This window comes from Bufo bufo, chromosome 3 (genome assembly GCF_905171765.1).
Source record: "Bufo bufo chromosome 3, aBufBuf1.1, whole genome shotgun sequence".
In the NCBI taxonomy this organism is placed as follows: Eukaryota; Metazoa; Chordata; class Amphibia; order Anura; family Bufonidae; genus Bufo; species Bufo bufo.
Genome location: NC_053391.1, coordinates 596542440 through 596614528, shown reverse-complemented (window position 1 = coordinate 596614528; position 72089 = coordinate 596542440). Strand labels below are relative to the sequence as shown.

The following is a 72089-nucleotide window of genomic DNA, read 5'->3' as shown; positions in this document are numbered from 1 at the left end:
GGTTAGAACAGTGCATCTGCCAGGACCTGTGATGACATCATCTTCAACATCACAGGTCCTGCAGAATCTAGCAAAGGAACTGCACCAAAAATGGTGTAGTTCCTAGGTTTCAAATGTATATCTGCCAGGACCTGTGATGACATTGCAGCATACGGGTAGGTTACCCGACACTGCTAGATTGTAAGGTGTATTTCCCTTTAAGCCAGTTAGGCCTGTTGCAGACAATCTTTATTCCAGCCAGCAGAGGGAGCCCCCAGTTCAGTATAAATAGGCTAGGGCCTAGCCTAGGAAGTAGTCAGAAGTTTCTGGAGAGAGTGCTGAGAGATTCAGGGCTCAGTCAAGAGTGCAGAGATTGCACTACTGGTGTGGAGGGTCATACCCACCCAGCTTCCCAGGTTAGTTATACCTGAAGAACTCAAGAGATAGAGCCTGCCAGCAGGAGGGAAGAAGACCTCTACCAATTATTTGCTCAAGGGTTATCACCAGGAATTAGGTGTCTGGACCTTGAGGGTATTGCTGCAAGTAGCATAAGAGGGAATCCCTGAACCTAGGAGGCCTGTCTCGAAGTTAACCTTGTTGTAAGTAAATGCCTGAACCACTACTGTTAACTGTATGGTAAAGTGTGGAATAACTTTGGAACTGTATTCTCTGGCTGTTCAGCCTACTACAAATCCATGCAGTAAAGTTGACCTGTTGTATGAATACCTGGACTCCTCCATTATTCCACCTATCACTACACGGTGTGTCACCGTTCAATTGGCACTGGCGTCACGACATTTATGAACTGCCTGTTCCAGTATTTACCCAGATTGAAGACGACAGCGAATCCCAGGTTAGTGGGTTGCCCTGCACTACGACTCCCCGCATACCCAAAGCGGCTACTGACCCCCTGGGATACTGCATCGCTCTTTTTGGCGTCACAAACAGGATCCGCATGCTTCTGGAGTGCAGAGAAGTGTGAACTGTGTGCTTTAACTATTCCACCACCGTATTGCAAGGACTGTACCCTTTATTCCCAAGTCGGTGGATTACAAGTGTGCCTGGGAGGATTCGGAGGCGCTGTGCTGTGTTGCGCTACCCCCAGGAAAAGAAAATCGTGTTGTGGATTACAATTTATTCACTTGTCAACATCCCTGCTTGCTGTCAGGGAATGGTGACCAAGATGGCCACCGGCCGCCTGGAGTAAAGTTTCCCGCGCTGCTGAGGACCTTCGTGGGCGGATCCCTTCAAAGACACAGAGAATCCCGCCCCTCTTCATCATCGCACCACCGCGGCCCTGCTTCTTCTACGTCACCGCGTACTCAGGACGTCCGGCGATACCGGTAAGGACTTGTAACCGGAGGGAAGGGGATTGTTCCGGCCCCTTTAGTCGCCAGCGGCCACATCGTAATAAGCTAACATGTCAGAACCGGGAGTTCCCGAGCAGCCGGCCCCGGGAGAGCGTGCGGCTCCTAATCGTCCTATAGCCCCCAGCATCATGCCCTTTATCATGCCTTACTATTTTGGGGCCCCATACCCTAAGAGACTTTAAAGAAAAGCTGCTGGCATTATTCAAACTGTACCCCATAAATGCCGACCAGCAAATGGAAATCCTGCTAGCACAACTGGAGGGAGCTGCCCGCAGAGAAGTATTATCCTGGCCTGCTGCTGAGCGGAGTACTCTAGAGCAGATATTCACCCGCCTCAGGGCCACTTTTGAAACCAGGACTGCCTCAGAGATAAAGATGCACTTCTTTGGCAAGAAACAGAAGCCCGGTGAGTCCCTCCGTGACTATGCCCTATCACTTCAGGAGGCTTTAGGGGCTGTAATCCAGATAGATCCCAAAGAGGCTGATAATCAGGACCAGACCCTAAGGGAACAATTTATCACCGGGGTGTCTAGTGTGCAAATAAGGACCCAATTAAAGATGCTGTCCGCCCAGCACCCTAACAGTGCCTTTCTGGACTTTAAAGAACTGGCTATAAAAATTCTGGGGTCAGCAGTATCTACGGAGTTGAGCACCCCACCTGAGTCATCAGCCTGCAGGCCAAAACTGCTTATCACTAACCAAGCTCAGGCCGGTCAAGCTGTTCAAGCTTCAGCTACCGATACTATCGCCATGCTGACAGAACAGGTAAACCACCTCACTAAAAGTCTAGAGAGAGTGTGCAGAAAAATAGAGGAATGGGAAAAACCCATAATGTCAGAAGAAGAGTTCTTGTCACCTCCTAGGCCGTTCCCACCTCCATACCAAGAGACTCACCCCAGGGATCCTGGGAGGCGTAATAGAAATCGCAAGCGGCCCGTGTGTACATACTGCAAAAAGGTGGGACACACAGAATCCACGTGCTGGCAGTTAAACGGGCAACCCCTGAGGCTGAGGACCACCCCTCGGGAGGTAGAACAATAGGTCCAAAAGATCCAAATTGGATGCCACGGTATGTAGGATCCCATCCTAAAATCAATATAGAGATCAATGGGGTCCCCTTTGAAGCCCTATTAGATACTGGGTCCCAGGTCACTACCATTCAGCTGCCTGCATTTGAAAAGTTCTGGGACACCAACCAGTTAACCCAGCCGCCTGAATCCTGGGTGGAGATTATCGCCAGCAATGGCAAACCAGTAAAGATTCACGGATACTGGGAACCCACCCTGCAGGTGGGAGAAGTAACCTTAACGCAACAGGGGGTGATAGTAGTACAGGCCGGCGACAGAGGAGGACACCCTGTCATTCTAGGCACCAATGTCTTCAAAAACTGTTATTCGGAAATACTGGCCGTATTACACCAGACTTTGCCCACTGCTTCCTCTGCAACCAAGAGGGTGATTCAGAAGACTATTACTGTGTTAAGTGCCCAGCAGAGGTTTGCTAATGGGAAAGGAGAAATTTGTACTGCCAAGATTCGTGATATTAAGCCTGTGACTTTGCCTCCTAATTCTCAAACTCTCTTATGGTGTCGTGCTGTCCTGGGAGTCAAAGGCCGAGATTATCCAGCCATGGTGGAACCAATCCAGATGGAGAACTACCCTTATGTGAGAGTTGCCAAGTGCCTGGTGAACGTCTCCCAAGGTAAAGTACCTGTCCGTCTGATTAACCTGAGTGATCATCCTGTTGCGCTTACTAAGCATTACCCTGTTGCTCAGCTGTCCCAGGTGTCCTTCCAAGACATCATTCGTCTTCCAGTGACAGAAAAGCTGCCAGCTGCAGTCAGCGGACGTTCGCCGGTGACCCAGCCACAAGTGCCCTGGTGGGAAGAGCTCCATGTAGGGGACGAGACTACCCCCCAACATCAACAAGAAGGGATTCTTCAGCTTGTCAAGGAGCACCACCAGGCCTTCAGTAAGCATGCCACTGATTATGGAGAGGTTAGTGCCATACAACACACCATACCTACTGGCTCTCATCCTCCTATCAAGGAGAGATACAGACCTTTACCGCCTACTTCATATCAGACTGTAAAAGAGATGATCCAAGAGATGAAAGACTCTAATGTAATCCGGGACAGTCGTAGCCCGTGGGCGGCACCCCTGGTCCTTGTAAAGAAGAAGGATGGTGGTATCCGTTTCTGTGTGGATTATAGGAAAATTAATCAAATAACCCACAAAGATGCATACCCACTGCCCCGCATTGAGGAGTCACTAACTGCTCTGGGCTCCTCTGCCTATTTCTCCACATTGGACTTGACCAGTGGCTACTGGCAAGTACCCATGGCCCCTGCAGATTGGGAAAAGACTGCTTTCACTACTCCCATGGGCCTGTTCGAATTCAATTGTATGCCGTTCGGGTTATGTAATGCCCCAGGAACTTTCCAGAGACTAATGGAGCGGTGTTTGGGTCACAAAAACTTCGAAACAGTGCTGCTGTATTTAGATGACGTCATTGTGTACTCAAAAACATATGAGGACCATCTGAAACATTTAGCAGAAGTATTTGAAATCCTTATCAAATATGGCTTGAAGGTAAAGCCATCCAAGTGTCACTTGCTCAAACCTGCGGTAAAATACCTGGGGCATGTGGTAAGCGGAGAGGGCGTGCAACCTGACCCTGATAAGCTAGCGGCTGTCCGTAATTGGCCGGTTCCTACTACCGTCAAGGAAGTGAGGGGTTTCCTTGGTTTTGCAGGCTACTATAGACGGTTTATCCCCCATTTTGCTCAAATAGCTTATCCTATCCAGGAACTCTTGAGGGGGCAGCCCAAGAAAAGTCCTAGAACGCCTGTGCCCATTGAGTGGAATGAGGAAAGAGAGATAGCGTTCCAATTGTTAAAAAAGAAACTGACCGAGCCTCCTGTGTTAGGTTATCCAGACTACAACAAGCCCTTCCATCTGTATACTAATGCTAGCAAACGAGGCCTGGGAGCTGTGTTGGCCCAGATCCAAGAGGGAAAAGAAAGAGTGATAGCTTATGCAAGCCGCTCCCTGAAAGGGGCGGAGAAAAATTATCAGAACTATAGCTCCTTCAAACTAGAGTTTCTGGCATTAGTGTGGGCAGTGACGGAGAAATTCAAAGATTATCTAGCCGCCACCCCATTCATTGCATTCACCGACAATAACCCTCTGGCACATCTAAATACAGCTAAATTGGGGGCCTTGGAGCAGAGATGGGCCTCTCGCCTCGCCAACTATGATTTCTCTGTAAAATATCGTGCTGGACGTACTAATGATAATGCTGATGCTTTATCCAGGCTTCCCACAGAGACCGCTCCTGATGATGGGCGAGATGCTTAGGAAGATGTAGAGATGCCGGCCTTCTATAACAAATTTGCTCAACAGGATCAGGCTCGAGCTACCAATGACAGAGCCGCAGCCCCTTCACCCTCCAGTAGGCCTGAGCCCAAAGGGGAAAGGTGGGTGAAACTACAGTCTGAAAGTAGAGTGCTGGGTGAGTTGTTGGAATTTATTACTAGTGGCAGAGCCCCTGAGAGGATTAGGCGTAAAAGTGCAGATCCAGAGCTCATCAAACTGTGGAGACAGCGCCATCAGCTCTTCATACAAAAGGGCCTGTTGCTACGGAGAAGCCTAGACCCAGTGTCCAACGAAAGAGTGCACCAGATTCTCATACCCCGACGAGATGCAGGTATGGTGTTGGAGATGTACCACAATCAATCCGGTCACTTTGGGGTCCAAAAGACTGAGGCTAATATCCGCCAGCGGTTTTACTGGGTGGGCATGAGAGAAGACATTGAGAAGTGGTGTCGGGAGTGTGTAGCCTGTGCCTTAAAACGAAGTGAGCACCATGATCAGAGGGCACCACTGAGACGCATTGTAAGTACCCGTCCTCTTGAACTTGTCGCCATCGACCATGTGAAGCTGGAACCTAGCCGCTCAGGGTATGCTTATGCCATGACTATTATTGACCATTTCACTAAGTTTGTTGTAGCGGTGCCTGTGAGAGACCAGACGGCCAAGACTACAGCCGAACTGTTCTGGAAACACTTCCTCCTGCCCTACGGATGTCCAGAAAAGATCCTCACTGATCAAGGACCTGCTTTTGAGTCCCATCTGTTCCATGAACTGTGCCACTTACACAACTGTAAGAAGATCCGGACAACGGCCTACCATCCTCAAGGTAATGGATTATGTGAAAAAATGAATCAGACCTTGATAGAGATGCTGAGGGCCGTGCCTCCTGAAACCAGAGGAGATTGGCCTAATCTGTTGCCACAGCTCATGTTCACGTACAATCATACCATACATTGTTCCACTGGGTATACCCCTTTTTACTTGATGTTTGGGCGCCAAGGGACATTGCCTGCTGATCACTCCTTGGACATACATGTACCTGATTGCATCAACCCATTACCTAATACCGACTGGGTTGCTGAGCACCAAAGGCGATTGAATACAGCCAAAGCTATTGTTCAGGAACGTATGGATTATGCTAGAGACCGACAGCACAGAGACTATGATCAAGCAGCCCATGCAGAACCCTTGACAATAGGGGCTGTGGTATGGTTAAAAAATAACCGCCGTACTAGTAAACTGGACAGTAAATGGGAGCAAAGTCCCTATGTTGTCACTGCAATCCCAAATGTTGGAACTCACACTTATGAGATCACCCGGGAAGGCAGGGGATCCCAAATTGTACACAGAAACCGGTTAAAACTCTGCCTGACACCAGAACCCAGTGCCGAGAGTTCTAGATCTGAATCCCCTGTGTCAGAGTCAGCAATACAGCCCGAGGATCCTATGCAGGCTGTCAGTAATCTAAGGTATGACGCTGATCCCATGCATTGGCTTCTAACACCATGGTTGAACTTGCTGGTGCCTGCTCTGGCACTTACTGTATCTTCACCTCCAGAAGAGCCGGTTCAAGATGCCCCGGATCCAGTTCCCCCTCTAGTGGATCTAGTTGATCTAGTTGTTCCTGTTGTTCCTGTTGTTCCTGACCAAGGTCTCACTGATGGAGACCCTCTTGTTGCTCCTCTCTCTTCTACCTCGTTGCTAAGGGAAGAGGAGACCCCTGTATTGAGAAGGTCCACCCGGATGACCAGGGGACGTCCGCCAGTCCGTTTAGGGGACTTTGACTATGCTGGTGGTGTCTCCTCCCGAGCAGTTGCTACTGGTAATACCTTGCTTGACATTTGTGCGCAAGAATGGACTCCTCCACGTGAGCCCTTGCCTATTATACACCACAGGAAACCCCTGGGTAGGTCTGTTACTACACTGCAACCAAAGAAAAATGGACTAACCTGGTTCACCTTAAGTCCGCTGTGCCAGGTCAGCGGCCGTGCCTAAGAAGCAAGAAGACGCCCCTTTCCCTTGTGTCATTTGTTCATTGAGTTACAAATGTTAGATAATTATTTATTATATTTATAATGTAATGCTTAAGTTATGTACCATGTTCTGCCGGTTCAGGAAGGTGTGTGTGAGTACGAGGCCTTACTCACGTTAAAGTCTGGGGGTGTGCAGCATACGGGTAGGTTACCCGACACTGCTAGATTGTAAGGTGTATTTCCCTTTAAGCCAGTTAGGCCTGTTGCAGACAATCTTTATTCCAGCCAGCAGAGGGAGCCCCCAGTTCAGTATAAATAGGCTAGGGCCTAGCCTAGGAAGTAGTCAGAAGTTTCTGGAGAGAGTGCTGAGAGATTCAGGGCTCAGTCAAGAGTGCAGAGATTGCACTACTGGTGTGGAGGGTCATACCCACCCAGCTTCCCAGGTTAGTTATACCTGAAGAACTCAAGAGATAGAGCCTGCCAGCAGGAGGGAAGAAGACCTCTACCAATTATTTGCTCAAGGGTTATCACCAGGAATTAGGTGTCTGGACCTTGAGGGTATTGCTGCAAGTAGCATAAGAGGGAATCCCTGAACCTAGGAGGCCTGTCTCGAAGTTAACCTTGTTGTAAGTAAAAGCCTGAACCACTACTGTTAACTGTATGGTAACGTGTGGAATAACTTTGGAACTGTATTCTCTGGCTGTTCAGCCTACTACAAATCCATGCAGTAAAGTTGACCTGTTGTATGAATACCTGGACTCCTCCATTATTATTCCACCTATCACTACACGGTGTGTCACCGTTCAATTGGCACTGGCGTCACGACATTTATGAACTGCCTGTTCCAGTATTTACCCAGATTGAAGACGACAGCGAATCCCAGGTTAGTGGGTTGCCCTGCACTACGACTCCCCGCATACCCAAAGCGGCTACTGACCCCCTGGGATACTGCAACATCATCACAGGTCCTTCAACCCCTAACAGCAAGTATTAGAAGTTCACAAGCAGCTCTGCATGGATCCATACAGACTGGAATGGAGTGGTAAGAGGAGGTCCTCCACTTTTCATCATTTACCCCCCCCCCCCCTCCATGCCCTGTTTTTACTCATTGCTCACTCATAGTGTATAACTGACCACATATTTCTGTAAACACTGCATCTACAGTATTATACCTTCTATGTCTCACATCAATACACTGCTCTGTGTGTGTGTGTGTGTATATATATATATATATATATATATATATATGTACACACACACACTGCATATATTACACAGTATTATACATGCAATATGTACAGATATATAGTATATACAGCGGTGTACTGATATGTGAGGTACGAGGTGTCAATACACTGCTGTATTTACTATATACCTGTACACACTGCATCATTTATACCTCGTACTCGTACCTCACATATTACACTACTGTATATACTGTGTATACCTGTATACACTGCATATATTATACCCCGTACCTCACATATCAGTGCACTGCTGTATATACTATATACCTGTATACACTGCATATATTATACCCCGTACCTCACATATCAGTACACTACTGTATACACTATATACCTGTACACACTGCATCTATTATACCTCTTTTGTGTGCCAGGGCTGTTTTGTAATCCCAATCCGGCCCTGGTGGCATAAATTATAAAACGCAGCAGCAAGAATAGTTCATGGAACAAAAGGAGGGGCTATAAAAGGGGAATGGGGGCCCAATTTAGATTCCTGCTATGGGGCCCAGTGATTTTTATGTACGCCCCTGCTGTTCAGTCTCCTTCTCCTCAAACGCATAATAAGCACTGCTGATACTATTGCTGCTGTTTGCCGTCGTTTGCGGAGATCCATGGTTATTACAGACTGTTCCACACTCTAATCTATACAAAAACACACAGGAAATAGCTCCGCAGGAAGTCTCTTTCATTGGACACTTCAAGTGTAGACATGGCAGTTTTTCATTGGATGCCTTTGTGGTCAATTACACAAACGCGCGTACTACGCACGTTTCCAAAATACAAAAACGCCCCAAAATACGCCTCAAAAACGCCTAATAAAAACGCCTGTAAAAAGCGCATACAGAATACACTCAGGTGTAAACCCAGCATTATGGTTGTGTGAATGCCCTCTTTCCTGATTTTGCCTTCTAAAACTGCATGCAGAAACCTGACCGCGTGGCTGTACCCTGAGGGCCTCACAGACATGGGGATAACATAAAGGTGCACATTTAGGCCGAATGCACACGGCCGTGTTCCGCTGCCGAGAGCGGTCCGTGGTATGCCGGGCTGGATTCCTGTTCAAAGCAGGAGCGCACGGCGACATTGGTTGCTATGACGCCGTGCGCTTCATGTCGCCGCTGCACTACAGTAATACACTCGTATAGTGTATTACTGTAGTGCAGCGGCGGCATAAAGCGCACGGCATTGTTAAAGATGTGTGAATTTTATTCTATATTTAGTATCTCTAGGACTGTAATGAGTTAAACTTTTTCTTCTCCAAGTGCCTCCCTCCCACCCCTCTCTTTGTTTAACCACTTCAGCCCCACTAGCTTAAACACCCTTAATGACCAGGCCACTTTTTACACTTCTGCACTACACTACTTTCACCGTTTATTGCTCGGTCATGCAACTTACCACCCAAATTAATTTTACCTCCTTTTCTTCTCACTAATAGAGCTTTCATTTGGTGGTATTTCATTGCTGCTGACATTTTAACTTTTTTTGTTATTAATCAAAATTTAACGAAATTTTTGCCCAAAAATGACATTTTTCACTTTCAGTTGTAATTTTTTTTTTTTTAAAACGACATCCATATATAAATTTTTCTCTAACTTTATTGTTCTACATGTCTTTGATAAAAAAAAATGTTTGGGTAAAAAAAAAATGGTTTGGGTAAAAGTTATAGCGTTTACAAACTATGGTACAAAAATGTGAATTTCGGCTTTTTGAAGCAGTTCTGACTTTCTGAGCACCTGTCATGTTTCCTGAGGTTCTACAATGCCCAGACAGTAGAAAAAAACCACAAATGACCCCATTTAGGAAAGTAGACACCCTAAGGTATTCGCTGATGGGAATAGTGAGTTCATAGAACTTTTTATTTTTTGTCACAAGTTAGCGGAAAATTATGTTTGTTTTTTTTTTCCTTACAAAGTCTCATATTCCACTAACTTTTGACAAAAAATAAAAACTTCCATGAACTCACTATGCCCATCAGGAAATACCTTGGGGTGTCTTCTTTCCAAAATAAGGTCACTTGTGGGGTAGTTATACTGCCCTGGCATTCTAGGGGCACTAATGTGTGAGAAGTAGTTTGAAATCAAAATGTGTAAAAAATGCCCTGTGAAATCCGAAATGTTCTCTTTGGAATGTGGGCCCCTTTGCCCACCTAGGCTGCAAAAAAGTGTCACACATCTGGTATTGCCGTACTCAGGAGAAGTTGGGGAATGTGTTTTGGGGTGTCATTTTACATATACCCCTGCTGGGTGAGAGAAATATCTCGGTCAAATGCCAACTTTGTATATAAAAATGGGAAAAGTTGTCTTTTGCCGAGATATTTCTCTCACCCAGCATGGGTATATGTAAAATGACACCCCAAAACACATTGCCCAACTTCTCCTGAGTACGGCGATACCAGATGTGTGACACTTTTTTGCAGCTTAGGTGGGCAAAGGGGTCCACATTCCAAAAAGCACCTTTCGGATTTCACAGGGCATTTTTTACACATTTTGATTTCAAACTACTTCTCAAGCATTCGTGCCCCTAAAATGGCAGGGCAGTATAACTACCCCACAAGTGACCCCATTTTGGAAAGAAGACACCCCAAGGTATTTCGTGATGGGCATAGTGAGTTCATGGAAGTTTTTATTTTTTGTCACAAGTTAGTGGAATATGAGACTTTGTAAGAAAAAAAATCATAATTTTCCGCTAACTTGTGACAAAAAATAAAAAATTCCAGGAACTCGCCATGCCCCTCACGGAATACCTTGGGGTGTCTTCTTTCCAAAATGGGGTCACTTGTGGGGTAGTTATACTGCCCTGGCCTTTTAGGGGCCCTAATGTGTGAGAAGTAGTTTGAAATCAAAATCTGTAAAAAACGCACTGTGAAATCCGAAAGGCGCTCTTTGGAATGTGGGCCCCTTTGCTCACCTAGGCTACAAAAAAGTGTCACACATCTGGTATCGCCGTACTCAGGAAAAGTTGGGCAATGTGTTTTGGGGTGTCATTTTACATATACCCATGCTGGGTGAGATAAATATCTCGGTCAAATGCTAACTTTGTATAAAAAAATGGGAAAAGTTGTCTTTTGCCGAGATATTTCTCTCACCCAGCATGGGTATATGTAAAAAGACACCACAAAACACATTGCCCAACTTCTTCTGAGTACGGCGATACCAGATGTGTGACACTTTTTTGCAGCCTAAGTGGGCAAAGGGGCCCACATTCCAAAGAGCACCTTTCAGATTTCACAGGGCATTTTTTACACATTTTGATTTCCAACTACTTCTCAAGCATTCGTGCCTCTAAAATGCCAGGGCAGTATAACTACCCCACAAGTGACCACATTTTGGAAAGAAGACACCCCAAGGTATTTTGTCATGGGCATAGTGAGTTCATGGAAGTTTTTATTTTTTGTCACAAGTTAGTGGAATATGAGACTTTGTAAGAAAAAGAAAAAATCAGCATTTTCCGCTAACTTGTGACAAAAAATAAAAAATTCTAGGAACGCGCCATGCCCCTCACGGAATACCTTGGGGTGTCTTCTTTCCAAAATGGGGTCACTTGTGGGGTAGTTATACTGCCCTGGCATTTTAGGGGCCCGAATGCTTGAGAAGTAGTTTGAAATCAAAATCTGTAAAAAATGCCCTGTGAAATCCGAAAGGTGCTCTTTGGAATGTGGGCCCATTTGCCCACCTAGGCTGCAAAAAAGTGTCACACATCTGGTATCGCCGTACACAGAAGAAGTAGGGCAATGTGTTTTGGGGTGTCTTTTTACATATACCCATGCTGGGTGAGAGAAATATCTCGGCAAATGACAACTTTTCCCATTTTTTTATACAAAGTTGGCATTTGACCAAGATATTTATCTCACCCAGTATGGGTATATGTGAAATGACACCCCAAAACACATTGCCCAACTTCTCCTAAGTACGGAGATACCACATGTGTGACAATTTTTTGCAGCCTAGATGCGCAAAGGGGCCCAAATTCCTTTTATGAGGGCATTTTTAGACATTTGGATCCCAGACTTCTTCTCACGCTTTAGGGCCCCTAAAATGCCAGGGCAGTATCAATACCCCACATGTGACCCCATTTTGGAAAGAAGACACCCCAAGGTATTCATTTTTGTTTTTTTTCTCACAAAGTTTCCCTTTCCGCTAACTTGGGACAAAAATTTCAATCTTTCATGGACTCAATATGCCCCTTACGGAATACCTTGGGGTGTCTTCTTTCCGAAATGGGGTCACATGTGGGGTATTTATACAGCCCTGGCATTTTAGGGGCCCTAAAGCGTGAGAAGAAGTCTGGAATATAAATGTCTAAAAAATTTTACGCATTTGGATTCCGTGAGGGGTATGGGGAGTTCATGTGAGATTTTATTTTTTGACACAAGTTAGTGGAATATGAGACTTTGTAAGAAAATAAAACGAAAAAATAAAAAAAACAATTTCCGCTAACTTGTGCCAAAAAAAGTCTGAATGGAGCCTTACAGGGGGGTGATCAATGACAGGGGGGTGATCAATGACAGGGGGGTGATCAGGGAGTCTATATGGGGTGATCACCCCCCTGTCATTGATCCCCCCCCTGTAAGGCTCCATTCAGATGTCCGTATGTTTTTTACAGATCCACGGATACATGGATCGGATTCGCAAAACACATACAGACGTCTGAATGGAGCCTTACAGGAGGGTGATCACCTCATATGGACTCCCTGATCACCCCCCTGTCATTGATCACCCCCCCTGTAAGGCTCCATTCAGACGTCCGTATGTTTTTTACGGATACATGGATCGGATCCGCAAAACACATACAGACATCTGAATGGAGCCTTACAGAGGGGTGATCAATGACAGGGGGGTGATCAGGGAGTCTATATGGGGTAATCACCCCCCTGTAAGGCTCCATAAAGACGTCAGTATGTGTTTTGCGGATCCGATCCATGTATCCGTGGATCCGTAAAAAACATACGGACGTCTGAATGGAGCCTTACAGGGGGGTGATCAATGACAGGGGGGTGATCACCCCATATAGACTCCCTGATCACAGTCCTGTCATTGATCACCCCCCTGTAAGGCTCCATTCAGATGTCCGTATGTTTTTTACGGATCCACGGATACATGGATCGGATCCGCAAAACACATACAGACGTCTGAATGGAGCCTTACAGGGGGGTGATCAATGACAGGGGGGTGATCAATGACAGGGGGGTGATCAGGGAGTCTATATGGGGTGATCACCCCCCTGTCATTGATCACCCCCCTGTCAGACTCCATTCAGACGTCCGTATGTGTTTTGCGGATCCGATCCATGTATCCGTGGATCCTTAAAATACATACGGACGTCTGAAAGGAGCCTGACAGGGGGGTGATCAATGACAGGGGGGTGATCAATGACAGGGGGGTGATCAGGGAGTCTATATGGGGTGATCACCCCCCTGTAAGGCTCCATTCAGACGTCTGTATGTGTTTTGCGGATCCGATCCATGTATTTCGTGGATCCGTAAAAAACATACAGACGTCTGAATGGAGCCTTACAGGGGGGTAATCAATGACAGGGGGTGATCAATGACAGGGGGGTGATCAGGGAGTCTATATGGGGTGATCACCCCCCTGTCATTGATCACCCCCCTGTAAGGCTCCATTCAGACGTCCGTATGTGTTTTGCGGATCCGATCCATGTATCCGTAAAAAACACATGGACGTCTGAATGGAGCCTTACAGGGGGGTGATCAATGACAGGGGGGTGATCAGGGAGTCTATATGGGGTTATCAGGGGTTAATAAGGGGTTAATAAGTGACAGGGGGGGGTGTAGTGTAGTTTGGTGCTTGGTGCTACTTATTACAGAGCTGCCTGTGTCCTCTGGTGGTCGATCCAAGCAAAAGGGACCACCAGAGGACCAGGTAGCAGGTATATTAGACGCTGCTATTAAAACAGCGTCTAATATACCTGTTAGGGGTTAAAAAAATCGCATCGCTGCAGATCCACTCGCTTACCTTCCGATCCTGTGAATGCGCGTGCCTGTGTGCGCGCGTTCACAGGAAATCTTGCGTCTCGTGAGATGACGCACGGATGCGTCCAGGAGGAATGAATCGACCGCCTCCAGGACGCATCCGTGCGTTAGGCGGTCCGGAGGCGGTTAAAGGGGTTTCCCAGGAATTTATATTGATGACCTATTCTCTGGGCAGGTCATCAACGTCACATAGGTGGGGGTCCAACACCCAGGACCCCGTCGATCAGCTGTTAGAGGCCAGTGCTCTGTGAGTGCACAGGCCTCTTCCTAGGCCATGTGATATCATGTTCATCGGTCACGTGGCCTAGTCGCAGCTCAGCCCCATTAAAGTAAATGGGGCTGGGGGGCGTGGCCTGACTATGGCGGTGTGAGGACGCACAAGTGTGGAGCTCCCGCCGCAGGTCTGAGAAGCCGAGAGATACTTGCCTCCTAATGCACCTGAAACAGCTCTTATGGTGCGCACACGCAAAGGGTCACTAGCGGGTGATCCCTCAGCAAGATCCCCCGGAGAAAAGAGCGGGTTGCTGAAGTATTTTGCAGCGGAGCCGGCTGGTGACAAAACAGGCCGCAACCCGAACGCGACTCCCTTCACGCCGGTGCACCGGAGCAACTCCTCGGAAGCAGAGGTACCACCGAGCTCTCAGGGGTCCCGATATCAGACTCAGAGTCGCATCGCGGCAAATCGCTCACCTGACTCGCTCCGGTCCAAGCAGGATCTTCTGAGTGGAGGAGCCACGAGGCAGTCGCCATCTTGGGACTCGGCCTCATCTCCTCAGCACTGCCAGGCTACAGCACAGACCCCTGGTACAGTAGAAATGGCAGAAGGTGGGAACTCAGGTGAAAGCTGGGACATAAGGGCATATATTAAACTCCTTCCCACTAAGCTTGAAATGGAAAAATATGTGGAGTGACTGGAAAACTCATACAAGCAAGAGTTCTCCACGATTAAATCTAATGTGAAAGCTATTGAAGAGAAGTTGGAGGAAGTGGTGTCCCTGCATAATCACACAGCTGCGCAGGTAGATGAGCTTATGAATCAAGGGGAAGTTAGAGACCGTCACATTGGTCACCTTTACCGTCTACATGATGATATCGAAAACCGTAATAGACGGAATAACATCAGGATCAGAGGACTTCCTGAGGCCACCAAGACGGAGGACTTGATATCTACATTACAAGGACTCTTTAGCACCATCCTAGGGGAACCTGTCTCAGACCGATTGGAAATGGACAGAGAGCTTTAGCCCCCATCAGCTCAGACCCCTCTAGGCCCAGAGATGTGATCTGCCGTCTCCACTATTATTCGGTAAAGGAGGCTATAATGAAAAAAGCGCACAACTTTTCTACAATTGACTTCGACGGGGCCACTCTGACGATACTCCAGGACTTATCCAGGAACACCTTAGCCCAAAGGAGGGCACTTAAACCCTTGCTAGACCTCTTGAGATCAAAGGATATTCCATACTCCTGGGGGTTCCCATTTCAACTGGTGGTCCGTAGGAATGGTCACCGTGTGGAACTGCGAGATCCTGACGACCTTGACATGTTCCTGTCTGCATTGAACCTGCCACCAATCCATCTACCTGACTGGCAGGTCATTCCAGTTCTACCATCTCGGTCCACGAGCGGGTATAGTAGAAGAGCAACCTCAGGGAGGATGAATCCTCAGCAGCCAGCGTGACCGTGAATCCGAGGCTGAGTTTATAAGTGATCGTATCTCAAGCTGTTCCAGGGACAACTTTGGAGACAAGTGTTTATTTGGGGGGATTGAACCTGCATTTATGCTTTCTTCTCTCCAACTGTGTTATTTACATGTATATGGCTAACTATCCTATATTTCTCCTTAGGTTTACAGGATTTATTCTATCTGCAGTTAAGTGTTAAGGCAATGCTTAGCTATGTAATGAAAGTTGTATGTGAATGTTTTCATGTTCACCTATTAGTCATGGCTCTTAGGGCTTCTCAGCCTTGTGGCGGCTTCCTTGCTCCGTCACTGGAAGTCCGTCTCCTATTGTAACCCTCGTTCTATCAGGTATAGGACAAGTCGGTCCCTCTACTTGGGACAGTTACTTGATATATTGCAACTTACCCCTTTCTTTCTCTTTTCTTTCCTTCCCTCCCCTTTACCTCTACCCCCCTGTCTTGATAGTCAGTGATTGCCAGACCTCCTCAAGACGCAGGGTACTCTTGGGGTGGTTTGTGCGAACCCTTGACTATTCCCCCACTACAGCGTTCTTAAGCATAGTTCAGAGCATAATTTGAGTTTCTCAAAATGGCGGGTCCGCCTAAAGTGAAATTGGCCTCCCTAAACTTTAGAGGTTTCAACACCCCAGAGAAGCGCTCAGGGGTTTTATACGGCATGCACAGGGAGAGGGTGCAAATTCTGCTGTTACAGGAAACACATTTCAAAAGAGAGGATGTACCAAAAATTCTGTCAAAATATTATACTTTCTGGGCTCATAGTACTAATCCGGATTCTAAATCTAAGGGCGTTTCAATTGCTCTTCATAAATCACTGCCTTATACCTTTTTAGAGTCGCAATTGGATCCTCTGGGTCGGTTCCTGTTCCTGAAGCTGCGGATCCATGAGAGAGTGTACACCATTGTGAATATATACCTGCAAAATACCAGACAAAGCAGAGCTCTATCAGGTATTCTTACTAAGTTAGACACCTTTGCTGGGGGATTGTGCTCCTGGGTGGTGATTTCAACATGATCATGGAGCCAATATTGGACTCCTCCTCGGGTAGAACTTCGGTTCCCTGGTCCACAATCAATAGATCCAAGCATCTGCTACATGCCAACATGCCAGACAATTGGTAGATGTCTGGAGGATACTTCATCCTAAAGACAAAGATTTCACTTACTTTTTCCCGGCGCACCAGACTTACAGCAGGTTAGATAGATTCCTGATCTCCCACCATGCTTTGTCCTTTTCCCCTTGCTCACACATAGGCACCCCACTTTGGTCAGATCATGCACCAATATTTTTGTCTCTAGAACTGCCAGGCCTGGTAGCCAAAGAATGGACATGGAGGTTGAATGAGACCCTTTTGAGGGATAGTGTCTGTAGAGCTGATCTGGAGTTTTCGACCAGACAATTTTTTGAGAATCACTCACTAGATGACACAGCCCTCCCCCTACAGTGGGAAGCGTTGAAATGTGTGTTGCGAGGTGTTTTGGTAAGCCATGGTGCCAGACTCAAAAGAGAGAAGGGAGCAAAAATTCGGCAACTTTTACTGCAGATAGCTGATCTTGAGCAGTCACATAAGCAATCACTGGACCCACACGTTCTTTCTGAACTCACGTCAGCTAGAGATCAACTTAAAAAGTTACTCTCAGACTCTGTTTTTAGGAACACTGAACGGTTTCGCAGCTACCTTTTTGCGCATTCCAATAAACCCGGGAAGGCGCTAGCGCGTTATATACACCCTCGACAACAAGCTAGCTTTATTCCGAATATATTGGATGCTAATGGTGCTCTAGTACATCATCCGAGAAAAATTGCGGAAACCTTTAAAGTATACTACGAGGGTTTATATAACATCCGGGGACAATTTGCGGATATGCATGGAGAGGCGTTTGTTGACCGGATAAATGTATATATGGAAGATACGGCTCTTCCCACGATACCCATAGAAAAGGTAACAGAAATTGAAGAAGATTTTACAGAACACGAGATAGGAGAAGTTTTGAAATCACTAAAAGGGGGGAAAAGCCCGGGTCCTGATGGGTTTACTGCACCCTTTTTCAAGGATTTTAAGGAGCTGTTATTACCTTTTCTCTTAAGAGTATTCAATAGCATTTCTCCTTCTTGTCCCTTTCCTAAACAGTCCCTGGAGGCCCATATAGTCGTAATTCCGAAACCTAATAAAGACCCAAAAGTTTGCACTAATTATCGTCCCATATCCCTGATTAATTGTGCATTAAAATATATTCCAAACTCATAGCGAATCTTCTTAATAGAATACTCCCTAGTGTTATACACGGCGATCAAGTAGGGTTTGTACCTGGTAGAGAAGCCAGGGATAATACTATATGCACGATTAACCTCATCTCTAGAGCTAAAAGTAGGGGGGATCCCCTCTGTCTCTTCTCGGTCGACGCAGAAAAAGCGTTTGACAGAGTTAATTGGGGATTTATGATTGCGGCGCTGAAACAAATTGGTTTAGGCCCCACGGTAATAGGGAAAATTGGTGCTTTATATTCGAATACTTACTAACAAGGACCCTATCTGGGAAGGGTTTATTTATTGCTTAAACACTATTGCCTACTCGGCTATCTAACCACTCTTGTCCCAGACTAATAAAACGTAACTTTTACTTAATCATGTTTAAAAAAAAAAATATATATATAAATTGTGAGCTACCTATAGGGTTAAAAAACACTGTACCCCATGTGGCTTACTGTATATAAAGACTCCCTGGGTGTATGAGTTGGCGGGAGTGCACTAACACCGCTCAGTCATACAACATTTTCCCAGTTGTATAAACAAGTTCAAAAAATGCCTGATAACTGCTTGGCCCCCATGTCTGGGGAGTAACACACCAAGGTTGGATGAACTGAAAAGTATCATATATTGTGGTATCAGGCACACAGCAAGTTAAAAAACCTAACATCCGCCCCCCAACATGTTTCACAAGCTAATCTGGCTTCATCAGGGGTATCAGGCTTTTACGGCTGAGGCGGCAAATGTCTTTTCAAGGGAGGATCTACCTATAAATCTGTGTGACATAAATACAGGTTTTAAGGAATTGAATAGAACATACAAACAATTCATTAGGTCCCTATGGGAAGTCACTAGTTTGGAAACCTATGTACAGCAGGGGCTGGTGTACAGGGGTATGAGGATAAATATAGTCCCTAACACACATCAGGAAGACGCTGATTTCATCAAAGGGTGGCAACAACTGTTAACTGAAAATTCACTGCGAATGCAGCAATACCTCCTAAATTATGAAAAAAGTGTACTTAGTAAGGTAGGCACACGGCTAGAACAAGAAATAGCACAAATACAGGGCTTTAAAGCAGTAGCTGACTTCTCTACACATGAGAAAAGACTACAAACATTGAAAGGTTGCAGACCGAAATAAAGGAAAGGAAACACCGAAAATATATCAGAGATAGGCGTGACTTTGATACAGGGCAAGTGTATTCAATAAGAAGCAGGAATTTCCAGCCTTACAATAATAAAAATAGAACGAATCAGGGTAATACACAGACATCTAACAGTGACTCTCTGAATCAGATATTTCAGGGCCAGAGGACGTCATATCTAGACCCAACTATAACAAACAACCAGGCACTAAACGCAAAAATAAATACCGGCCTCCTTTCCCACAAAGAAAAGCCTCTGCACCCCAAATAGTGTCACAAGCAGGTAGTGATAATCTAGGATGGGTGAATCTATCAAGAATTGGAGAGGCAGACTCTGTATGTCCAACAAAAGTGCTGCAGTCAGTGAGCAACATGATGATAGGAACAACAGGGGGACAATTACTACCCTCTGCCTCTGTATCTATATCCTCTGCGTCAGGAGCCAATATAGCCACCACAACAAACCCTATGATGGAACTGACACCTTCCTCTTCTTCTTTTTTAGCCCAGGGTGTGCTGTTGAGGGACAGGGACAAATGGGCATACAGCCCCAGAACTTAAACAGCACAAATAGTTTCCAGATCGTAAACCTTTCGGATTTCAAATTTGAAGAGAGACATCTTAAATTACTTAGAAAGGGTTTTTCTTTCACTCCGACACCCAACTTTGAATGTTTCAATTGGGTGAAAGATGTGAACCTGTTTGCCAGGAAACTGACTTTGCACAAGACACATAAACAGCAGGAGCGAGATTGCAGAGTTTTACAAGAAATGGAAAAGACAGCCATAGAGATTTTGGAATCCCTGGATTGTAATAACCAAACAAATATGGAAAAGATTGACCCCCCCTTCTCAACGTTGAAACCACGTTCTAAGTTCACCCCTCCTTTTTCCCAATATGGAAATATTGAAACTTTTGTTAAGTTGGTGACCAATGATCTGAAAGGGATCCAAACCTCACGGTCCCTGGGCAATGATAATCTAGAACCAGAAGAAAAAATAGCCCTGAAAGAATTGATGGGAAATTCAGAGCTAGTACTTAAACCGTCAGATAAGGGTGGAAACATCGTGGCTATGGGAAGAAAAATGTATGAAAGTATGGTGATGGATTTGCTGAAGGACATACGGACATATAAAAAATTAGACTCAAACCCTACGGTACAATATGTAGAGGAACTGAAGGTGATATTAGGGGTGGCAAAAAATGACAACCTCATCTCTAAGGATGAGTACAAATTTCTCTTAAATTCGCGACCAACCATAGCAACCATATATGCGATTCCCAAGATCCATAAGCAGAGATATCCGATACCAGGGAGACCGATTATTTCGGGTAATAACAGCCTTATGGAAAATATTAGTGAATACGTAGATAAATTTATCTCGCCGTTTGTTCCCTCTTTACCGTCTTATGTCAGGGATACAAAGGATGCGGTCGCCAGATTACAGGAAATTCAGGTCACAGAACATACCCAACTTGCTAGCTTGGACATTGAAGCGCTATACACTAACATTAAACATGATTTGGGAATCAATGCAGTAGCATCGTTTCTCTCTACCAAAGGTACACAATTTCACGCACACAATAAGTTAATACTCACACTTTTACGCTTTCTCCTCACACATAATTATTTTTTGTTTAATGGGCACTTTTATTTACAGTTAGTTGGGACTGCTATGGGGAGTAAATGCGCACCAAATTTTGCAAATTTATTTTTAGGGTGGTGGGAGGACACTTTAGTTTTCACAGATGAGTTTACACCAAGCACATTATTTTTTGGGGTCGTTATATCGACGATGTTCTGATTCTGTGGGATGGCACAACAACACTTTTTCACAATTTTGTTGCCAGCCTTAATCAAAATGATGTGGGTATGAAATTTACCTCAGAAATTCATCAGAATACGCTGACTTTTCTTGACCTTAGAATCTCTTTGGAATCTGGCGGCCGCATCAGGACAGAGGTTTACCGAAAACCAACCTCAACTAACACTCTCTTACATTGGCAGAGCTACCATCCCCTACCTCTAAAAAGAGGAATTCCCACAGGCCAATACTTACGGGCTCGCCGAAACTGTTCGGATGATGTGGGTTTTGCTCGTGAATGTAATACCCTTTTGGACCGCTTTCACCAACGAGGGTACCCGAAGAAGACCCTACATAAAGCGTTTAGTAGGGCTAAGAGTACCAACAGAGTAGATCTCCTAGCAAACAAACAAATGACGTTTGAGACGTCACCAATAAGATGCATTGGTACTTTTGATGCACAACACCGGAAGGTTTTCCAAATTTTGGGTAAACACTGGCATGTGCCAAGTAGTGATAATGATTTAAAGGAGGTTGTGTCATCCAAACCTAAGATTACGTATCGGAGGGGTAAAAATCGAAAGGACTTTTTAGTGCATAGTTTCCATAGCATGGATCCACCAATAACCACCTGGTTAAAGTCCAGTATAGTGGGAACCTACCCATGTGGTAGATGTAGTTTCTGCCCATATATACACAAACTTAAGATGTTCACGAACCCCCTGGATGACAGAAAATACGAGATTAGGGAATTTATCAACTGTCAAACAATGGGCATTATCTACATTGCACAATGTCCGTGTCCGAAATTGTATGTGGGAAAAACATCCCAAGAATTCCGACGACGAATTTGCCAACACATAAGTAGCATCAATACTAAGTCTGACACAGCAATATCACGACACGTCAGGACTTTTCACAATGGTGACCCAAAATCCCTAAAGTTTTGGGGTATCTGCAAAAAGACTTTGGGACCAAGGAGAGGGAACTTAGATCAAATCCTGCTAAAAGAAGAAACAAGGTGGATTTACCGCCTGAATAGCCTTAGCCCAAATGGCTTAAACGAAGGCTTCACCTATACATCTTTCTTGTAAAATGAAGACAGCACACAAGCTAATATTATATCTTTTTTGAAATGAATAGACGTTTATGTGAGCAGATACAGACGCTGGTTTATTAAATCCGATAACAATAGTTCCAAAATTGGATACTAAACTTACGTGTAACATACAATTCCTCTCCTGTGGTAAGTGAGAAACAGAGCCGGATATAGCCATTCCCAGATGGGCCAATGCCTTCTCACACCAATGGTCTGATAACAGTGATAATAGGAGCTACTAGTTATATAGCTAATAAACTTTACAATATATGGAGGTCACTCTTGAAAGTGATAAGTTGACTGTCAGGATGTTAGAAAAACAATATAACTAAAAGTAGCAGTGGAATAACTATCACCGTAGGATAAGGAGTGTGGGATCTCTTATACTGGGTAATTAGCAGTATTCGCAATATATATATATGTGCACTAGTAATATAAATATTTATGGTAGGGTAGTATCGTGTCCCGGCCTTTTGAATGCAAATAGATATGAAGTTGTGGCAATAGGAATGTAGTATCTGAGCAGCCCAAGTTCCCTCTCAGATTTGCTAGTATGCGCATCAACAACCAGCAATGACACTCAGAGGTAGAGTATAGGTTTGTTATTTATATCTCTTTCCCTGGTTTTTTATTTATCTTTTGCACAAATATAGCTATGAGGATAGAGGCATCTATGGAATACTGTGCCTCTTCATTCTCAAGTCCTGGCGCATGCGCAGGAAATCAGCTCGATCGGAAGAGAGGCTAATGCGGGGAACGGCACAGCGCACAGAGAATTTTCTGTTTTTCCGCCTAAGTTCTAACGCATGCGCAGAACGACATATGGGACCTGCAAGAAGGGTAAGTGTGTGCGGCGGTCTTTTCTGCACATCGGGTCATCCTGGTCCCTCCTCCTAAGTGACGCCACAAAACCTGTCTTTGCAACAATGTGTGCAATGATAGGTTACAAGTAACTAACATGATTCAAACAGTTTGCGGATTGGTGCATTACCCACACAGGAAATGAGAGCTGAGAGGTTAAATTCCTCCACCAGCGTCAGATATTCAAGTCTGCCCGATACCCCTGATGAAGCCAGATTAGCTGGCGAAACATGTTGGGGGGCGGATGTTAGGTTTTTTAACTTGCTGACCCTATTGTGATCTTACAGTGATTTGTGTGCCTGATACCACAATATATGATACTTTTCAGTTCATCCAACCTTGGTGTGTTACTCCCCAGACATGGGGGCCAAGCAGTTATCAGGCATTTTTTGAACTTGTTTATACAACTGGGAAAATGTTGTATGACTGAGCGGTGTTAGTGCACTCCCGCCAACTCATACACCCAGGGAGTCTTTATATACAGTAAGCCACATGGGGTACAGTGTTTTTTAACCCTATAGGTAGCTCACAATTTATATTTTTTGTTTTTTTTAAACATGATTAAGTAAAAGTTACGTTTTATTAGTCTGGGACAAGAGTGGTTAGATAGCCGAGTAGGAAATAGTGTTTAATTTATATACGAATCCCACTGCCAGAGTGAGAACAAATGGCATATTGGCCTCCTCTTTTAACATAAAAAATAGGACTCGGCAAGGGTGTCCGCTCTCTCCCTTGTTGTATGTGATAGTCATGGAACATTTAGCTAATGCCTTACGAGTAGGGATGAGCGAACCCGAACTGTATAGTTCGGGTTCGTACCGAATTTTGGGGTGTCCGTGACACGGACCCGAACCCGAACATTTTCGTAAAAGTCTGTGTTCGGGTTCGGTGTTCGGCGCTTTCTTGGCGCTTTTTGAAAGGCTGCAAAGCAGCCAATCAACAAGCGTCATACTACTTGCCCCAAGAGGCCATCACAGCCTTGCCTACTATTGGCATGGCTGTGATTGGCCAGTGCAGCATGTGACCCAGCCTCTATATAAGCTTGGATCACGTAGCGCTGCACGTCACTCTGCTGATTCAAGCATAGGGAGAGGTTGCAGCTGCGACGTTAGGGCGAGGTTAGGCAGATTAACTCCTCCAAAAGACTTCATTCTGTGATCGATCTGCAGCTGTGGATCATTGAAGTGCTAGTATTGACTTGCTCACTTTTTTGAGGCTGCCCAGAGCGTTTTTAGATCACTTTTTTTCTGGGGTGATCGGCGGCCATTTTGTGACTTGTGGTGCGCCAGCACAAGCTATCACCAAGTGTATTTAACCATCAATAGTGTGGTTATTTTGTGCTATATCCTACATCAGCTGCAGGCTGAGCCTGTGTCACCGAAGTGCATTTAACCATCAACAGTCTGATTATTTTTTGGCCATATACTACATCTGGTGCAGGCTGAGCCTGTGTCACCCAAGTGCATTTAACCATCAACAGTGTGGTTATTTTTTGGCCATATACTAAATCAGGGGCAAGTTGAGCCTGTCACCCAGCGCCTAAAAAATAGACCTGACATTTCTATTCAACCAAATCTGTACTGTTTTAGCTGGTCAAGTTATTTGTAGTGACCGTAAAAGCACACTTTTTTTTCTGGGTTGAAAAACTATTCCCAAATTTGCCATTCTCAAAATAACTAGTTTCTGGTATTTGAGGCCTACTTGAAATCTATCCCAAAAAGGATATCTTACATTGAAGGTACTGATAGTGTCATTCAGAAAAACCTAAGACACACGCTAGCGTGCAGATAGAAGTCTGATTCTGTGATTAAACCTATACCTGTCACACAGCGCAAAAAAAAACAGGCCTCACATCTCTATTCAACCAAATCTGTACTGTTTTAGCTGGTCAAGTTATTTGTAGTGACCGTAAAAGCACTTTTTATTTTCTGGATTGAAAAACTATTCCCAAATTTGCCATTCTCAAAATAACTAGTTTCTGGTATTTGAGGCCTACTTGAAATCTATCCCAAAAAGGATATCTTACATTGAAGGTACTGATAGTGTCATTCAGAAAAACCTAAGACACACGCTACCGTGCAGATAGAAGTCTGATTCTGTGATTAAACCTATACCTGTCACACTGCGCAAAAAAAAACAGGCCTCACATTTCTATTCAACCAAATCTTTACTGTTTTAGCTGGTCAAGCTATTTGTAGTGACCGTAAAAGCACACTTTTTGTTCTGGGTTGAAAAACTATTCCCAAATTTGCCATTCTCAAAATTGTGGTGAACGGGAACAATGAGGAAAACATCTAATAAGGGACGCGGACGCGGACGTGGACATGGTCGTTGTGGTGTTAGTGGACCCTCTGGTGCTGGGAGAGGACGTGGCCGTTCTGCCACAGCCACACGTCCTAGTGTACCAACTACCTCAGGTCCCAGTAGCCGCCAGAATTTACAGGGATATTTGGTGGGGCCCAATGTCGTTCTAAGGATGGTAAGGCCTGAGCAGGTACAGGCATTAGTCAATTGGGTGGCCGACAGTGCATCCAGCACGTTCACATTATCTCCCACCCAGTCTTCTGCAGAAAGCGCACAGATGGCGCATGAAAACCAAGCCCATCAGTCTGTCACATCACCCTCATGCATATCAGGGAAACTGTCTGAGCCTCAAGTTATGCAGCAGTCTCTTATGCTGTTTGAAGACTCTGCTGCCAGGGTTTTCCAAGGGCATCCCCCTAGCCCTTCACCAGGGGTGGAAGAGATAGAATGCACTAACGCACAACCACTTATGTTTCCTGATGATGAGGACATGGGAATACCACCTCAGCACGTCTCTGATGATGACGAAACAACTGCTGCATCTTTCTGCAGTGTGCAGACTGAACAGGAGGTCAGGGGTCAAGACTGGGTGGAAGACGATGCAGGGGACGATGAGGTCCTAGACCCCACATGGAATGAAGGTCGTGCCACTGACTTTCAGAGTTCGGAGGAAGAGGCAATGGTGAGACCGAGCCAACAGCGTAGCAAAAGAGGGAGCAGTGGGCAAAATCAGAACACCCGCCGCCAAGAGACTCCGCCTGCTACTGACCGCCGCCATCTGGGACCGAGCACCCCAAAGGCAGCTTCAAGGAGTTCCCTGGCATGGCACTTCTTCAAACAATGTGCTGACGACAAGACCCGAGTGGTTTGCACGCTGTGCCATCAGAGCCTGAAGCGAGGCATTAACGTTCTGAACCTTAGCACAACCTGCATGACCAGGCACCTGCATGCAAAGCATGAACTGCAGTGGAGTAAACACCTTAAAAACAAGGAAGTCACTCAGGCTCCCCCTGCTGCCTCTTCTGCTGCTGCCGCCGCCTCGGCCTCTTCCTCTGCCTCTGGAGGAACGTTGGCACCTGCCGCCCAGCAAACATGGGATGTACCACCAACACCACCACCTGCGTCACCAAGCATCTCAACCATGTCACACGGCAGCGTTCAGCTCTCCATCTCACAAACATTTGAGAGAAAGCATAAATTCCCACCTAGCCACCCTCGATCCCTGGCCCTGAATGCCAGCATTTCTAAACTACTGGCCTATAAAATGCTGTCATTTAGGCTGGTGGACACACACAGCTTCAAACAGCTCATGTCACTTGCTGTCCCACAGTATGTTGTTCCCAGCCGCCACTACTTCTCCAAGAGAGCCGTGCCTTCCCTGCACAAACAAGTGTCCGATAAAATCAAGTGTGCACTGCGCAACGCCATCTGTGGCAAGGTCCACCTAACCACAGATATGTGGACCAGTAAGCACGGCCAGGGACGCTATATCTCCCTAACTGCACACTGGGTAAATGTAGTGGCGGCTGGGCCCCAGGCGGAGAGCTGTTTGGCGCACGTCCTTCCGCCGCCAAGGATCGCAGGGCAACATTCTTTGCCTCCTGTCTCCTCCTCCTCCTACTCAGCTTCCTCCTCCTCTTCTTCCACCTGCTCATCCAGTCAGCCACACACCTTCACCACCAACTTCAGCACAGCACGGGGTAAACGTCAGCAGGCCATTCTGAAACTCATATGTTTGGGGGACAGGCCCCACACCGCACAGGAGTTGTGGCGGGGTATAGAACAACAGACCGACGAGTGGTTGCTGCCGGTGAGCCTCAAGCCCGGCCTGGTGGTGTGCGATAATGGGCGAAATCTCGTTGCAGCTCTGGGACTAGCCGGTTTGACACACATCCCTTGCCTGGCGCATGTGCTGAATTTGGTGGTGCAGAAGTTCATTCGCAACTACCCCCACATGTCAGAGCTGCTGCATAAAGTGCGGGCCGTCTGTTCGCGCTTCCGGCGTATACACCCTGCCGCTGCTCGCCTGTCTGCGCTACAGCGTAACTTCGGCCTTCCCGCTCACCGCCTCATATGCGACGTACCCACCAGGTGGAACTATACCTTGCATATGCTGGACAGACTGTGCGAGCAGCAGCAGGCCATAGTGGAGTTTCAGCTGCAGCACGCACGGGTCAGTCGCACTGTGGATCAGACACACTTCACCACCAATGACTGGGCCTCCATGCGAGACCTGTGTGCCCTGTTGCGCTGTTTCGAGTACTCCACCAACATGGCCAGTGGCGATGACGCAGTTATCAGCGTTACAATACCACTTCTATGTCTCCTTGAGAAAACACTTAGGGCGATGATGGAAGAGGAGGTGGCCCAGGAGGAAGAGGAGGAAGAGGGGTCATTTTTAGCACTTTCAGGCCAGTCTCTTCGAAGTGACTCAGAGGGAGGTTTTTTGCAACACCAGAGGCCAGGTACAAATGTGGCCAGACAGGGCCCACTAATGGAGGACGAGGATGAGGAGGAGGTGGAGGAGGATGAGGATGAAGCATGTTCACAGCAGGGTGGCACCCAAAGCAGCTCGGGCCCATCACTGGTGCGTGGCTGGGGGGAAACACAGGACGATGACGATACGCCTCCCACAGAGGACAGCTTGTCCTTACCTCTGGGCAGCCTGGCACACATGAGCGACTACATGCTGCAGTGCCTGCGCAACGACAGCAGAGTTGCCCACATTTTAACGTGTGCGGACTACTGGGTTGCCACCCTGCTGGATCCCCGGTACAAAGACAATGTGCCCACCTTACTTCCTACACTGGAGCGTGATAGGAAGATGTGCGAGTACAAGCGCACGTTGGTAGACGCGCTACTGAGAGCATTCCCAAATGTCACAGGGGAACCAGTGGAAGCCCAAGGCGAAGGCAGAGGAGGAGCAAGAGGTCGCCAACGCAGCTGTGTCACGCCCAGCTACTCTGAGGGCAGGGTTAGCATTGCAGAGATGTGGAAAAGCTTTGTCAACACGCCACAGCTAAGTGCACCACCACCTGATACGGAACGTGTTAGCAGGAGGCAACATTTCACTAACATGGTGGAACAGTACCTGTGCACACCCCTCCACGTACTGACTGATGGTTCGGCCCCATTCAACTTCTGGGTCTCCAAATTGTCCACGTGGCCAGAGCTAGCCTTTTATGCCTTGGAGGTGCTGGCCTGCCCGGCGGCCAGCGTTTTGTCTGATTGTGTATTCAGCACGGCAGGGGGCGTCATTACAGACAAACGCAGCCGCCTGTCTACAGCCAATGTGGACAAGCTGACGTTCATAAAAATGAACCAGGCATGGATCCCACAGGACCTGTCCATCCCTTGTGCAGATTAGATATTAACTACCTCCCCTTAACAATATATTATTCTACTCCAGGGCACTTCCTCATTCAATACTATTTTTAATTTCATTTTACCATTATATTGCGGGGCAACCCAAAGTTGAATGAACCTCTCCTCTGTCTGGGTGCCGGGGCCTAAATGTGTGACAGTGGCCTGTTCCAGTGGTGGGTGACGTGAAGCCTGATTCTCTGCTATGACATGAAGACTGATTCTGCGCTGACATAAGGCCAGATTCTCTGTTACAGGACCTCTCTCCTCTATCTGGGTGCCGGGGCCTAAATGTGTGACAGTGGCCTGTTCCAGTGGTGGGTGACGTGAAGCCTGATTCTCTGCTATGACATGAAGACAGATTCTGCGCTGACATAAGGCCAGATTCTCTGTTACGGGACCGCTCTCCTCTGTCTGGGTGCCGGGGCCTAAATGTGTGACAGTGGCCTGTTCCAGTGGTGGGTGACGTGAAGCCTGATTCTCTGCTATGACATGAAGACTGATTCTGCGCTGACATAAGGCCAGATTCTCTGTTACGGGACCTCTCTCCTCTGCCTGGGTGCCTGGGCCTAAATGTGTGACAGTGGCCTGTTCCAGTGGTGGGTGACGTGATGCCTGATTCTCTGCTATGACATGAAGACAGATTCTGTGCTGACATAAGGCCAGATTCTCTGTTACAGGACCTCTCTCCTCTGTCTGGGTGCCGGGGCCTAAATGTGTGACAGTGGCCTGTTTTAGTGGTGGGTGACGTGAAGCCTGATTCTCTGCTATGACATGAAGACAGATTCTGCGCTGACATAAGGCCAGATTCTCTGTTACGGGACCGCTCTCCTCTGTCTGGGTGCCGGGGTCTAAATGTGTGACAGTGGCCTGTTCCAGTGGTGGGTGACGTGATGCCTGATTCTCTGCTATGACATGAAGACTGATTCTTTGCTGACATGAAGCCAGATTCTCTGCTATGGCATGAAGAGACTGATTCTGTGCTGACATGAAGCCAGATTCTTTGCTATGGCATGAAGAGACTGATTCTCTGCTGACGTGAAGCCAGATTCTCTGCTATGGGACCTCTGTCCAATTGATATTGGGTCATTTTTTATTTTTTTATTTTTTTTTAAATTCATTTCCCTATCCACATTTGTTTGCAGGGGATTTACCTACATGTTGCTGCCTTTTGCAGTCCTCTAGCTCTTTCCTGGGCTGTTTTACAGCCTTTTTAGTGCCCAAAAGTTCGGGTCCCCATTGACTTCAATGGGGTTCGGGTTCGGGACGAAGTTCGGTTCGGTTCGGATCCCGAACCCGAACATTTCCGTGAAGTTCGCCCGAACTTCTCGAACCCGAACATCCAGGTATTCGCTCAACTCTACTTACGAGCTAACCCGAATATTAAAGGCATACAATTGGGGAACGCGCATCATAAATTAGCCCTGTATGCTGACGACCTCCTCATGTATATTTCAAATCCTCACGTTGCTGTCCCATCTATTCTACAGGAATTCCAGAGGTTTGGCTTTCTGAGTAACTTTAAAATGAATCCCACTAAAAGTGAGATGCTCAATATTTCACTCCCGTCAGATGTAGCTTCCCAAACTCAAAGCAATTTTCCCTTTCAATGGCAGAACGTTAGTTTAACATATTTAGGATTACAAATACCTAGGCAGCTCCATTTACTTTATCCTCTTAATTACCTACCCTTACAGAAGAAGGTACTGGAAGATTTACAGAAATTTTCTTTGAAGCACATCTCGTGGTTTGGAAGGCTTGGAGTCGTTAAGATGGACATTCTTCTGAGATTTCTGTATCTTTTTCAAACTGTCCCAATAAATGTACTAAGGGGGTATTTTGTGGTTCTTCAGAGGGCCATTACTCGATTCATCTGGAATTCAGGTAGAGTTAGGATTGGCTCTGTGGTTCTGGCTAAACATAGAGATAAGGGAGGGTTGGGTCTGCCAGATCTTAGGGTATATCATTCGTCAGCATTGCTGATGAGGATCATAAACTGGTCGGATAGAAACTCCCCAAAACTTTGGATTAAGATGGAAAGGGAGCTTTCCCCAGTAGATTTATCGGTGGCACCATGGGTTTCCAACCGCCCAGCCCAGGAGGGTTGGCCTTTTCTGGTGAGACACGCCTTGGCCTGTTGGGATTATTGGACCTCGAAATTTCAGATTTCGCATAAAAAAGGTCCTATGACCCCAATCATGAGCAACCCTGATTTTCTGATAGGGGAAAGGGCACTTAATCTTTTGATTTGGCACAAATCCCAATGTCCTATGGTCAGGGACACTATGGCACAAAAACATCTACAAAATTATGACTCCCTTGTACCTGAGGATAGACGGAATGGCTCCATGTGGCTTGCATATGTTCAGATAAGATCTTTCATACATAGCTTATTCGACCGAAGGTCATGTCCTGATCTGACAGCTTTTGATAACATCTATGTGAAGCCTGATGTTCATTACAAGCTCATATCACAGTTGTATGGGCTTCTAATGGACTGTAGTAGTCCTGATTTAGCCCCGTTCTTTAAAAAATGGGAGTCTGATCTACAGCTGTCCTTTTCATCGGAGTATGTTCTTAAGGTGTGTGCACTCTCTCATGGATTGTCTATAGCTGCTCACGCGAAGGAGAAGAACTTTAAGATCCTAGCCAGATGGTATTATTGCCCCCCCCCCCCCCCCCCCCCCGACTCTAAACAAGATGTTCCCGAATGTCTCTAACCTGTGCTGGAGATGTAATTCGGAGGTGGGTTCGATGTTGCACATATGGTGGGGGTGTCCAATAATAAAAAAAATTTGGGACCAGGTGTTCGTCATATGTAACAAATTCACGGGTAGAACGGTTCCCAACTCTCCTAAGATTGCTCTTCTATCGCTTATCCCAGGCTCGATAGCTAGTCTAAAGAAAAATCTGTTGCGGTTCTTTCTAGTAGCAGCACATATGGTTATTCCGCGTCGGTGGAAAAAGGTGGATGCTCCCTCTCTCTGTGCATGGGCGTCCGAACTCAGATATTTGTTAAGAATGGAAGAACTTACAGCACTTTCGCAGGGTATGGAGAATCTATTCTATAGTAGGTGGAATACTCTGCTGGATTTTGTCCATTCTTCTGAGTTTTCAAGGCTACTGGGAGAACTCAGTAATACAGAGGAACTCAGGGAATAATACACTGTTTAAAAAATAAAGGGAACACTTAAACAACACAATGTAACTCCAAGTCAATCACACTTCTGTGAAATCAAACTGTCCACTTAGGAAGCAACACTGAGTGACAATCAATTTCACATGCTGTTGTGCAAATGGCGTAGACAACAGGTGGAAATTATAGGCAATTAGCAAGACACCCCCAATAAAGGAGTGGTTCTGCAGGTGGTGTCCACAGACACTTCTCAGTTCCTATGCTTCCTGGCTGATGTTTTGGTCACTTTTTAATGCTGGCGGTGCTTTCACTCTAGTGGTAGCATGAGACTGAGTCTACAACCCACACAAGTGGCTCAGGTAGTGCAGCTTATCCAGGATGGCACATCAATGCGAGCTGTGGCAAGAAGGTTTGCTGTGTCTGTCAGCGTAGTGTCCAGAGCATGGAGGCGCTACCAGGAGACAGGCCAGTACATCAGGAGACGTGAAGGAGGCCGTAGGAGGGCAACAACCCAGCAGCAGGACCGATATCTCCGCCTTTGTGCAAGGAGACACAGGAGGAGCACTGCCAGAGCCCTGCAAAATGACCTCCAGCAGGCCACAAATGTGCATGTGTCTGCTCAAACGGTCAGAAACAGACTCCATGAGGGTGATATGAGGGCCCGACGTCCACAGGTGGGGGTTGTGCTTACAGCCCAACACCGTGCAGGACATTTGGCATTTGCCAAAGAACACCAAGATTGGCAAATTCACCACTGGTGCCCTGTGCTCTTCACAGATGAAAGCAGGTTCACACTGAGCACATGTGACAGACGTGACAGAGTCTGGAGACGCCGTGGAGAACGTTCTGCTGCCTGCAACATCCTCCAGCATGACCGGTTTGGCATTGGGTCAGTAATGGTGTGGGGTGGCATTTCTTTGGAGGGCCGCACAGCCCTCCATGTGCTCGCCAGAGGTAGCCTGACTGCCATTAGGTACCGAGATGAGATCCTCAGACCCCTTGTGAGACCATATGCTGGTGCGGTTGGCCCTGGGTTCCTCCTAATGCAAGACAATGCTAGACCTTATGTGGCTGGAGTGTGTCAGCAGTTCCTGCAAGACGAAGGCATTGATGCTATGGACTGGCCGGCCCATTCCCCAGACCTGAATCCAATTGAGCACATCTGGGACATCATGTCTCGCTCTATCCACCAACGTCACGTTGCACCACAGACTGTCCAGGAGTTGGCAGATGCTTTAGTCCAGGTCTGGGAGGAGATCCCTCAGGAGACCGTCCGCCACCTCATCAGGAGCATGCACAGGCGTTGTAGGGAGGTCATACAGGCACGTGGAGGCCACACACACTACTGAGACTCATTTTGACTTGTTTTAAGGACATTACATCAAAGTTGGATCAGCCTGTAGTGTGTTTTTCCACTTTAATTTTGAGTGTGACTCCAAATCCAGACCTCCATGGGTTGAAAAATTTGATTTCCATTTTTTTTATTTTTGTGTGATTTTGTTGTCAGCACATTCAACTATGTAAAGAACAAAGTATTTCAGAAGAATATTTAATTAATTCAGATCTAGGATGTTATTTTTGTGTTCCCTTTATTTTTTTGAGCAGTGTAGTTTTGCAGCACGCTTCTATATTCCTCTCTTTTACAATTGCCTTTTCCTAACCTATATATCATATATAGATTACTTCCTATTTAAGGGTCTTTTTTGCTCTCTTTTTCTGGGCCCTAACGGTTTGGTTTATTTTTCATAAATGTTATATGTGAGATGACTTCTCTTGATTCTTTAGCGTCCTTTGGGGTGGGGTACTATAATGCTAAATTGATGTATAATATGTACAATGTCGCTTGTTTGAGAATATTCTCTACACTTTTCTAGTGCTATCTGTTTACTTTTCTCATTTGTATACATTGATTGTCAATGAAAATGTGGATCCTGCGTGATCCTTTACTGATATTTGAATATTTTTGCTGTTTGATGCTCATATGCTTATTATACGAGATTGATACTTTGGAAAATAATAAAGTGAAGTAAACATAAAGTAAATGGGGCTGAGCTGCAATACCAAGCACTGCTGCTATGGGATGTAGGGCACTGTGTGCAATGCGTGATGTGAACGCATTGCGCCCGCACGGAATCCGGAACCATTCATTTCAATGGGTCTGTGTACATGAGCGTTGGTTTTCACAAATCACTTCTGCGTTGCGTGAAAATCGCAGCATGTTCTATATTCTGCAATTTACACGCAACGCTGACCCCATAGAAGTGAATGGGGCTGCATGAGAATCACATCGCATCCACAAGCAAGCGATGCGTTTTTCACTGATGGTTGCTAAGAGATGTTGTTTGTAAACATTCAGTTTTATTACGTGCGTGCAAAACGCATTAACTCGCATTGCACAAGCGCGATAAAAACTAAACAAGTGAACGCGATCGCAGACAAAACTGAATGAACTTACTTGCAAAATAACGCAGTTTTCACTGAACGCATTCCGCAACGTATCCGGACCTAATCCGCTCACGCTCGTCTGCAAGGGGCCTAAAGCTGCCGGCTGTGCTCACCAGAGCTCCAGTGAGTGCTGTAGCTCCCTGAAACATTTGATTGGCAGGGTGCCGGGACTTGGCCCCCACTGATGTAATCATGATGACTTATAGGTCATCATAATCAATTTCTGGATTACCCCTTTAAGGCACAAGTTTGGCCCGCACACAGCTGACACCCTATTGCATTGGTCAGGACTGGAGTTAACCATGATCTCAGATGCAGTGATCAATACTGATCTAAAGAGTTACTACAGCAGAGAGCGCCAAGAAAGGTCCCCTGGTCTGGAATGAACTGAAGCCATGCCCAAGGCAGAGCTTAATGAGTTTCCTGTCAATGTAAGGCTCTGTTCACATCCTGTTTTCATTACCAGTATCATATATGTACCAGGAAAACTCCGGGCACACACATTGAATGTATTTATTATATCCCTCCCCCCGGCCAAAAGTGTGACGTTTTATGCATGCTAGACTTGTCTATTGTGCAATAATAATAATAAAATAAATAAAGTTATCCTGTATGGTATATGCTTTTTTTTTTCTTCTACAAAATGATAATAAAACTATCTGACCTGTTAAGAAAAATGATGTTTTAATATATGCAAATGAGCCTCTAGGAGCAACGGGGGCGTTACCATTACACCTAGAGGCTCTGCTTTCTCTGCAGCTGCTGCGCCTTCTGATTGACAGGGCTTGCGCAGTGCAGATCTTAGAGGGAAAAGCCTCCTGAGATCAACCGCATATATATTTATTTGTGATCGGATCGGCTAGCAGATGATGAGCCCTAACCTTAGCAGTGGGGTTGTGGCGGAACTGCTTGTGTAAGGATAGCCTAAAGGGGGCCACTTTGAAGGAGGATGTGTGAGTTGAGGGCTGTGGGTGGGAGGGTGAGCTGAGCTGAAGACCGCGTCACCCAGGAGCTCGCTGTTTCCACCTTTGTAGTGCTGCAGGCGCCTCCCCTCACACAAATGCGGCGTCTGCCACGCCTATACTTGTGATCGGATCGGCTAGCAGATGATGAGCCCTAACCTTAGCAGTGGGGGTGTGGCGGAACTGCTTGTGTAAGGATAGCCTAAAGGGGCCAAAAATGACGCATGAGACACGGATGGTACAAAGGACTCATGTTACGGACTTACAGTAATAACTTCTGAAAAGCACAAGACATTTCGGAGCGTGGATTAGGAATTAACCTGGTATAGCATGAAGACTGCCAACGACCTAGTTTCTTTATGATGTGCGCCGGGGTGCCATTTTTTGAAGCTGCGGAAGCTGCGCCTATCCTAAAGGAATGCCCCGTGATTGACCGCGGGTTTACCTTTAGCTTGGAGAGGAGGATCCGTACATGCTTTAGGAAAACTTGAATGCTGAGGGTAACCGAGCCAAGAGATAGTAGGGGAGATCGAGCCGGGGCCTGTACGATGGTGTCGGACCATTCCCGTAGGACCGCTACCGGGCACCAGGCATTACCGGTGGGGAAATATCTCACTTCTACGGTTTCCCCCGGCCGTGCCGTCTTCGAATGCTGTAGGGAGAGTGAGAATGCGGAACCCACCTGAACGAGATGTCCCTTCTGGTGGTAACCAGGGGAGGAGCCTGGGCATGTGAACTCGCCTGGGCGTAGGAAACCGTAGAAGCTGAGATACATCGCTGTCTTGATGAGTAGACTGATATGGTGTCCGAAAGGCTCATTGTCTAGCATGTGAGACAGGGATTTGAACATTTCCCCTGTGATGGGTTCCTGTGACGCCTTGGGTCTGACCGTTGTACATAGAATTCCCTTAAGGATGGCTTTGATGGGGTGTGCCAAAAATAACGATGGTCTGTCGGGGTACATTCTGTACCAGAAATGCTGGATGCCGGTTAGGTATAATTTGATGGTGCTGTGGGACAGTTTAAGAGTCTTATGGCAGTATGCTATGAATGCTAGGATGTAAGACACATGGTCTAGGTGAGCCTGTGGAAATAGGTGTTTGAACGTGGTGAAATGTCCCCAGGCCGTGTTGTAATTCCTCTGCGTGTTTTTGGACAGGGACTGATTAATGAGTGACCTAGCCACTTCCAAGTGGTGCCTCAATCCATGTGGAGGAGGTTGTAAGCTGGTGTTGGTGTTGGAGTCGGGCATGGGTCTGCGTCTGGAGAAACCTGGAAGAAAGACTGTATGTTAAGTCTTGACAAGGCATCAGCGGCCAGATTTGCCTTCCCGGCAATGTGCGCGACTTCAAAATTGAAATGATGTTGTAATGCCAACCACACGAAGCGCCTTAGGAAGGCCATGACCTGCCCGGATGCTGATCTCCCTTTGTTTACCAGATCGACCACTACCATGTTATCGGAAATGAATAATACCGTCTTGTTGGACCAATGACTGCCCCAGGCCTGTGCTGCTGCGACTATGGGGTAAATCTCAAATAGAGGCGATGACCCTGAAAACCCCGGGATGCAGGATACCTCTGCCGGCCAAGCGCGATCTATCCAGTGCCCACCATAAATAGCCACAAACCCAACTGATGATGAGGCGTTTGTGTGCACGACAGGAGAGTTGTTGGAGACACTGGGTATAAATAATGAGACTCCGTTCCAGTGTGTCAAGAACTGATCCCACATTACCAGATCTGCCTTGGCCTGGTGGTCAAGATAAATGATCGAATTTTGATCCGCTGCCTCGGGCAACAAGCGAAGGAGTCTGGATATGAACGATCTACCCTGGGGGATGATCCTCATGGCGAAATTGAGCATCCCTAAAACGCTTTGCAGACTGACCCTGGACGTGACCCACCCTTGGAGCAAGGTGCGCACTGCAGTTCTTATTCTAGACAGCTTGTCTGCTGGTAGACTGGCCTGACCGGATGCGGTGTCTAGCTGGATTCCTAAAAAGGTGATCCTGGTGCTGGCCCCGTCTGTTTTGTTATCAGCCACAGGTACGCGAAGTTCCCTGAAAACCCGTGTCAGAGTATTGAGATCAACAGGTGATCGTGAAGGGGGTTCGATCAGCAGGAAATCGTCTAAGTAATGTATGACGTGGTATGCATGGAATTTGTGCTGCAAGATCCAGTGCAGGCACCTGGCGAATTGATCAAAAAGCCATGGACTGGATCTAGACCCGAATGTTAACTTGTTGGCGAAATAATAACTCCCCTCCCATTTGACTCTGTGCCATTGCCATAACTGAGATGATATAGGAAGGAGTTTAAAGGCATCCGTGATGTCAGCTTTGGATAGCCATGCTTGTTGACCTAAGGACAGAATGACCTGGATGGCTTCGTCTATGGAGGAATATTTCATTGAAAATTCTTCTGCTAGGATAAGCGAGTTGAGACTAGGTGTGGATAAAGAATGGGGCGCTGACAAGTCATAAATCAATCTTTTTTTATTATTAAACTTCCCGGTGACTACCCCTATGGGGTTGATCCTGAAGGTTTCAAACGGGGGTTTGATGAATGGACCGATGAGGTATCCCTTGGCTAGTTCGGCCTGACCTGAATCAGCTGCGACACCACCTCGGGGTTGTTAAAGGCAGATTGGAGGTTCCTACATTCGAACGAAGCCTGGGGAATGGCGACCTGTCCTGTGTGAAACCCTGATGAACAACCACCGATTAAAAATTTGACCCATGCTATGTCTGGATGACCCGCCAGGTGACACTCAAGCATATCAATGTTTACCACGCTTAGTCATGCGGGGTTGTGCCCTTTCTGTGGGCAAGCGATGCGGGGGTGTGCCCTGTAGCAATTCGCGCAAAGATGCAAAAGGCGGCACTGATTGTAGAAGCAGCTGCCAGCATTGAAATTGTTATAGATCTGTGACTTCCCCAAGTATCTGATGGGCCGACCTAACTTGTCCACCCCCGTGGCAGTTTTGGACTGCAATGCATCCGGGGAGTTTTTAGGGATAGGAAAGTCAAGTCGCGCGCTGGCATTAGTGCACCATTCTTCTGAATGGGAATAAGACCCGCAATTGACACATGCCGGCGATTTCAGCCCGGCGAAGTGTCGACAGAACAGCTCAGTGTCCACGACTGCCCAATCTACAGTATGCTGGAACTGGGTAAGTAAAGCGGCCGCTTTGGCGGAGAACGAGCGATGATATTCATAGAAGGCGGTGCCCCCGTACTTGTGACCAAGGTCCACCCCCTTTAGAGGTACAGATCTAACTCCTCTCTGCGTTTTGGGGACACTGAGCATATGACGTCTCTATACACTGCGTGCAGAATTATTAGGCAAATGAGTATTTTGACCAGATCATCCTCTTTATGCATGTTGTCTTACTCCAAGCTGTATAGGCTCGAAAGCCTACTACCAATTAAGCATATTAGGTGATGTGCATCTCTGTAATGAGAAGGGGTGTGGTCTACTGACATCAACACCCTATATCAGGTGTGCATAATTATTAGGCAACTTCCTTTCCTTTGGCAAAATGGGTCAAAAGAAGGACTTGACAGGCTCAGAAAAGTCAAAAATAGTGAGATATTTTGCAGAGGGATGCAGCACTCTTAAAATTGCAAAGCTTCTGAAGCGTGATCATCGAACAATCAAGCGTTTCATTCAAAATAGTCAACAGGGTCGCAAGAAGCGTGTGGAAAAACCAAGGCGCAAAATAACTGCCCATGAACTGAGAAAAGTCAAGCGTGCAGCTGCCAAGATGCCACTTGCCACCAGTTTGGCCATATTTCAGAGCTGCAACATCACTGGAGTGCCCAAAAGCACAAGGTGTGCAATACTCAGAGACATGGCCAAGGTAAGAAAGGCTGAAAGACGACCACCACTGAACAAGACACACAAGCTGAAACGTCAAGACTGGGCCAAGAAATATCTCAAGACTGATTTTTCTAAGGTTTTATGGACTGATGAAATGAGAGTGAGTCTTGATAGGCCAGATGGATGGGCCCGTGGCTGGATTGGTAAAGGGCAGAGAGCTCCAGTCCGACTCAGACGCCAGCAAGGTGGAGGTGGAGTACTGGTTTGGGCTGGTATCATCAAAGATGAGCTTGTGGGGCCTTTTCAGGTTGAGGATGGAGTCAAGCTCAACTCCCAGTCCTACTGCCAGTTTCTGGAAGACACATTCTTCAAGCAGTGGTCCAGGAAGAAGTCTGCATCCTTCAAGAAAAACATGATTTTCATGCAGGACAATGCTCCATCACACGCGTCCAAGTACTCCACAGCGTGGCTGGCAAGAAAGGGTATAAAAGAAGAAAATCTAATGACATGGCCTCCTTGTTCACCTGAACTGAACCCCATTGAGAACCTGTGGTCCATCATCAAATGTGAGATTTACAAGGAGGGAAAACAGTACACCTCTCTGAACAGTGTCTGGGAGGCTGTGGTTGCTGCTGCACGCAATGTTGATGGTGAACAGATCAAAACACTGACAGAATCCATGGATGGCAGGCTTTTGAGTGTCCTTGCAAAGAAAGGTGGCTATATTGGTCACTGATTTGTTTTTGTTTTGTTTTTGAATGTCAGAAATGTATATTTGTGAATGTTGAGATGTTATATTGGTTTCACTGGTAAAAATAAATAATTGAAATGGGTATATATTTGTTTTTTGTTAAGTTGCCTAATAATTATGCACAGTAATAGTCACCTGCACACACAGATATCCCCCTAAAATAGCTAAAACTAAAAACAAACTAAAAACTACTTCCAAAAATATTCAGCTTTGATATTAATGAGTTTTTTGGGTTCATTGAGAACATGGTTGTTGTTCAATAATAAAATTAATCCTCAAAAATACAACTTGCCTAATAATTCTGCACTCCCTGTATAAGCTGAAAGCTAGGACGAATTCGGTGACACTGAGCTTCCTGTTCAATCGGTTGTCTCTAGATTTCAATATGACCGACACTTTGCCGCATGCAATCGTTTTGTTGTCTGGTACTTCGTGGGTGGCTTTTAATAATGAGGCTAAGTTAATGTCCTTACCCTCGAGAATGTCCTTCCTCAGATTAGCAGGAATGAAGTGAGATGGGGATATGCTGGGGAAATAGATGGAACCACCGGACCCTGACTGTCATCAGTGGGATTGGAAGCCCTGCTTTCTACGACCTCAAGTCTGGCCTGAAAGCTTGACATGGACGAGGCCATGTTATTGATGGCAGCGTGCAGCTGACTGATAGAGGTTTGTATGGTATTCATGGTGACCACGTCTTGGCTGGGGCCAGAATCCGCCTGGAGAAGACGAAACAGTTCGGCCTTCCTGGCTGATGCGGGAAAAGGGATGCCTCTTCGCAGGAGTTCGGCTGATAGTTTAGGAATGGTCCAGGATCTGAGGGAATGGGAGTGATCCCTGTCAGACATCAGGTCGAGACTTCTCTGGGAATCGACCGTGCCTTGGCTCCTTTGATCCTGTGATGGTTCCATCTAGAACATTGTGAGACATGAAGGCCCTGTTGCCCGAATGTAGCCCTCATGCATGCACTAGTGCGCCCGGGAACTAATCACCTGTGAAATTCTACCAACGTGCGCCCGTACTAGGTGGTGACATGGAATGCAATGTGTGCCCTTAAGCCCTGAACATTGTGAGTGGGGTGACCCCGGTATGAACTGAAATGGATGCGACGTGACATGAAATGATGCATGAACTGAAGCTATGGCGGTTTTTTTTTTGGTTTTTTTTTTTATTGCGCCTGTAGTCGTGACAGGATTTTGCTGAGTCCTTAGACGTGAAGGACCGTGTCTGCCTGTAGACGTGACAGGACTTAAATCGTGTCCAAGACCGTGTGGAACTGATGTTTGCCTGCAGACGTGACAGGACTTAAATCGTGTCCTGACGTGACAGGGCTTGACCTTCGGATCCGAAGGCGTGACGGATCTGCGCGCGTGCGCGAAGCGTACTTGGGTACCAAGTGAAGACAGACAGAGATATGAGCCTGTCAATAGATGGTGATGCGACACTTGCGCCCCTGTGATGAGGGGGCGCCGATGATTGGTGTAGAATACCCGGGCGGTGCTGCCCCCTATGGAAATGTCCCCTACGCGAACTATCATGCAGCAGGGTAATGTCATCGTCGCCAACATTTATCTCTTTTTCCCTTTCCCCCCCCCCCCCTCCCACAGGCCGATAATCCCTTTTTTTTTTTCTTTACCTTCAATTATTCACTGAGACTGGCGCCCTGTAAAGAAAGTGTACTTAGATAATAGAGTCCCAGAATTAGCGGTACCACAGCCCTACCATCCCCAGACAATACCTTATACACACCCACAATGAGAGCTCCTTAAGTACAAGATGCCGATCTGCCACTTGAGACAACCTGTGAAAGAAAACATGTGAAGAGGCGGGTTGATGCGCCGCAAGGACCGGGCGTGCGTGCCAGTGATCCAGCTACCGCCGGTGAGTATGCTCGTGTGTGCGTTGTGCCTGCGCCGCCTCGCCCCCCCCCCCCCCCCACTTACCCTCCGTGTGTACCGATGTACGGCCCCCCGCTTCGGCTGCCCGCCTCATACTTACCCACCGGAGGAAGTATCGGGGAACTGCGTTCCACGCCGACGCCTGAGCAGGAGAATCCCGGAAGTGACGTCCTGTCTGAGCTGAAGACCGCGTCACCCAGGAGCTCGCTGTTTCCACCTTTGTAGTGCTGCAGGCGCCTCCCCTCACACAAATGCCGCGTCTGCCACGCCTATACATATGTACAAGATTTAGAGCAGAACTTTTCAATAACTCCTGAGAGGACTCTTAGGAGAAACAGTAAGAGTCCTGATAACCCCACGCGCGCGCACAGTGATGGACAGCTCTCCCCGTTTCAGTATGTATACACAGTAAGCTGCCAATCATACTGTGTGGGCAGGGTCCTCAGGCGTCTCACCGTCTATCCTAGGAGTCCTGGTCGGACTTACTCTCTGCACTCAGAGGACACCAGTCAGATTTGCTTAGTGTCATGTTGAGCATGCTATCTAATGTGGGGGCAGACTGTTATAAAGTCCTGTGGGTAGTGCTAAACAGTGACTGACAGCTAAGTATGCATAATCATAAAGGAGAGCCTGTCAATCACCATGTGCACCCATCCACTGGACTGTGCAGAACCGGGCTACATCGGACCCACGCCGAACACACAATGCTGGCGTATTATAAGGATATGCCATCATTGTTACGGTATGGTCACACCGAGCAAGGAGCAGGGAAGTGGATAACATTTTCACAGATCTTATCCACACACTGCAGAAAATGTCTGCACAGAGATCCGCACGTAACGCAAGATGCAAATTGTAAATGCCAATTTATGCTGCGGATTTCTCCCTTTGCAATGGAAACTTGCATAATTATGCATATAAATCTATAGTAAAACCTGCAAGATTTGGTGAAGATTTTGCCCCTGCAGATTTCATCCAGATATGCTATGTTTTTTCTGTAGTGGACCTGCTACATGTGGCTATACTCTGAGGGTCCCAGAGAACCCCTTTAATCGTACTGCGCTCTGAGCAGCTTCTCTTACGTACCATGAGGTATGTACCATCCTTTCACACATATCCTGTGGATGGAAAATTGTGCTCAACTTTACTCAAAACTTCAAGTGTGAAAGGAAGCGTTAAACGTCATCTTAAAAAAATAAAAATAAATCTTAAGAAAATGACACCTTTACAAACACAAGGTTTATTTTTCCTTAGAGGGAGGATTTAGGTCTTCTAAATTAAAAGTGAAGGGTTTATCATAGCCCATAAGGTGCTGATAATCATTGGAATTGGGAAATAACATTGGATTTATCAGCATGGATTTCTTCTTTGCATAAAATGTGGTGAACATCTTGCTCACTCCAGGTACTTCAACATCTTCTGGGGAAAACTCCGTCCTTTTCTCTTTAAGAAATGCATTGTAAGTGATTGCAGTATAAAGGTCTCTCTCCTTGTTGTGATATAGGCGAACCACATAGCCCTTGGTCAACAAATGCAAAGTAACAGGAGTAATGAAGGTGAAGAATCCAACTATGCTGAAGAAAGCAATCTTTCAATGGAAGACTGTCTACTCCGATGCCAGAATTTGCAAAAATCATTGGCAGAATAATTAAGCTGACCACGCTGGTAGAGTAGGAGAAGAACTTCACTCCTGTATGAATAATAAAGAACAGATTAGTAACACACATATTCTAACTGTATATGTATATATCTGGCAAGTTTAACACTGAAGACACAGTCCCTTTAAAAGCAACCTAGAACTTCGATCCAGAGAAAGCCAAAGACTAGGTGTAGAAAACATGTCTGCTCGCTCTGCTTTTCTAGGGTCTCCTGAATTGTATCCTATCATGCAACACAAAGATTCTGGCAGTATAATTATCCTCAGGATACGTCATCAGTATCTGATCAGCTGGGGTCCGACACTCGGGACCCCCACCGATCAGCTCACCAAGCACATTGCCGTACATAGTATAGTGGCTGTGCTTGGTATCGTCCTCAGCCTTATTCACTTGAATGGGGCTGAGCTGCTCCTAGGCCACGTGACACATGAACGTGTCTTTACTGGCCAGGGGAAAGCTATGAGAAGGTCGTGGTGCTACTGTGAGCGCTGGTACGTTCTCAAAACATCTGATTGGCAGAGGTCGGGGTGTCGGACCCCCACTAATCAGATACTGATGAACTATCCTGAGGATAGGTCATCAGTATACGTCTCATTGGGCAGTCATGCCTTTCCTGTATATCTAATACGAGACACTGCTGAAACACCATTACAGTGTGCAGGCAAAATGCCGATATACCAGATATTTACAGCAGTACAGACACCATATCTGCCCCCCAACACCTATGGGCGCCTGCACCTAGGGCAGAGTAGAGCCTATTCTCCACACTCCCTGTGAAAATACAGACATCAATGTCATCCCATATTCTATCTGCAATAAGAGGGGCATAAGATACTGCCAGGCACATTTAGGAGGGCTTATCTTTTAGGACAAAAGGGGATTAGGATTTTGAAATTCAACATGAAATTTCAATACCCTGTCTGGTCATTTACCGCATATAAAGGTCACATAGAAGCAGCTCTTCAATATTTTCCCAGTTGACTGGTGCTTGCACCCGCTGCCTCCGTGTAAGGTTGGGGCTACAAGGTGACACCACATCATCCAGGATCCAACACCTGGACCCTTGGTGGCAGGTTGATGTCACAGTGTAGCCCCAGTCTTACACTGATGCTGCTCCACCTGCATGGAGGACCTCAAGTAGGATGTGGCAGACATATCAGCCAAGAACGTACCAAGCACTGCCGTTCCCAGGTTTCCAATGTAAACCAGTCTGTCCTCCTCATGGTTTACTGGAGTGGAGGACGTGCTGACGAAACGAACAAACTTCACAACAGGTACAGAAACCTATTGTAGAGAAAGAAATAAAACGTTTGTGTCAGAGAATGTCAAAGCCACAACATGCGTGACAGACAGGGAAGTGATGCTGGAAGTGGAAATTTAAAGGGGTTATCCCTAGTATAGGCCATCAATCATATATTAGCAGTAGTCAGACTCCCAGCACCCCTAGTGATCAGCGTTTGAACTGGTTCATCCTCAGATCGTGGTACTTTTCATTGTGGCCGTTCAGAGTACTGCAGTTCTCTCCCATTCAGGTGAACGGAACAATACGCAGTAAACAGTCCTAAACCAAAATAATACAAATAAATGTGTATAATAGACATTCTGCCGGCCCAGGTTTTACTGTAAGGGCTCTTTCACACGAGCGGATCCTGTGCGGGTAATCTGCTGCGTGAATGAGGGCCAAGCCCTCTCTCCGGACAGCAGAGACACGGAGCAGTAACATGATTGATAATGCTCCGTGCCTCTCTGTGATCTATTTACTATAAAATCACGATCAGATAAAGTTGTCACCGTGATTTCGTAGTAAAAAGATCACAGAGAGGCAAAGAGCATTATCAATCATGTTACTGCTCCGTGTCTCTGCTGTCCGGAGTGGGGCTTGGCTGTCTTTCACGCAGCGGATTACCTGCGCGGGATCTGCTCGTATAAAAGAGCCCTAAAGTCAACCACACACATAGGACAGCAATAAGCCAAATGCTTCTCTGGCTGATGATCAACTTTCCTGACTGCCCCATACATGTTGTTGTCCTTCATGTACCCCCATCTTCTGCCCTCCCCTGATACTACATTAAAGAGGACCTGTCACCTCGCCTGACATGCCTGTTTTAATAGCTATATACATTCCCCATGTAATAATAATTCTGGAGCATCTTTTCTTATGTCTCTATGTTGTACCATTCCTTTGTTATTCCTACTAGAAGTTATGAATAAATTGCTAGCAGTCTGCAGTAAGGGTACAGAGCGGTGGTCACAAGTTGGGGGGGGGGGGGGGTACCTGCACAGACTCACTCTATCCAATCAGTTGCCGTTTTCAGACTGAGCAGGTAACCCCCCTAACTGGTTACACCCCTCTCTACCCTTACTGAAGGCCAATAGCAGTTTATTCATAACTTCTTGTGTAAATAATAGAGGAATGGCCGGCCGGCTCGGCGATAGATCTGTTCCACAAGCGAGTACTGAGAGAAATGCGTGCGCTGGCGTATCCGGCGGCACCTTCTAACCTTACGGTTGAAGAATCCCGCGCTCTCATGTGGTTAAACAAACAAGATAACATCGTTATTAAGCCGGCCGATAAGGGAGGGAATGTGGTCCTGATGCCCAGGGAGTACTATTTAGAAGAAGCGCAGAGACAATTAGGAGATAGTACCGTGTATATCAAGCTCAGGGGAGACCCCATACCGGAGATCTCGTCTAAGCTTTTTACACTTGTGAATCAGTACATATCGATCGGATTTCTATCCAGGGGCATGAAAGATCGACTTATCCCTGCCTTCCCTAAAGTCCCTGTATGGTACTTTGTGCCAAAAATTCACAAATCACTGACCCGACCTCCTGGACGTCCCATCATCGCCGGGATCGGGTCAGTGACTGAGCCCTTATCCGGTTATATCGATTGGCTCCTCAGACTGCTGCTAGCTAGCACCCCGACGTACCTAAAGGACACAGGTGACTTTCTCCGGGCACTCGGGTCCCTTGAGTGGCAGAGCGGGTTTAACCTGGTGTCCTTGGACGTCAAAAGCTTATACACTAGAATCCCCCATGATTTAGGACTTTGGGCAATTAGCCAAGTCCTTAGCAGAAGCGATAAGGATGTGGCGTTCAAAAACTTCATCCAATAATGTTTTTATTACTTACTAATAATGTTTTTCAGTTTCATGGTCAGTGGTACCGCCAGGTACTAGGTACCGCAATGGGCACACCTGTCTCGTGCACATTTGCCAACCTGTACCTGGCGGTATTTGAAGAGACGTATATCTTCTCGGTGGATAACCCCTTCCTACGGCATATTCACTTGTTTTTAAGATACGTGGACGACGTTTTTCTGGTCTGGTCGGGGTGTGAGGCGTCCTGTAACGCGTTCGTGGATCACCTCAATGCACGTAACCGGATGAATATGAAGTTCACTTCAATTTGTCCGTTTACGTAGGATAAATGATACTGATGCGGGCTTTCATAGACAAGCCAGGGAACTTGGTGGTAGGCTTCTGGACAGGGGTTATCCATCGAGAAGCGTCTCAGCGGCCCTACACAGGGCTTCAAAACTGGACCGTAACGCTTTACTCATGGAGAGGAAAAAGGATGCTACACCTTTGCGCTTCGCTTTTTCCTTTCAATACAGTCCTGCCGCAGATATAATCAGGCAGACGATCAACCAAAATTGGGACTTATTGAAGGGGGACCCCTCTCTCAGCAGCCTTGCCAATGAACGACCTCTGGTCACATTTAGAAGGTGCCCTACAATTAAGGAAAAGCTGGTCAGTAGCGTATTGAATACGCCCCCAGATGTGACCTGGCTTAAGGAACCCAGAGGGAATTACAAATGTGGCCATTGCTCGTTCTGCGCACTCAATGTCTGTAGTAAGGATTTACGGATTGGGGGAATAAAACACGTTGTACGTGATTTTATTAACTGCCGCACTTCTCATGTGGTGTATGTGTTTTTCTGCCCTTGAAAACGCTTTTACATAGGTAAAACGATTCGCCCCCTATTTGAACGCATCTGTGAACATGTCGGTTCTATACGGTCGGGGAGAGGCAGCCTGCGTCTTATTGACCATATCCGCACCGCCCACGATGCTCATCCACGTTGTCTATCCTTTGCGGGGGTGGAACATGTCCGACCTATCCCCAGGTGGGGTGATCGGCACCGCTTACTCCTGCAGAGGGAGGCAAGGTGGATTATGCGAACTGGAGCGATGGGAGCGGCAGGGTTAAATGATAAAAACGACATGTCCGTGTTTTTGTAAGCGTGATGCATTCATCTTAGGGGGCGAATAGTTACACCCAGTTTCCCACACTCACACCATGTATGAACTTGCCTCCTATGCAATTCCTTGATAGGTTCGTGGTATTAATAACCGCACATGATTGTGCACTGTTACAATTGGTCCCTTTTTTGCTATATGTATATGAGTTTGCCACTGTGCGCCTATACTTAATAGGCATCGCTATATGAAATGGATCTCATGAATACCTTCCCCCCGTTTGTGTGTTTGTACCTGTCCATGCTGGTCCCATGTTTTTAAATCATGTCATAGATCCACGGGCGCACAGCTGTGGCTGATGGTGCCGGCCGCTCTGAGTCCGCCTCTATAAAGCGCAGGTCTGCGCAATGACGTGGACAGCAGCCAGAAGAAGAGCGATCCTCCGCGCGAAACGGCCGTCGCCGCTTGCTACAGTGTGTCCGCCCCTGGATTCTACATGCACTACTTCTCTTGAAGCATTTGAATAAAGCAGCAACATTGAATCTCCTCCGGTGAGTACCGCGATCTTCTTTATTACTTCTCTCCAGATTATGATTCATTAATCTAACCTCTACTTCGCTGAGCACCACGCTACGGAGCATCAACCACAGCAGCGGTTTCCTATTACTCATAAGGCTATTTCAGTTAAGGCAGTGCCGCCTAGCCTCACCTGCTCCATACATATTATATTCAGGAAGAGGGATCATTTCATAGGGTTTCCAGCCAGTCATTCCCAAGTGGCTCCGATGGTGGGTTCACGCACCCACAAACACCAGGTACACAATTGTCCAGCCAGGGCACAGTTCTGGAGGATGACGAGGTGGAGGATGAGGAGGAGGAGATGGAGGAGGAGGAACCATGTTCACAGCAGGGTGGCACCCAGAATAGCTCATGGCCATCACTGGTGCGTGGATGGGGGATACAGAGGACACAGACGATACACCTCCCACAGAGGACAGTTTTTCGTTGCCTCTGGGCAGCCTGGAGCACATGAGCGATTACAAGCTGCAGTGTCTCCGCAATGACCGCCGAGTTGCCCATATTCTAACTTGTGCTGATTACTGGGTGGCCACGCTGCTGAATCCCCATTACAAGGACAAAGTACTGTCCTTAATTCCGTCACTGGAGCGTGATCGTAAGATGCGCGAGTACAAGCGCACGCTGGTAGATGCGCTGCTGGTGGCATTCCCACCTGACAGCGGGGGCACAGTGGAAGCACATGGCGAAGGCAGAGGAGGAAGAGGTCGCCAACGCAGCTTTGGCACCACCAGCACCTCAGAAGGCAGGGTTAGCATGGCCGAAATGTGGAAAAGCTTTGTCAGCACGCCACAACAACCAGCACCACCAGCTGATATGGAACGTCTTAGCAGGAGGCAGCATTTCACCAGCATGGTGGAGCAGTATGGGTGCACACGCCTACACGTACTGACTGATGGTTTTTCCCCCTTCAACTTCTGGGTCTCCAAATTGGGCACATGGCCTGAGCTTGCCCTTTACGCCTTGGAGGTGCTGGCCTGCCCTGCAGCCAGTGTATTGTCTGAACGTGTGTTTAGCACGGCATGGGGTGTCATCACAGACAAGCGCAGCCGCCTGTCCACAGCCAATGTGGACAAGCTCACGTTCATCAAAATGAACCAGGCATGGATCCCTCAGGACTTGTCCGTACCTTGTGCAGAATAGACATGTATACTGCCACTAAGCAGCCATTGTTATACTGCAGCGCAATTGCTCATTGTTGTATTTTGGATATTTCACACTCTTTTGGAGTGTACCCTAATTAAAAAAAAATAATAAAAAAAATTGAAACCAAAAACCAGTGTTGGCTACCTCGTCCTCCTCCACCGCCGCTTCCACCTACACCGCTACGTCCACCGCCTCCTCAAACTCCTACTCCATATGGACCTCCACCTCATAAATCAAGTTTATTTTTTTAAATTTGTACGTATTTTATTTTATGTCATTTCACTAATTTGTCTGTTACATATTCGGGTGAAATTCACCAATTTCTGGGTGTGATATACCCCTGCTCTACCTAGTAGACAGGTAACATTTCACTATTTTGTCTGTTACATATTCGGGTGTAATTCACCAATTTTTGGCTGTAATATACCCCTGCTATACCTAGTAGACAGGTAAAAAAAAATCATTAATTTGTCTGTTACATATTCGGGTGAAATTCACCAATTCTTTGCTGTGATAGACCCCTGCTCAACCTAATAGACAGGTTAATAAATTTCACAAATTTTTCTGTTACATTCTTGGGTGACATTTTACAATTTTTGCCGTGAATAAACCCCTGTTCTGCAAAGGTGACAGGGACTGAAATTTTAAAAAATCATCTGTTCCATTGGTGGGTGACATTAACCCATTTCTGGCGATGAAAAACCCCTACTCTGCATAGGTGACAGGGAATTAAATTTGTAAAGTTCGTCTTTAATTGGCCCTTTCATTCAATCCTTCTGCTTTAATAACTTGTCCCACATTTCCGCTCCATCCCATTGCAGCCATTGACCTCCCTTGGATGAGGTCTCCCTTTCTCACGCTCCCTCTCCGGCGTGGAACCCTGATTCGCCGATAACCGTGATCAACATGGTAGGCTCAGAAAAGAACATCGAAAGTTGGTAGAGAAGATATCCAAATGGATCGTGGACGTCACAGGACCGTGCGATCAGGCAGAAGTTATCTAGAGTCAACAAAGCGGCAGCAGGGCCTCTCCTGTCTAACGTTTCCAAATCCAAAATACCCCAGTGACATTCCCTATAATTTTTTATTAATCATTCCAATAACAGGGCATCTTAAGAGTCCTGTATTGTTATTTATTGTCACTACCTCCCCGAGTCGGAGAGTGGGTAATTGCTGCGCGCCCCCTCCTTTCCTTCAATTCTTCTGCTTTAATAATTTGTCCCACATTTTTACTCGATCACAATTAAATTTCATCCATTAACCTCCCTTGGATGTGGTCTCTCTTTCTCACGCTCCCTCTCCGGCGTGGAACCCTGATTCGCCGCTAACCGTGATCAACATGGTAGGCGCAGAAAAGAACATCGAAAGTTGATATAGCAGACATCCAATTGGATCGTGAACATCACGGGGACATGACACATGGTGGGGCAGTATGTTTGCACACGCCTACACATACTGACTGATGGGTTGCCCCCTGCAATTTCTCGGTTTCCAAATTGGGCACATGGCCTGAGCTTGCCCTTTACGCCTTGGAGGTGCTGGCCTGCCCTGCAGCCAGTGTCTTGTCTGAACGTGTGTTTAGCACGACTGGAGGGGGTTACCTTAGGTTATATTTCCCAATGTTTTGGGGTGTACCCTAATTTAAAAAAGTAAAAATAAATTTAAAACCAAAAAGCAGTGTAGGCTACCTCCTCCACCGCCGCTTCCACCTACACCGCCACATCCACCGCCTCCTCAACCCCCTACTCCATATGGACTTCGTTCTCCTAGATCAAGATTATTATTTTTTATTTTTACATATTTTATGTTATTTAAAGTCATTTCCCTATCCACATTTGTTTGCAGAGCACTCACCATGCTCCTAACCACATTTTGATGCCATTTGCAGCCCTCTAGCCCTTTCCATGACATTTTCAGAGCCATTTTAGTGCTCAAAAGTTTGGGTCCCTATTGACTTCAATGGGGTTCGGGTTCGGATCAAGTTCGGGTCCCGAACTTTAACTTTTCTGCGAAGTTTGGCCGAACTCGTCGAACCCGAACATCCAGGTGTCCCGCTGAGACTCTTATGCCAGGAAAGGAGCGAGGACCTCAGCCCACTGGTCTCGAGGCAGCTTTTTCCTGGTGGCCACTTTCTCGTACATCGCCAGGTAGGTTTCGATGTCGTCTGCAGGTGTCATCTTAGGGATCTCTGCACGGACTGCTTTCCAGGCATCGTGGATGCTTGGGGTTGCTCCTGCTGTCTGCAAAGCCATCACATGTTGTAGCAGCAACTGGTTGGTCTCTTGCTGCTGCTTATTAGCCTCCCATTGGTGTAGGTTGGTCTCTTACTGCTGCAAATTAGCCTCCATGAGGGCCTTCACAACAGCCTCCATTTTGTCATGGGGCACGGGTTAAAATACACCTGGTTTGATGTACGACATACAACTGTGCCCAAAAAATGCTAACCCAAAAATATATCGCGTTTACGCCAGCCTCAATGCGCTTGGCCGCATCAACCACCAATTGTGGGGATTCGCTCTGGTAGTCAGGACTAGCAGATGCAGTATACTGTAGAGGCAAAGTACACAGTTCTTGAATGAAACAGTGGTGTTTATTCACACATTGGTGTAAAACAAAATGCAGATAAGGTGTATCACAAAACGCAGGAGGCTTGGTGTTTGTTCACACACAAGGAAAGTCCATAAACAATAAAAGTCACCTTTTCTCCTGGGTATTAATTCACACCCTGTTAGAAGTTTAGCCTCATCAAGTCCATAGGCAGGCTGTTCACCTTTAGAGGGGTCTGAGTCCTCGAGCCCGGCTCAAACCTCAAATCCCAGCACAGCTCTCAGTTGACCCCAGTAATGTCCCCAAATCACGGTTGAACCCCCCCTCCCCAGCTGCTGAGAATCCCCCTGCTAGCGCATGCCAGAGCGCCTACAGGAGGGAGATGCCAGATAACTGGACAAATGTGTCCAGTTACAGGCACATCAAAAATTGTGCTAAACACCTCTGGCACTGTATTGGGCAGCGCCGGAGATGTGCGGTACAACAAGACAGGGGATCAAAGAGATCCGCTGCCTTGGTCGCTTGTGGAATGTCTGGCACCTCCGGCGCTGTAATTACATTATCGGAGGTGCGTGGCTACTTCAAGGGTAGGAGGATCACAGCGATCCTCCGGCTGGAAGTGCCAGGTGCACGGGCTGCTGCGGTGACGTCAAATCACCGCACCAGCCCTCGTAAATAATCCGGCGGTGGAGCGCTCATCAGTTGAGCTGAGCAGCCCCTCCATGAAGCAAGAATCAACAACGGGACAGCGAGCACAAGCGAGAATGAGCATTGGCTGGCTAAGTACCCCTGAAACCCCCTGATAATTAACCCCTGCATATAAACCTCTGCATTGCCCTGATTTAAACCCTGCATTGCCATACCCCTGTATCCTGCATTGTATTATTTAACCTCTGCATTGACATATCTGTATTGATTATTAACCCCTTCATTGCCCTGTTTTAACCTCTGCATCCTGCATTCCCGTGCCATTATTATTTACCCTGCATGCCATACCTGCATTGCCCTGCCATTATAATTTAACCCCTGCATTGCCCTACATTGATTATTTGCATTACCATTGGACCCCTGTACTGCCTTATCCCCGTATTAAGCCCTACCTTGCCACTCTACCCTATAATACACTTTTACCCCTTTTTACCTCCTCATGGACAGTTTACTGTTAGGTGGGGAGGGTCAGGGGTGTAACTACCATAACGGCAGACCATGTGACTGCTATGGGGCCCAGGGCAAGAGGGGGCCCAGACTTAGTTCGGATTATCTTATCATCTACTGGAGGTAAAAACTTGGTCAGGATTCTACCCTCTAAAGGAAAAACTTTTTGCAAATGAGGCAGTGAAAAAATGGCCGAAGGGTCATTGAAAGGGGTTTAGGCAGAAACCCTTCTGTCCTTGTGGGGGGCCTGGTTAGATCCTTGCTATGGGGCACTCACTTCTCTATGTACGCCACTGGGGAGGGTGTTGCTATTATTGTGTGTATGTGTGTGCTTAGATGGTGGGTGGAATAATTAGAGGGTATTGTGACTTTTATTTAGTGTAGGTAGTGTTATTGTAGTGTGTGATGTTTTACTATATATATATATATATATATATATATACAGTACAGACCAAAAGTTTGGACACACCTTCTCATTCAAAGAGTTTTCTTTATTTTCATGACTATGAAAATTGTAGATTCACACTGAAGGCATCAAAACTATGAATTAACACATGTGGAATTATATACATAACAAACAAATGTGAAACAACTGAAAATATGTCATATTCTAGGTTCTTCAAAGTAGCCAACTTTTGCTTTGATTACTGCTTTGCACACTCTTGGCATTCACTTGATGAGCTTCAAGAGGTAGTCCCCTGAAATGGTTTTCACTTCACAGGTGTGCCCTGTCAGGCTTAATAAAGGTAATCTTGCCTTATAAATGGGGTTGGGACCATCAGTTGCGTTGAGGAGAAGTCAGGTTGATACACAGCTGATAGTCCTACTGAATAGACTGTTAGAATTTGTATTATGGCAAGAAAAAAGCAGCTAAGTAAAGAAAAACGAGTGGATATCATTACTTTAAGAAATAAAGGTCAGTCAGTCAGCCGAAAAATTGGGAAAACTTTGAAAGTAAGGGCTATTTGACCATGAAGGAGAGTGATGGGGTGCTGCGCCAGATGACCTGGCCTCCACAGTCACCGGACCTGAACCCAATCGAGATGGTTTGGGGTGAGCTGGACCGCAGAGTGAAGGCAAAAGGGCCAACAAGTGCTAAGCATCTCTGGGAACTCCTTCAAGACTGTTGGAAGACCATTTCAGGGGACTACCTCTTGAAGCTCATCAAGAGAATGCCAAAAGTGTGCAAAGCAGTAATCAAAGCAAAAGGTGGCTACCTTGCAGAACCTAGAATATGACATATTTTCAGTTGTTTCACACCTCTTTGAATGAGAAGGTATGTCCAAACTTTTGGTCTGTACTGTACGTAGTAGAAAATAATAGACTGTAAACTTTGTATTGTTTTAATAAATGTATTTAATCAAAATACGGTATATAGAGTTAACAGTCGCCGCCACTATAGTTTAGTACAGACACGCAGTTCAGGAAGGTAAATGAACAGAGAGATAGAGATAGGAAGTAGGCGGAGTCAGTAGTAATTGGCTATTTATTAATATGAATTATTAATATTAAATTCCAAATATTAATAATTGATATGTCCTATAACAGGGGCACTGGAGGGGGCTCTATTACTAATGAAGGGAATTATTATTGGTGGGGCTTTGAGGAGCACAATTACTATAGGGGGAACTATTTCTTTGGCACTATTATTTCTTCTGGATAGTATTTGCGGGTATTAGGGAGCACAGAGAACAGCAGGATAATACTTGTGGGACTTGAGGATAGGGAGAATGATAAAAAAAAGTCAGGAACCTAAGATGTCTATGTGTTAATCTCTGCAGAGATGAGGCACGGCTGAAATAAGTTGTCTAGGAGAAGATGAAAGAAAACATCTACATCAGAGTAGACGTCACCTGGGAGGCTCTGGATGTGAGAAGTATGTGCTGCTGTATAGTCCTGTTGTCATGCCTCGTCCTGACGGTGTGCGGAGGTCGGCCAGGATAGCAGCACGAGTTTAGTGTTTTGTTTTGGAGCCATGCTGGATCCGCCTCCTATCAGGTGCACTGGGTGGGGTTATGAGTTTAAATAGCACTCCACCCCAGTGCTCTGAGCGGATTATATTATTCACTTAGGTCTTTGAAGCTGGAGAGGAAGGTTGTCTGTTCCAGCGCAGAGAGATAAGTGTGGTTTCTTGTTTGATTGTTTGGTGTCATCTTCCCCATCCAGGTTCTGTGCGAGCAGACTGCTCCTATTTCCCCTCTTCACCATCTCAGGGAATTTAGGGTGTTTCAGTCCAGGCACGGGGACACTTCATACCTACCACAAAGGTATGCATGTGGGCTGAGCAGTGCAGGGAGAGAGGTCAGGGATAAGTTAGGAGGTCACCCTTCCCCTGCCTCTCGCCTAGAGCCTGGTTGGTGGTTTAACTGTTAGTCTTTGTGCACGTCCGCCGTGACACCTGTATGTTTGATAGTGTCTATGCAGCAAGTAAAGCAATTAAGGCTACTTTCACACTTGCGGCAGCAGGGTCTGGCAGGCTGTTCCAGCGGGGGAACAGCCTGCCGGATCCGTGCTAACACTAGCCCACCATGCCATCGGAAGTCTGCTCCGGCCCCAATCACTAGAATGCCTGCTGGACCCTGCTACCGCAATTGTGAAAGTAGCCTAAAATGTCTTTAGTGCGAATGGTGGGGTGTCGACTGGAGCCGTATGCATTGGGGCTTGGGCCCTGGATCTTTTGAGACCCCAGCAATACCCCTGATTGGTGGTGTTTTATAATTTTTATAAATGTTTTAATTAATTTTTTGACATTTCTTTTAATTGTGATTTCTCCTGTAACAGAGGCCAACATATTAGCCCAAGCTAAGGGGGATACTGCTTCTGCAGATGCATGATGTCCTTGCAACTGCTAAGGCTACTTTCACATCTGCATTTTTGCTGGATCCGTCATGGATCAGCAAAAACGCTTCCGTCATGATAATACAGCCTTCTGCATCCATTACGAACGGATCCGATTGTATTATCTCTAAAATAGCCATGACGGATCCGTCTCTAAAACCATTGTAAGACGGATCTTTTTTTTTTGTGTCAGAGAAAACGAATCTGTCACAATTGTGAGTCATGACGGATCCGTTTTGCTCTGCATCCCAGGACGCACTCAAAAGCTCTGCTTGCAGTGTTTTTGTGTGCGTCATTGGAACACAATGAAACGGAACGGAATGCATTTTGGTGCACTCTGTTCCCTTCAGTTCAGTTTTGTCCCAATTGACAATGAATGGGGACAAAACTGAAGCGTTTTCCCCACTTTTGAGATCCTATGACGGATCTCAATAGTTCAAAATGAAAGCGCAGATGTGAAAGTATCCTAACTCTGCAAGGACACTCAGAAATGTCCTTGTGGAGTTAAATGCAACACCCCCCCCCCCCAGATGTATATAAATGGGCAGTCAACAACTGGTTAACATTGCCCAGTTTAATGAAGGCATTCTTACATGATCATCAAGACAATTAACGCGATCATCTAGTTCAAGTAGAATTGCCTCTCCACTCATTTTAACAGTCCCTGCAGGGGATTACAATAAAGTAATATGACAATATATGGTAAGATTACAATATAGTCACATACAGCATGCAAAGAGCATGTAGTTTTGAACATGGTAAACAACTAATTAGAATGTGATCAGTCATATTCCAGAGATAATCAGTCATATTCCAGAGATATGTGTCCTTGTCTTCTGTCTTCTTGGAATGTTGAGGTGTTGATGGTAGGCTCGACGGGTCCTCAAGATATGAGGTCTTCTTGTTAAAAAAGTTTTTATGCGTATATAAGTATAATTTTCTCAAGCACAACAGAATATATTATTAGTATGAATGAAATAAGATTACAGGCAGGCAGGGGATCAGAAATAATTTATTTCTTTAACGTTTTTCACCATTTTGATGATTACATTATCACACATATGTATTTCACATTGATTTATTAGCTAACTATCTAACCTACCTGTCTAGAAAAGGCCCCTTAGACTGCCTGTACTGCATGAAGTATACAGATAAGCTGCATAGATCATGGGATGTTAGACATCCATTCCTGGCCGCCTCATAGTAGCCATTTCATCTGAATATTCACACATCATTATGGACTTGTTGACAACACACAAACACACACACACAATTATCTACCTGAAAGGATGACTACAGCCAGCCAGAGGTGCATCCCAACACAAGGACCACCCCGGAGTAATCCCCGGTGAAAACACGCTTTTAGGGCATTGACTCTTCTTGTAGGAGTGGTGCTCAAACTGCTAGGGTGCATCTGTGGGACCCTCTTTCAGAGATGATGTCCTCCACCCAACTCTCAAAAAGCTGAGGGGTCTTCAGGAGAGGTGGGCAGTCGAGCTGGGCTATCAGACGGTCAACTCTGTAGCTGTGATGTCATCCTTCCTACAAAATGGACATGTCCACACCGTTAACTAGAATTATAACATATTAATCTTTTCCAGGTAATTATTGAATGTTATATAAATAAAGAGAAGCAGGAAAGTGGAAATAAACCAGACATGAGCCAAAACCCTGATAATGATTGATGCTAGAAATTAGAGTTACTTCTTTCCTTTCGCATTTTCTCCTATTTTGATCATTACATTATCACTCATATATGCATTTCTCATTGATTTATTAGCTAACTATCTGTCCTAGCTGTTTAGAAAAGGCCCCTTAAATTGCATGTACTGCATGAAGTATCTAGATAAGCTGTATACATCATGTGATATTAGATATCCCTTCCTGACCACCTCATAGTTGCCATTTCATCTGAACATTCCCACTTCTTTATGGGGTTATTGACAGCACTTACTTCATTATCTACCTAAAAGGATGACGACAGCCAGCCAGAGGTGCATCCCAATACAAGGACCACCCCGGAGTAATCCCCGGTGAAATCACGCTTTTAGGGCATTGACTCTTCTTGTAAGAGTGGTGCTCAAACTGCTAGGGTGCATCTGTGGGACCCTCTTTCAGAGATGATGTCCTCCACCCAACTCTCAAAAAGCTGAGGGGTCTTCAGGAGAGGTGGGCAGTCGAGCTGGGCTATCAGACGGTCAACTCTGTAGCTGTGATGTCATCCTTCCTACAAAATGGACATATCCACGCCATCAACTAGGAATATAACATGTTAATCATTTCTAGGCAATAATTGAATGTTATATCAATAGAGGAGAAGCAGGAAAGTGGAAATAAACCAGACATGAACCAAAACCCTGATAATGATTGATACAAGAAATCAGAGTTAATTCTTTCCTGCCACATTTTCTCCTCTTTTGATTATTACATTATCACTCATATATGCATTTCTCATTGATTTGTTAGCTAACTATCTGTTCTAGCTGTCTAGAAAAGGCCTCTTAAATTGAATGTACTGCATAAAGTATCTAGATAAGCTGTATACATCATGGAATGTTAGATATCCCCTTCCTGACCACCTCATAGTTGCTATTTCATCTAAACATTCCCGCTTCTTTATGGGGTTATAGACAGCACTCACTTCATTATCTACCTAAAAGGATGACGACAGCCAGCCAGAGGTGCATCCCAACACAAGGACCACCCCGGAGTAATCCCCGGTGAAATCACGCTTTTAGGGCATTGACTCTTCTTGTAGGAGTGGTGCTCAAACTGCTAGGGTGCATCTGTGGGACCCTCTTTCAGAGATGATGTCCTCCACCCAACTCTCAAAAAGCTGAAGGGTCTTCAGGAGAGGTGGGCAGTCGAGCTGGGCTATCAGACGGTCAACTCTGTAGCTGTGATGTCATCCTTCCTACAAAATGGACTTATCCACGCCCTCAACTAGGAATATAACATATTAATCATTTCCAGGCAATAATTGAATGTTAAATCAATAGAGGAGAAGCAGGAAAGTGGAAAGAAACCAGACATGAACCAAAACTCTGATAATGATTGATACAAGAAATCAGAGTTAATTCTTTCCTGCCACATTTTTTCCTCTTTTGATCATTACATTATCACTCATATATGCATTTCTCATTTGTTAGCTAACTATCTTTCCTACCTGTCCATAAATGGCCACTTAGACTTCCCGTACTGCATGAAGTATCCAGATAAGCTGCATAGATCATGGGATGTTAGACATCCATTCCTGGTTGTCTGATAGTAGCCATTTAATCTAAACATTCACAAATCTTTATGGGGTTATTGACAGCACACACCTACATCATTATCTTATAGAATGATGATAGTCAGCCAGAGGTGTATCCCAACACAAGTACCACCCTGGAGTAATTCCCTAGTGAAATCACTCAGGGCATTGACTCTTGTAGGAGTGGTGCTCAAACTGCTAGGATGCATCTGTGGGACCCTCTTTCAGAGATGATGTCCTCCACTCGACTGAGGGGTTCTTCAGGAGAGGTGGGCAGTCGAGCGAGGCTATCAGACGGTCAACTCTGCAGCTGTGATGTCATCCTTCCTACAAAATGGACATGTGCACACCTGCAAGGAAGAATACAACATATAAATCATTTCCAGGCAATTGTAGAGGCAATAGAGGAGAAATATAAAATTTGATGTAAACTAGAAATAAACCAAAACCCTGATAACGATTGATGCAAGAAATTATTTCAACTTCTAGAACAATGGTCTCCAACCTCTGGATCAGCAAGTGCTGCTGTAGAAATACAACTCCCATCATCCCATAATAGCCAGCAACTGTCAGAACATGTTTGGAGTTGTTTTCCACTCACCAAACATCTCAGGGGAAATTTATCAAGAGCAGGGGGGGATGCATTTAATTTATCATGAAGTTCATACCTGGTTACAAATTAAGTGCATCCTCTGACAGTCTATGCGCCCTGAATGTATTCTTGACCAGCTCACAGCTGCCATAGATTTCGACCATCATGTACAGCAGAAAACTGGCATACATCAAGTAAATCTTCTGGGGCTGATGTCTAAGCCCACCCCTTTCAAAAAATGGAAAGGCTGGCAGTAAAACGCCATTTACAAACATTTTAAACAGAATTTGCAACTTTTGTTTATCAGTTTTCTGGTGTACAGGAATGATACATCTCTCCTTGTGCTATGAACTACCAAAAGCAGTGGACTTAATAATTAGGCTACTTTCACACTCGCGTTTGGTGCGGATCCGTCATGGATCTGCACAGATGGATCCGTTCCGATAATACAACCGTCTGCATCCGTTCTGAACGGATCTGTTTGTATTATCTTTAACATAGCCCAGACGGATCCGTCTTGAACACCATTGAAAGTCAATGGAGGACGGATCAGTTTTCTATTGTGCCAGATTGTGTCATAAAAAACGGATCCGTCCCCATTGACTTACATTGTGGCTCAGTCTCGTCAGACGGACACCAAAGCGGAATGGAGATGGAATGAAGGCAAACTGAGGCATACTGATGAATTCTGATCTGATCCTTTTCCATTCAGAATGCATTAGTGCAAAACTGATCAGTTTTGGACCGTTTGTGAGAGCCCTGAACGGATCTCACAAACGGAAAGCCAAAACGCCAGTTTCAAAGTAGCCTTAATCATCGCCTCTCCTTACCTTGGTGTTATCATGGTTGCTGTTGTTTGTGTGACCAGGGACAGTGACCAGTGAAATAGGGGGAACATTGACCAGTAAGATAGAGCAGCATCCAGGAAGATAGGGGAGATAGTAAGCAGTAAGATAGGACAGAGACCAGTAAGATAGGATGAATAATAACCAGTAAGATAGGGTAATGACCAGTAAGACAGGACAGTGGAAATGTCAGACTATTAAGACCACTGATACATACGATAATGGGCGATACAGTAATTAATAATGGGTAAATTGGGAGAGTCACCTACAATAAATATCATCCATAACCCCAATTGTAGTATCAAAAAAATGATTTTACTGATTCATGACCATACCCAAAAACAGGACATTGAGATAACCCATAATTCCCAACTTATCTTCTTTGGTGTTCTATATCATTAATCTCAGTGAATTGAAGATAGGACAGTTAGCAGTTAAATAGGGCGGATAGAGACCAGTAAGGTAGGGTAATAACCAGTAAGTTAGGACAGTGACCAGTAATATATGGAAGTGAATTGTAAGATAAGGCAGTGATCTGTAAATTAGGGTGGGAAGTGACCAGTACGATCAAGGGGGCAGTGAATAGATGAACCAAAGGCACTTTCCAAATGGTCTGAAAGCTGGAACCTTATTGGCTGCTATGAACAAGCTCCAGTCGTCCTATGCAGTGGTTTAGATGAACCTCTTCATACACATAAATCATCCCATACAGTTCCCTGGTACAGTAATGATCCCCCTCCTGCAATGTCAGAACTTACCATGATCTAAAGAGGGGTCGCAGACTTCACTACAGACACACGGATGCTTCTCTCTTGCAGACAGAGGGGGGTGTGATGCAGCAGAGCTGGGAGACATCTTCCTCCTCCTGCAGCCGGCAACCAGGAATGACAGTTGGTAACAGCAATTATCATTCATGTCTCTGAGGGGAAGTGCTGATTGGTTCATCAGATTCTAATCCACCAATCAGCAGCTCTCTGTTCTCTACAGCCTGGGACTGGAGGAGCACACAACAGCCCGAGCCCTGAGTGCAGCACAACTGATGTGTGCGACTGTGAGGTGGACCAATTATTACCCCCATAGCAAAGTGTTGGTAGGGTTGATGCAAATTAAATTTCCCATTAGTGTCCATACTTTTGCTCTTTTTCCCCTGAAATACTTAAACTTTTTTGTGTATAGCAAGGTACATATGGTTAAAGGAATTTTTTTTTATTTATTTCACTATGCCGTAAATAAGCATTATTATTAATCCCACTAGATGGATTTCATCCGTTCCTGTTATTTTTCACCTTCCTGACAGAGCCTAGTTTTAAAAATCAGTAAATTTGGGATGCTTTAATTATCCAAGCCATTAAGAGACTCTTTTTCTAAATTTTCTAAATTTTTATTTCTCTGCTTTTGCTATATGTTTAATTTAATTCTGTATTTGAGATAAAAAGCAAAAAGAAAAGAAAAAAGAAGAATATCCAGGAGGCTTCTGACAAATGGAGAGATCTATTGCATGAGTAGCTATAGGGGTCGCAGCAGTCGCAATTGCGACCGGCCCCTAAGTCAGGGGGGCCCACGGGGCCCCCCAGGAGATAATGAGTAAAGCCCTGGCCTGGGTAGTTTACAATACTTGTGCGCTGCAGGCGGCGCCGGCCCTAACCCCCAGGCGTTCCCATGGTGACGGGGACGCTTGCCTGGGGGTTAGAATATACCATCGGATCTGAGTTTTACGAGCTCAATCCGATGGTATATTCTAACCCCCAGGCGTTCCCATGGTGACAGGGACGCTTGCCTGGGGGTTAGAATATACAGGGCCACGCCGCTCACAGCAGTATATTTATAAACTAATCAGTAACTACTTTAACTTTAATCATTGCTCATTGCTGAGCTCTTTACTTGGATTATTTGGATATCTTACTTTGTCTTAGCTCCGGTAATAGCAGGCAGTGCGGGGGGCGGCGCTCACTCACTGACGTCACGTGCCTGCGCCGCCTAGTGGGAGGAGCAGGCGCGTGATGTCAGTGAGTGAGCGCCGCCCCCCGTACTGCCTGCTATTACCGGAGCTAAGACAAAGTAAGATATCCAAATCAGCAATGAGCAATGATTAAAGTTAAAGTAGTTACTGATTAGTTTATAAATATACTGCTGTGAGCGTCGGGGAGGGGGATCTGTGGATGGCACTGTAGGGGGATCTGTGGATTGCAGTGCCATCCACAGATCCCCCTACAGTGCCATCCACAGATCCCCCCTCCCCTAAACAGTGCCATCCACAGATCTTCCCCCTAAACAGTTTAGGGGGGGATCTGTGGATGGCACTGTTTAGGGGGGAGATCTGTGGATGGCACTGTTTAGGGGGGAGATCTGTGGATGGCACTGTTTAGGGGGATCTGTGGATGGCACTATTTAGGGGGGAGATCTGTGGATGGCACTGTTTAGGGGGGATCTGTGGATGGCAACGAAAGCCAGTCCCCTGCCCCTTAATCATACCCAGTGTCACCCTTACCCAGCCCCCTCAATTAGACCCTGCCCCCCTTAAATTAAGGGTGACAGACACTGGGTATGATTAAGGGGGCAGGGGACTGGATAAGGGTGACACTGGGTATGATTAAGGGGCAGTAGACTGGATAAGGGTGACACTAGGTATGATTAAGGGGCAGTGGACTGGCTTTGGTTGACACTGGGTATGATTAAGGGGGGCAGGGGACTGGGTAATGGTGACAGGGTATGATTAAGGGGGGCAGAGGACTGGCTTTGGGTGACACTGGGTATGATTAAGGGGGGCAGGGGACTGGGTAAAGGTGACAGGGTATGATTAAGGGGGGGCGGACTGGCTTTGGTTGACACTGGGTATGATTAAGGGGGGCAGGGGACTGGGTAAAGGTGACAGGGTATGATTAAGGGGGGCAGAGGACTGGCTTTGGGTGACACTGGGTATGATTAAGGGGGGCAGGGGACTGGCTTTGGGGGACTGGCTATGGGTGACTACGGGTAATCCGCTGTGTGAAAGACAGCCAAGCCCCGCTCCGGACAGCAGAGACACGGAGCAGTAACATGATTGATAATGCTCCGTGTCTCTCTGTGACATTTTTACCACAAAATCACAGTGAGCTACAGTTGTCCCCATGATTTTGTAGTAAAAAGATCACAGAGAGGCAAAGAGCATTATCAATCATGTTACTGCTCCGTGTCTCTGCTGTCCGGGACGGGGCTTGGCACTCTTTCACGCAGCGGATTACCCGCACGGCATCCGCTCGTGTGAAAGAGCCCTTAGGCCCCTTGCAGACTAGCGTTCCTCCCGCGGCGAGTCCACATCGCAGCACCCGGCCTGACCTCCCAGCGCTGCCGGAGGTCACATAGCATTATATTGATTTATGATCTAACCCTTAAAGTTCTGGAATGTATTGGATAACACTGGCATAATGCTGTTAGTGTCATCTAATACATTCCAGCACTGTAAGGGTTACATAGCATCATAAATCAATATAATGCTATGTGAATCCCGTCAGTGCTGGGAGGTCAGGCTGGGTGCTGCGATGCGGACTCGCTGCGGGGGAACGCTCGTCTGCAAGGGGCCTTAGCACAGGGGGGCCCACTGAGGCTTTATCGCCCAAGGGCCCACATGAACCTGGAGCCGGCCCTGCAGGACTGTACATAGTTATGCCTTGTCTGCCATAGCAGAAGTCATTTGCAGCTCTGACTAATAAAGTGGGGTCATAAGTGGAGGATCCCTTGTATGATGTTAAAGGGGTATTCCGGTTATATAAAGTGATCCCTATCCACCAGATAAGGGATAACTATTAGATCGGTGGGCTCCATACCCCTTGGATTCCCCCTGAAATGAATGAAGCAGCCGCTCAGCCTACCCTGCAGAATTCCCATAGAAATGAATGGAGAGGCAGGGCACAAGCCTGACCAGCTGCTTCGCATTTTGGGGGCTCCCACGTGGTAGGACCCCCACTGATCTAATAGTTATTCCCTATCCTATGGATATCGGCTAACGTTATGTAACCAGAATACCCCTTTAATATACCCTGAGGACGTGTTCACATGGTTGACTTTCTACACTGATTTCAGTGCGTGTTCTGCACCCAAATTCCTGGGAAAACCGCAGCAAATTCCATGTAACACTGAAGTCTGCGGCTGTTGGGAGGCTGGTGCGGCTTATGTGACACCCCGGGCTGGCAGTCTGATTTATTGGGGACACTGCTGGATGTTTGTGGAGGAGCAGTCTGCAGCATACGGGTAGGTTACCCGACACTGCTATATCATAACATGTATTTCCCTTTAAGAGAGTTAGGCCTGCAGCAGGCAATTCATATTTCAGCCAGCAGAGGGAGCCCCCTGGTTAGTATAAATAGGCTAGGGCCTAGCCTAGGAAGTTAGTTCAGAAGCTTCCAGAGTGAGTTCAGAAGTTTCTAGAGCCAGAGGAAGCTGAGAGAGAGACAGAGGCATGTCAAGGAAAGCAAGAGGTACTCAAGACAACAGAGGAGGTACTTGATAAAGATAAAACCAAGGATATACGCCAGAGCTAGGGTATTGGGCCTTGGAGAAGATTTTCTATGTTCCAGGATCAGTCAGGAATAGAGTGCAAGCTGCCTGTACTGCAAGTCCTGTGTTTAACACTCTGAAGTCACCTTGCTATACATATATTGCCTGCATCAACTGTACTGAAAATCAACTGTCTGCAAAGGAACTGCGTTTCCGTTATTGTCCCGATATGATGACTACTAAAGTTTAAGTTCTGCTTTAACATCACGTGGTTCCTCAATTATTCCTGCTATCAGCAAACGGCGTGCCACCGTGTAATTGGCACTGGCGTCACGAACATTTCTCATCATCACCTGCCCTTGCAGAGAGTCAGCCGTCTCAGGTTAGTGCCTATTGCACTACAACACCCAGGAACACTATTACACCTAACTTGAGTACGCTGCAAGTCTGTAAAGGGTTAATTGACTTCTCAGCTATTTAGGCTGTTGACACGTCTCCCCCTATGTTTCCCAGGCAGCGGTAAACCCCGCCCAGCAGCCGCCAGTCATGTGACTTTATTGTTGCTCCAGCCGTAACCAGGCAGCGGGGTGGACTCTATCACTTCCGGGTCACTTTTAATGTATCCGGGTGGCAGCGCTGAATGACAGCCGCACCACATCCGGGTCAGCCGCGCAGAGGACGAGGATGCTGTGGGCTGCCTTGTATGGGGGGCGCTGCGCGGGACGCTGTGTCTGGGGAGGGCACGGACGTGTGTCTTCTCCCTGTCCCTGCGGAGCAGAGCGCCGCCCGGGCGTCAGGTGAGGCTGACCTTGTATCTCTACGCGTCACGTGGTGTGTGCAGCAGGTAGCCTCTGGTGCTGTACTGACCGCAGTATGGAGTGTGCATCAGGACCCCTCATCATCACCTTACCCTAAGGCCTGCCTAATATGGGCGCCTACTGTCGTCTCCTTTTAGTGTTTCCCAACCAGTGTGCCTCCAGCTGTTGCAAAACTACAACTCCCAGCATGCCCGCACAGCCCAAGGCTGTCCGGGCATGCTGGGAGTTGTAGTTTTGCAACAGCTGGAGGCACATTGGTTGGGAAACAAACAGACTGATGTGTATGGGGTGGGAGGGTGGACAGCACTAGGACCACCTCTGTATTTTGTGGATCACTGATTTGCGGACTGCAAAATGGATGCAGTCATGTAAATGAGGCCTGGTGGTGAGGGTTCAGATCCACGGGGCCTGCGCCCCAGCATTGGAGTCTAGTTGTACTAGCAGAGAAATGAATGGGGGTCACAGCGGAACTAACTCATTTGAAGGGACCCCAAAATGGGAACAAATCCAACACTGCTGCATTTCTGGAGATTCTGAGGCTGTGGCTGCACCGCGACCCCATTCATTTCTATCCTAGTGCCGCTACGGTGCGGTGATCGAGGGCACTGTGTACCTGCGCCCTAGAGGGCGACATGCTTCTGCCACTCGCAGACGTGAGATATTGGAACACTTTCTGTAATAAATAAATTACCAAGTCTAATACTTTTGACTCATTTGTATGATCTTTATCTACTTTTAGGACTTGTGTAAAAATCAGATGTGATGTAAGACAAATTTATGCGGAAATGAGATAATTCTGAAGGATGCAGCAATGTATATATGAGATAGATAGAACCTTAAAGAGGACCTCTCCAGACATGCCTGTTTTAATATCTTCATGCATCCCCCATGTAATAACAATTCTGTTACATCTCTTCTTATGGCTCTGTGTTGTGCCATTCCTCTATTATTTACACAAGAAGTTATGAATAAACTGCTATTTGCCTTCAGTAAGGGTACAGAGGGGTGTAACCAGTTAGGGGGGTTACCTGCTCAGTCTGAAAACGGCAACTGATTGGATAGAGTGAGTCTGTGCAGGTACACCCCCCCTTCCCCCAACTTGTGACCACCGCTCTGTACCCTTACTGCAGACTGCTAGCAATTTATTTACAACTTCTAGTAGGAATAACAAAGGAATGGTACAACATAGAGACATAAGAAAAGATGCTCCAGAATTATTATTACATGGGGAATGTATATAGCTATTAAAACAGGCATGTCAGGCGAGGTGACAGGTCCTCTTTAATGTAGTATCAGGGGAGGGCAGAAGATTGGGGTACATAAAGGACAACAACATGTATGGGGCAGTCAGGAAAGTTGATCATCAGCCAGAGAAGCATTTGACTTATTGCTGTCCTATGTGTGTGGTTGGCTTTAGGGCTCTTTCATACGAGCAGATCCCGTGCAGGTAATCCGCTGCGTGAAAGACAGCCAAGCCCCACTCCGGACAGCAGAGACACGGAGCAGTAACATGATTGATAATGCTCTTTGCCTCTCTGTGATCTTTTTACTACAAAATCACGGTGACAACTTTATCTGATCGTGATTTTATAGTAAATAGATCACAGAGAGGCACGGAGCATTATCAATCATGTTACTGCTCCGTGTCTCTGCTGTCCGGAGAGAGGGCTTGGCCCTCAATCACGCAGCAGATTACCCGCACAGGATCCGCTCGTGTGAAAGAGCCCTTACAGTAAAACCTGGGCCGGCAGAATGTCTATTATACACATTTATTTGTATTATTTTGGTTTAGTACTGTTTACTGCGTATTGTGCCGTTCACCTGAATGGGAGAGAACTGCAGTACTCTGAACGGCCACAATGAAAAGTACCACGATCTGAGGATGAACCAGTTCAAACGCTGATCACTGGGGGTGCTGGGAGTCTGACTACTGCTAATATATGATTGATGGCCTATACTAGGGATAACCCCTTTGAATTTCCACTTCCAGCATCACTTCCCTGTCTGTCACGCATGTTGTGGCTTTGACATTCTCTGACACAAACGTTTTATTTCTTTCTCTACAATAGGTTTCTGTACCTGATGTGAAGTCTGTTCGTTTCGTCAGCACGTCCTCCACTCCAGTAAACCATGAGGAGGACAGACTGGTTTACATTGGAAACCTGGGAACGGCAGTGCTTGGTACGTTCTTGGCTGATATGTCTGCCACATCCTACTTGAGGTCCTCCATGCAGGTGGAGCAGCATCAGTGTAAGACTGGGGCTACACTGTGACATCAACCTGCCACCAAGGGTCCGGGTGTTGGATCCTGGATGATGTGGTGTCACCTTGTAGCCCCAACCTTACACGGAGGTAGCGGGTGCAAGCACCAGTCAACTGGGAAAATATTGAAGAGCTGCTTCTATGTGACCTTTATATGCGGTAAATGACCAGACAGGGTATTGAAATTTCATGTTGAATTTCAAAATCCTAATCCCCCTTTTGTCCTAAAAGATAAGCCCTCCTAAATGTGCCTGGCAGTATCTTATGCCCCTCTTATTGCAGATAGAATATGGAATGACATTGATGTCTGTATTTTCACAGGAAGTGTGGAGAATAGGCTCTACTCTGCCCTAGGTGCAGGCGCCCATAGGTGTTGGGGGGCAGATATGGTGTCTGTACTGCTGTAAATATCTGGTATATCGGCATTTTGCCTGCACACTGTAATGGTGTTTCAGCAGTGTCTCGTATTAGATATACAGGAAAGGCATGACTGCCCAATGAGACGTATACTGATGGCCTATCCTCAGGATAGTTCATCAGTATCTGATTAGTGGGGGTTCGACACCCCGACCTCTGCCAATCAGATGTTTTGAGAACGTACCAGCGCTCACAGTAGCACCACGACCTTCTCATAGCTTTCCCCTGGCCAGTAAAGACACGTTCATGTGTCACGTGGCCTAGGAGCAGCTCAGCCCCATTCAAGTGAATAAGGCTGAGGACGATACCAAGCACAGCCACTATACTATGTACGGCAATGTGCTTGGTGAGCTGATCGGTGGGGGTCCCGAGTGTCGGACCCCAGCTGATCAGATACTGATGAGGTTTCCTGAGGATAATTATACTGCCAGAATCTTTGTGTTGCATGATAGGATACAATTCAGGAGACCCTAGAAAAGCAGAGCGAGCAGACATGTTTTCTACACCTAGTCTTTGGCTTTCTCTGGATCGAAGTTCTAAGTTGCTTTTAAAGGGACTGTGTCTTCAGTGTTAAACTTGCCAGATATATACATATACAGTTAGAATATGTGTGTTACTAATCTGTTCTTTATTATTCATACAGGGGTGAAGTTCTTCTCCTACTCTACCAGCGTGGTCAGCTTAATTATTCTGCCAATGATCTTTGCAAAGTCTGGCATCGGAGTAGACAGTCTTCCATTGAAGATTGCTTTCTTCAGCATAGTTGGATTCTTCACCTTCATTACTCCTGTTACTTTGCATTTGTTGACCAAGGGCTATGTGGTTCGCCTATATCACAACAAGAAGAGAGACCTTTATACTGCAATCACTTACAATGCATTTCTTAGAGAGAAAAGGACGGAGTTTTCCCCAGAAGATGTTGAAGTACCTGGAGTGAGCCAGATGTTCACCACATTTTATGCAAAGAAGAAATCCATGCTGATAAATCCAATGTTATTTCCCAATTCCAATGATTATCAGCACCTTATGGGCTATGATAAACCCTTCACTTTTAATTTAGAAGACCTAAATCCTCCCTCTAAGGAAAAATAAACCTTGTGTTTGTAAAGGTGTCATTTTCTTAAGATTTTATTATTATTATTTTTTAAGATGACGTTTAACGCTTCCTTTCACACTTGAAGTTTTGAGTAAAGTTGAGCACAATTTTCCATCCACAGGATATGTGTGAAAGTATGGTACATACCTCATGGTACGTAAGAGAAGCTGCTCAGAGCGCAGTACGATTAAAGGAGTTCTCTGGGACCCTCAGAGTATAGCCACATGTCGCAGGTCCACTACAGAAAAAACATAGCATATCTGGATGAAATCTGCAGGGGCAAAATCCTCACCAAATCTTGCAGGTTTTACTATAGATTTCTGTGCATAATTATGCAAGTTTCCATTGCAAAGGGAGAAATCCGCAGCATAAATTGGCATTTACAATTTGCATCTGGCGTTACGTGCGGATCTCGGTGCAGACATTTTCTGCAGTGTGTGGACAAGATCTGTGAAAATGTTATCCACTTCCCTGCTCCTTGCTCGGTGTGACCATACCGCAACACTGATGGCATATCCTTATAATACGCCAGCATTGTGTGTTCGGCGTGGGTCCGATGTAGCCCGGTTCTGCGCAGTCCAGTGGATGGGTGCACATGGTGATTGACAGGCTCTCCTTTATGATTATGCATACTTAGCTGTCAGTCACTGTTTAGCACTACCCACAGGACTTTATAACAGTCTGCCCCCACATTAGATAGCATGCTCAACATGACACTAAGCAAATCTGACTGGTGTCCTCTGAGTGCAGAGAGTAAGTCCGACCAGGACTCCTAGGAGAGACGGTGAGACGCCTGAGGACCCTGCCCACACAGTATGATTGGCAGCTTACTGTGTATACATACTGAAACGGGGAGAGCTGTCCATCACTGTGCGCGCGCGCGTGGGGTAATCTGGACTCTTACTGTTTCTCCTAAGAGTCCTCTCAGGAGTTATTAAAAAGTTCTGCTCTAAATCTTGTACACATATAAATATACACTGCTCAAAAAAATAAAGGGACCACTTAAACAACACAATGTAACTCCAAGTCAATCACACTTCTGTGAAGTCAAACTGTCCACTTAGGAAGCAACACTGAGTGACAATCAATTTCACATGCTGTTGTGCAAATGGGATAGACAACAGGTGGAAATTATAGGCAATTAGCAAGACACCCCCAATAAAGGAGTGGTTCTGCAGGTGGTGACCAGACCACTTCTCAGTCCCTATGCTTCCTGGCTGATGTTTTGGTCACTTTTGAATGCTGGCGGTGCTTTCACTCTAGTGGTAGCATGAGATGGAGTCTACAACCCACACAAGTGGCTCAGGTAGTGCAGCTTATCCAGGATGGCACATCAATGCGAGCTGTGGCAAGAAGGTTTGCTGTGTCTGTCAGCGTAGTGTCCAGAGCATGGAGGCGCTACCAGGAGACAGGCCAGTACATCAGGAGATGTGGAGGAGGCCTTAGGAGGGCAACAACCCAGCAGCAGGACCGCTACCTCCGCCTTTGTGCAAGAAGGAACAGGAGGAGCACTGCCAGAGCCCTGCAAAATGACCTCCAGCAGGCCACAAATGTGCATGTGTCTGCTCAAACGGTCAGAAACAGACTCCATGAGGGCCCGACGTCCACAGGTGGGGGTTGTGCTTACAGCCCAACACCGTGCAGGACATTTGGCATTTGCCAAAGAACACCAAGATTAGCAAATTCACCACTGGTGCCCTGTGCTCTTCACAGATGAAAGCAGGTTCACACTGAGCACATGTGACAGACGTGACAGAGTCTGGAGACGCCGTGGAGAACGTTCTGCTGCCTGCAACACCCTTAAGCATGACCGGTTTGGCATTAGGTCAGTAATGGTGTGGGATGGCATTTCTTTGGAGGGCCGCACAGCCCTCCATGTGCTCGCCAGAGGTAGCCTGACTGCCATTAGGTACCGAGATGAGATCCTCAGACCCCTTGTTAGACCATATGCTGGTGCGTTGGCCCTGGGTTCCTCCTAATGCAAGACAATGCTAGACCTCATGTGGCTGGAGTGTGTCAGCAGTTCCTGCAAGACAAAGGCATTGATGCTATGGACTGGCCCGCCCGTTCCCCAGACTTGAATCCAATTGAGCACATCTGGGACATCATGTCTCACTCTATCCACCAACGTCACGTTGCACCACAGACTGTCCAGGAGTTGGCAGATGCTTTAGTGCAGGTCTGGGAGAAGATCCCTCAGGACACCGTCCGCCAGCTCATCAGGAGCATGCACAGGCGTTGTAGGGAGGTCATACAGGCACGTGGAGGCCACACACACTACTGAGCCTCATTTTGACTTGTTTTAAGGACATTACATCAAAGATCAGCCTGCAGTGTGTTTTTCCACTTTAATTTTGAGGGTGACTCCAAATCCAGACCCCCATGGGTTAAAAAATTTGATTTCCATTTTTTTTTGTGTGATTTTGTTGTCAGCACATTCAACTATGTAAAGAACAAAGTATTTCAGAAGAATATTTAATTTATTCAGATCTAGGATGTGTTATTTTTGTGTTCCCTTTATTTTTTTGATCAGTGTATATGCGGTTGATCTCAGGAGGCTTTTCCCTCTAAGATCTGCACTGCGCAAGCCCTGTCAATCAGAAGGCGCAGCAGCTGCAGAGAAAGCAGAGCCTCTAGGTGTAATGGTAACGCCCCCGTTGCTCCTAGAGGCTCATTTGCATATATTAAAACGTAATTTTTCTTAACAGGTCAGATAGTTTTATTATCATTT

The 72089-nt window shown here is 46.3% G+C and overlaps 2 protein-coding genes across 2 annotated transcripts; one reads left to right on the top strand and one right to left on the bottom strand.

The window, feature by feature from the left end:
• Positions 1-42697: 42697 nt before the first annotated feature.
• Positions 42698-45179, bottom strand: LOC120993946 (transmembrane protein 70, mitochondrial-like). The gene is given in 4 exon segments (XM_040422408.1): positions 42698-43068; positions 43070-43167; positions 44308-44419; positions 45174-45179. Coding segments are annotated over 4 exon segments (567 nt in total). The 3' UTR covers positions 42698-42717.
• Positions 45180-45600: 421 nt separating this feature from the next.
• On the top strand, positions 45601-69374 carry LOC120993945 (transmembrane protein 70, mitochondrial-like). The gene is made up of 5 exons (XM_040422407.1): positions 45601-46081; positions 65279-65313; positions 65413-65562; positions 67653-67764; positions 68906-69374. Exons 1-5 carry the CDS (start codon positions 45601-45603, stop codon positions 69352-69354), a joined length of 1227 nt encoding a protein of 408 aa, XP_040278341.1. The 3' UTR covers positions 69355-69374.
• The last annotated feature ends 2715 nt before the right edge of the window (positions 69375-72089 follow it).

Bases quoted from the DNA above. Each gene is read 5' to 3' on its own strand.
- LOC120993945 (XM_040422407.1), top strand. From the start codon at position 45,601: ATGCGTGCGCTGGCGTATCCGGCGGCACCTTCTAACCTTACGGTTGAA. The intron at 65,314-65,412 runs GTGACTTTATTG...GCTGAATGACAG, and splicing joins GCCCAGCAGCCGCCAGTCAT to CCGCACCACATCCGGGTCAG. The intron at 65,563-67,652 runs GTGAGGCTGACC...TCTCTACAATAG, and splicing joins GAGCGCCGCCCGGGCGTCAG to GTTTCTGTACCTGATGTGAA.